Source organism: Homo sapiens, chromosome 13, assembly GCF_000001405.40.
Source record: "Homo sapiens chromosome 13, GRCh38.p14 Primary Assembly".
Lineage (NCBI taxonomy): Eukaryota > Metazoa > Chordata > Mammalia > Primates > Hominidae > Homo > Homo sapiens.
Genome location: NC_000013.11, coordinates 29,913,001 through 29,984,534, shown reverse-complemented (window position 1 = coordinate 29,984,534; position 71,534 = coordinate 29,913,001). Strand labels below are relative to the sequence as shown.

The window sequence follows — 71,534 nt, the reverse complement described above, 5'->3', positions numbered from 1 at the left end:
CAAAGCCACAATAAGATACGATCTCACACCAGTTAGAAAGCCATTATTAAAGAGTCAAAAACAAAACAAAACAAAACAAAACAAAACAGATGTTGGCAAGGCTGTGGAGAACACGGAACGCTTATACACTGTTGGTGGGAATGTAAATTAGTTCAGCCACCGTGGAAAGCAATTTGAAGTTTTCCCAAAGAACTTAAAACAGAGCTATCATTTGATCCAGAAATACCATTACTGGGTAGATATCCAAAGGAAAACAGATTGTTCTACCAAAAAGACACATGTACTTGCATGTTCATTACGGTACTATTCACAAAAGCAAAGATATGGAATCAACGTAGGTACCCATCAGTGGTGGAACGGATAAAGATAAGATGGTACGTATACACCATGACACAGCCACAAAAAATGATGAAATCACGTCATTTGGATGCATGGATGCAGCTTGAGGTCATTATCCTAAGTGAATTAACCTAGGAACAGAACACGGGCTATCATACGTTCTCATTTACAAGTGAGAGCTCAACATTATGTATTCATGGACATAGAAACTGGGGACTACTAGAAACGGGAGGGAGGGAGGGAGGTGGCAAGGGTTGAAAAACTATTAGGTACTATGCTCAGTACCTGGGTGATGTGATCATTTGTACCCCAGACCTCAGCATCACCCAGTATACAAACATGGACAGGTACCTTCTGAATCTAAAATAAAAGTTGAAAAAATATAAAATAAAATAAAATAATTTTTCAAAGTTTTGGCATGTGAGAATTAATACTCTTAGTTTTATTTGGAAATGTAACATTTATATTCCAGTGTAAGGTGAAAAATATATGCACAAAAGTACATTCAATAATTTTAAATATAATGCCTTTTGTATCATATAATTTTTCCTTTCTGTGAAATTTACAAATCTTGTTTGAAGAAAACAATGTCAAAATTATGTTACAAGTCATTGAATTATACAATTCAAATTGGTGAATTTTAATGTATATAAACTATACTTTAATAAAGTTGGTTAAAAATTGAAAAACAATTTAAAAATTAAAACAAATTTTAAAGGATAAAATTTTTTAGATCCTTGAAATGAATGAAAATAGAAACACAACATACCAAAACCTATGGGCACAACATAAATGGTATTAACAGACAAACGTATAGTAATAAACGCCTACATCAAAAAACTAGAAAGATTTCAAGTAAACAAGCTCCAGGAGCTAGAAAAGCAAGAACAAACAAAACCAAAAATTAGTAGACGAAAAGAAATAATAAATATCAGAGAAGAAATAAAGAAAATTGAGACAAAAAAATTACAAAAGATAATGTAACAAAAAGTTGATTTTCTGAAAAAATAAAATTGACAAACCATTAACTAGACTACACAGGGGAAACACTTCAGGACTTTGGTCTGGAAAAAGAGTTTATGAATAAGACCTCAAAAGCAAAAGCATAGGCAACTAAGGCAAAAATAAACAAGTGGGATTATATCAAACAAAAAAGCTTCTACACAGCAAAGGAAATAATCAACAGAAGGAAAAGATGACCTACAGAATGGAAGAAAACATTTGCAAACTGTTCATGTGACAGGGGATTAATATCAGAATATACAAGGAGCTCAAACCTCTCAACCACCAAAAAAATAGCAACAACAATCTGATGGGCACATGATCTGAACAGACATATCTCAAAAGAAAACATACCAATGACCAACAGACATATGAACAAATACTCAGCATCACTAATCATCAAGGAAATGCAGATCAAAACTATAATGAGATTTCATCTTATCCTAGTTAGAATAACTATTATCAAAAAGACAAAAAATAACAAATGTTGGTGAAGATGTGGGGAAAAGAGAAGGGCAAGAAATGTAAACTAGTACAGCCACCATGGAGAACAGTGTGGAGGCTCCTCAAAAACCTACAAATAGAACTACCGTATGATCCAGCAATCTCACTACCAGGGATTTATCAGAAGGGAAGGAAATCAGTATATCAAAGAGACATCTGCACCCCATGTTTATTGCAGAACTATTCACTATAGCCAAGATATGGAATCAACCTAGATGTCCAACAATAGATGAATGGATAAAGAAAATGTGGCATATATGCACCATGGAATAATATTTGGTCATAAAAAAGGAGTGAAATCCTGTCATTCACGACAAAGTGGATGAAACTGAAGGATATTTTGTTAGGTGAAATAAGCCCAGAACAGAAAGTTAAACACTGCATGTTCTCACGCATGTGTAGAAGCTAAAAATAATTGCTCTCATAGCGGTAAAAAGTAGAATAGCGGATAGGAGAGGCTGGGAAGAGTAGTGGGAGGGAGGCAAAGGGAGTGATTTGTTAAAGGATACAAAGTCACGGCTAGACAGGAAGAATAAATTCTAGTGTTCTGTACCACAGTAGGATGACTATAATTAACGATAATACATAGTTTCAGATAGCTAGAAGGAGGATATTAAATGTTCCTAACACAAAGAAATGGTAAATGTTTGAGATGATGGATATGCTAATTACCCTGATCTGATCACTCTACCTTATATGTATTGAAACATCACTTTGTACCCCCGTGAATATATATAATTATTACTTGTCAATTAAAACAATAAAAATTTTTTAAAAATACAGATACCCAAGACCCACCAGAGACTTAGCACATCAAAATCTCTGGGAATGGGCAAGGGCATTTTAAAGCTCCACGGGCGATGTAAGGCCCTACCTGATGAAGATCCGCTAAGAGAAACAGCCAAGATAGTTTGTTCCACTGGTCAGACGCCCCAGAGCTCAGGTCCCTGGGAGGGTCTTCAACTAGGTAGGCAGCCCAGCCAGGTGCACCCTCCCTTTGCAGGGTTCCTGGAGCACATCTGTCCCCTCTGATTGTCCAGCATTCAGCCCTTCCTGGATGGCGTTGATAGCACCTTGTTGTCTTGTGTTGTTCTCTCTGACTGAGCTTCAATTTGCATGCAGCAACTGTGTCTTGCCCCTTCTGTGTCCCCAGCAGCACCTAGCCTGACTCTGGGCCCACCAGAGGAACTCAGTGTGCATTTGCCGATTGATTCCAGTAAGCCAAGAAATGAAGGGCCACAAGGAAAGAGAGAGGGACCAATGAGAAGTCCCCATTTCCTCAGCCTTCCAGCAGCAAGACATAGCTGACAAAGTGAGTTGTTCTCAAAAGGCTGATATTTTGAATCAGAAAAGAAGGCTTGCAAAATGCATATTTACAAATGTCCTTCTTTTAGCATGAAAGGTTGCTATGGAGACCTGTGACGGTGACACGAATTTCTGGCTTAAGACGGTGTTGGGCTCCTTGTATTAAGCCAGGTAGGTTGCTGGGCTTGTGCTGCTGCAGCTGCAGAGGCTGGATGGCACCCACAAGTGCCTGGGGACACAGGAAGAGAAATCCCTCAACGTGGAAAGTCTTCCAGCACTAAGGATGCTATGTTCTCTTCCAAAATGGATAATTAGTCAAGGCAAGCAGCATCTGTCTCCCAAGACCAAATCCTCTTTATTTCAAAGCCTTCACATATGTGAACCACCCCAACCCCAATCTGGCTTTGGCTGGCAGGACTTGGCCTTTAGATTACACAAACTCAGTTCATCCTCCAGATTCCAGACAAGCAGGAGGAGCTCCCAAGGCCTTTATCCAATGCCTGTGTCTGCTCATAAAAACAATCCAATTATCAAGACCGTTGGCACTGCTGCTGCTTTACAGGAGGCATACAGGATGCTAATAATTGCACCATCTAATTGCATGGAGCCCTTTCCTAAACCGTAAAGATCTACACCAAGCTCCAATTGAACTACATTTTCTCAATTCACATGCCAAAGACAAAACAAGAGTAATCGTGCAGAGATCATATCAAGGAAGAAAATATTGCTTTGAACCCCATGTGAATGCTTCCTCAGCTCTGAAGCCCAGACTATCTGCTTTTAGGGCTGATGGCAGAGTCTTTGAATGAGCCCTGAGTAGGGGTGTGGAAGTGAGCCTCGCCTAGTGCTGTGTCATTTGACTGTAATACAAGTTTCTCCAGAATAAGGACTAGGTCTTTTATTTTGCTTTTGTCTCATATAGGAAACTGGTTGGTATACTCAGTGACATATTGCTTGGACTTTGGGACATCTTCCCTTCTGAGAATGTGAACTGGTGTCTCAGTGTGTGTGAGGACTTGACATCTCTCTGCCTGTCCATGTAGTATCCTTCTACTATCAAAGAGTGCACACTGCTTTCAGGACACAGAGGGATACAGCAAAGCAGCCATCCCATAGACTGTGCCCTCAGGGCCTATTAATGCCTATTTCTTCAAGTGTTGTATAAGAGCTCTTCTGCTTTTCTTGCCTAACAGAAATTAAGGTAGATTAAGAGGTGTATGGGTTGAGAACTAGCATGAAACACTGAATTGATCCAAAGAGACTAACTGGAAATGCCTGGAATAGATGACTTCACTCTAGCCTCTCCTGCTACCCCACCTCCCACTTACCCTAATTGATATTTGAGTGTTTTGTAATGACAAAGCCCCACACTGTTGCTGAGGAGAACTGCTAACACTCACTCGTGCTTCTTCAAAGGTGCTTGTCCCTTGTGGTTGAGAATCGTGAATCAGTTGAGCACCTTCTCAGTTGAGGAAGACAAGAAAGAAGAGAATGCCCAAGGTGAGCTTTAATGCAGAGGGCAGCTCAGCAACCACCACTTATTCTTCACTGAACCCAGAATAGAATAAGGCAAGTTCTAACAGAATTAGGCAAGGTTGGCTGGGCACCGTGGCTCACGCCTGTAATCCCAGCACTTTGGGAGGCCAAGGTAGGTGGATCACCTGAAGTCAGGAGTTTAACGCCAGCCTGGCCAACATGGTGAAACCCCATCTCTACCAAAAAATACAAAAAATTAGCTGGATATGGTGTTGCACGCCTGTAGTCTCAGCTACTCAGGAGAATGAGGTAGGAGAATCGCTTGAACCTGGGAGGCAGAGGTTGCAGTGAGCCAAGAGCCAAGATGGCACCACTGCACTCCAGCCTGGGTGACAGAGTGAGAACCTGTCTTTTTAAAAAAAAAACAAAAACAAAAAACAGAATTAGGCAAGACTAAAGGCAGAAAGCAGCTCATGCTTCTCAGGACCATGACTTTGGACTGGGCCACTTGGAAGTACCTTTGAATGATGTCTCAATCCATTGACACTTGGCTCCATGCATGCATGCTCACTGGGTGCAGAGGCTTTACCATCACTGCACCTGATGTCCTGCTTCCCCAGAAGCTTGCTCTGTCCCAGCAGCAGTTTCTAATAATGTCCCTGAATTAGCCAATGTTTCATTTTCCGAAATGGCAGCCATTTTTGTTGACTCTAGGTAATAACCCTGCCAGGAAATTTCTTAGCACTGTATGCCTGCGGCTAACCCAGATCCCACTGGTGGAATCCTGCTCATGGGCTTGATGGACCCAATCACAGCCTTGGCTTCTGTCTTGGGGGTTGGGGTAGTGAGATTGGGAGCATAACTAAAAAAGCTCTAGGATCTCACAGGCGTGGAAATCAGATCTGAGCTCCACCACTTGCTACTTGTGTGACCGCTAAGTCTCAGTTTCTTATGTATGAAGTGGGAATAGCAATAGCTCCTATCTCATAGGATTCTTGTGAAGATTAAATAAAATACTACATAGATGGTGATTAGCCCAGTTCCTTGCCCATACTAATACTATTATTAATAATAATAATAATTTTAATATTCTGGTGCACAGAGTTTGATTGATCAAAATTTGTCATTCATGAAACACTGTCACCATTGCTCCTTCCTTGTCCCCATCCCCTGGCACCTTCACCCCAGAGCGACCATTTTTACCTACCATACTTATTCATTCCTTTGTTTTGTTTCCTATGGTTGCTTTAAAAAAAAAAAAATATATATATATATATATATATATATATATATTCACCTATGCAATATGTTACTTAGTTTTGCTTTGTTTTTGAACTTTATAAAGAGAGTATCAGGCTCTATGTAGTTATCTGGGACTTGCTTTTTTCACTCAATGTTACCAACTAATGATATGGTAATGTTACCAACATTCATCTGTGTTGATGAATGTGACTATGATTCATTCATTGTCCATTGTTGCATAATATTCTCACATGTAACTACAGCACAATAAATATATTCATTCTCCTATTCTTGGGCACTTGGGGTTTTTTCGTAAATAGTTATATTGAGTTATAATTCAAATATCACACAAGTCATCTATTTAAAGTGTACACATTCAATGGCTTTGAGGATATTCATGAAGTGGAGTAACCATCACGACAATCAATTTTAGAACATTTGCATCAACCCCAATAAGAAATCTCATGTATCCATTAGCAGTAACTCCCCTCCTTTCCGCAATTCCTTCAGCCCCTGACAACCTACTTTCTCTCTAATGTACTTTCTGTCTCTACAGATTTTTCTATTCTGGACATTTCACATCAATGGAATTCTATACGATGTGGCCTTTGTGACTGGCTTCCTTCACTCTGCAGAATATTTTCAAGGCTCCATATTGGAGGATGTGTCAGCACTTAACTGTATTGCCAAGTAATTTCCTGCATTTTACTTATCTGTTCCTTTGTTTATGGACATTTGAGTTATTTGTTTATAGTTTTCTGCACTTACTAACAGTGTTATTATGAACATCAGACCACATTATTCCCTGGGCACACGTGCAAGAGTTTCTCTAGGGTATATTCTTGGAGCTGTTGAACTGTAAGGAAGGCAAACCTTCAACTCTACAAGATCGTGCCAAATTACTTCCCAAAACATTTTGACAGTTTACACTCTCCCCAGCAATATAAAATATATCACTGACCCACACATTACTAATATTTGGCACAGCCAGAATGTCCAGTTTTCGTAAAGCTTGTTTACTTTTTTAAAATTTATTTTAAATGATCAAGCCACTGCTCTACATTTGACCCATTACCTGATAATGAGATTCTAATGGAGATCTGGACAGAAACGGCTGCTTGCTCGATGGCTTCCTCCATAATTAGCAGCTCATCTCTGTAATAGTTCTAGCTTTTACTTCCTGACCCAGAATTTTGATGTTACTGTTTATAGCACTGTGCTTTCTTCCCAGATGGGCTCTATGTTCCATCTACTGGCTGGTCCCAGAGTCTCATTCTACCTCTTCCCAGGCAGAGAGGAGACAGGGCTGTCCCGTATCTTTGATCTTGGTAATACACAGCCCCACGTACACACACATGTGTGCGTGCACACACACACATCATACACACAAACACATTCATACCCTGAGCCTCCAGCCACATCTAAACAGGAGGATGAGAGCAAGCAGGAAGCCATTTTGATGGTGTCAAACCCAGAGAGAAACCCCACTTCATTTGAATGGCTCATCCTATGAATGCCAGAAAAGGAGGGCACTCTCAGGGTTTGCTTTTGTACCGTCTGTCAATTTCCAGGCCATCAAATTCAAGTTATGGTGAATGTGCTTGTAATTCCCATGCACTGAATTCTCTCCAGAACCTCATTTTATTTACTTACTGTCTTTCCCATTAATTAAATTTCAATAGCATTTTCCCTCCAGAGGGCCCTACAAATGACTTCTATAATAAACACTTCATGAAAAGACTAACTCTGAAAGTCAGTAGAGCCAATAGAAGCAGAAGAGAGACTGTGAAGAACAAAGGGACTTGGGGAAGGGGGCTTTTAGGATGGCAGTGGACGAGTAAGTTCTCGCCTTGCACCTGCCCCTGGAGAAGGGACATGCGGCTCAGTTGGGTGTGGTCAGCAAACCCCTCCAGCTCATAGCTTCTTCAGGGCCAAGGGCACCTTGCCTCTGATCTTGCTCACATCCAGTGACTGAATGAGGAGCTGGTCTCAAAGCCTGCCCCTTCAGCCTAGCTCCTTGGGTTAGCCAAGGCTCGGCCAGGCCTGCACTGCTGTTTTCTCGAGCTGTCCTAGTTGCTCCTGCTCCCTCTTGCAGAGGTTGACCCCTACTCAACATCTTGCACCCCAACTGTTTCCACGTTGGTTTCTGGAGAATCTATGTTTGTGTGACTACATTATGAACTATTTAGGGAATCTCAAATTGTTCTACTTAGCTTTTGCAATTTTTTTTTCAAATATAAATAGTACTGAAATTCATATCCTTATGAACGTCTTTCTCACATCCTAAGATAGAAGGTATCCTCAGAGCTAATTCCTAAAATGGACTGGGTCAAAATGTTAGGCACATTTTAAGGCTTTTAATGCTTATTTGCAAATTGCCTTCAGAAATGTCAAGCCAATTACCACTCCCTGCAAAAATATATGATAGTGTAGGAGAGTCTATGTCTCTGAGTCTACAATGACATTTCTTTTTTTCTGTTTTTTTTTTTTTTTTTTTTTTTTTTGAGATAGAGTCTCGCTCTGTTGCCCAGGCTGGAGTGCAGTGGTGCGATCTCAGCTCACTGCAACCTCTGCCTCCTGGGTTCAAGTGATTCTTCTGTCTCAGCCTCCCAAGTAGCTGGGATTACAGGCACCCACCACCATGCCAGGCTAATTTTTGTATTTTTAGTAGAGACAGGATTTCACCGTGTTGGCCATGCTGGTCTTGAACTCCTAACCTCAAGTGATCCTCTCGCTTTGGCCTCCCAAAGTGCTGGAATTATAGGCATGAGCCACCACGCCCGGCGGATGATGGCATTTCATGTTTGTAAAATTGTTCCATGCGCATGGAGATGGTTATATTATTTTTGTTTTAGTTTTTATTTCTTTGATTACTTGTAAAACTGAATGTTTTTTGTAAGTGGGAAGCAGCAAAAGGCTGTGTAAGATAAGAAGGAAGGTAGAGGTATAGGAAAAGAAAAGAAAAACAATGTTTCAAGAAGAACAAATTTTTTAACAGTTTTATTAAGGTAAACTTGACCTATAATAAACCACATATATTTAAGGTATACAATTCGGTAAGTTTTGAAATATGGACATACCTGTGAGGCCATCACAAAAATTGAGATACTGAATATATCTATGGCCCACTAAAGCTTCCCCCATCTGTTTGTAATCTTACCCTATCATTCACCACTTCCACCCCACCCACCACTCCCAGGCAACTACTGTTCTGTTTTTTGTCACTATGGATTAGGTTTCATTTTCAAGCATTTTATTTAAAAGAACTCTATACTGCTGATTATACTTTTGTCTGACTTATTTTACTCACATAAATATTTTATAATTCATCCATGTTGTTGCATGAATCAACAATTCATTCCTTTTTATTGCTGAGAAGTATTATTTTGTATGGATATACCACAATTTGTTTATCCATTCACATCCTGATGGACATTTGCGTTATTTCCATTTTTGGCTATTACTAAAAAGTTAGTGTATACATTCATGTTACTGAGTGTGCATGGATGTATGCTTTGATTTCTCTTGGGCAAGTAGAGTGGCATGTCTGTGTCCCGTTGTTTCAGGTAGGAAGGTTAATCTTTTGACAAGAAGCCTATTTGACCTCTTTTTTTTTTAGACAAAGTTTCACTCTGTCACCCAGGCTGGAGTGCAGTGGTGCGATCTTGGCTCACTGCAACCTCTGCCTCCCAGGTTCAAGCAATTCTGCTGCCTCAGCCTCCTGAGTAGCTGGGACTACAGGCATGTGCCACCATGCCCAGCTAATTTTTTTGTATTTTTAGTAGAGACAGAGTTTCACCGTGTTAGCCAGGATGGTCTTGATCTCCTGACCTCATGAATCGCCTGCCTCGGCCTCCCAAAGTGCTGGGATTACAGTCATGAACCACCACACCCAACCCATTTGACCAATTTTTAGAGCTCATGTTGTAAGACAGATACATTGAAGATAGGGTACCTTGGCTCTGATGCTGAACATTTTTTAACTGTTTACATTTTCATTTCTTCTTTTTCTTTTCCACCACTATGAATTTAACCCTTTTCCTTTCCAACAGCTGAATATGGATATTCAGCTGTTGCCCTTGCAAAGGAATAGAGTTGTTCCCCTTGCAGTAGCAGCCTTCAGCCTCAGAGATTTTTTTTACAGTCTTAGGGTAGAAGCAGAAGTGGGCCAGGCTAGAAGCTTCAGGAAGGATCCCCCAAATCTCCAGGCTAGATCACATTAAAACATTGTTGGCCATGGAGACGCAGTCCTCACTGAAGCCAGTTCTGTGGCTGGGGCTGAATATCCTGACTTCTGCCCTCCTAAAACTTATGCCGTGAGACTGTCCTGGATACACAGGTATGTGTTTGAAGCTGGAGGAAGACTCTGAGGTTTGCCAGTGGGCCTGTCAACTGACTGGGGCAGGTCCAAGACACCGGGATTCCAGGATCAATTCTAGGGCTCACTTTGGCCTTGGCTGCTGTGCCCTCCTGCCCTTCAGTGAATTCCTCATCAGTCTAGGTTTCAACTATGAGTGAAACTCTGAGTAGTTTTAACATAGCAGCCAGGGATTTGAAAGTATCTTTGTCTTGTGAGCCTGATGTCCAAGGCCCATCATCCCGCCTGGCATGACAGACTTTCCTCCATTCCACACCACTCACTAACCACCAGGCCCCACTGCCACTCTGTGGCAGGCCCTGCTCAAAGCATGACGTTCTTTCAGCCTCCTTGCATCCTGTAAGACATAGCTATATTATCTACTACATAGTTAAGGAAACTGGGCCTCAAAACGGTTAAATCACTTGCCCAACATAATTTAGTAGTGGCAGAGGCAGGATTTAAAACTCAGCCTAAAGTTGCAGGGAAGGAAACAACTTTTTCCCCTATTCTCCTAGATCCTCCAGCTGGGATCTGCAAATTAGACTGAGAAAGACAGATCAACAAGAAAACGCAAACAAGAGTGTGTTAACACATGAAGTGCACATACATGCAGGAGAGACTCAGTGACGGGTAACTCTAAGGAATGGTTAGAACTTGGGCTTATATGTAACCGCCCAACGTGTTCACCTTGCCCACTGTCTGGACAGAGCTGATTTATCAAGGCATAAGAATTGCAATAGTGACAGAGTTGGCCGGGCGCGGTGGCTCACGCCTGTAATCCCAGCACTTTGGGAGGCCGAGGCGGGCGGATCACGAGGTCAGGAGATCGAGACCATCCTGGCTAACACGGTGAAACCCCGTCTCTACTAAAAATACAAAAAATTAGCCGGGCGTGGTGGTGGGCGCCTGTAATCCCAGCTACTCGGGAGGCTGAGGCAGGAGAATGGCATGAACCCAAGAGGCGGAGCTTGCAGTGAGCCGGGATAGCGCCACTGCAGTCCAGCTTGGGCGAAAGAGTGAGACTCCGTCTCAAAAAAAAAAAAAAAAATAGTGACAGAGTTATTCACGCAGAGCCGGCTGTGTAGGAGACTGGAGTTTTATTATTACTCAAATCAGTCTCCCCAAGCGTTTGGGGATCAGAGTTCTTAAGGATAATTTGGTGGGCTGATTGGTTGGGTAGGAGATGAAATTATAGGGAGTTAAAGCTGTCCTCTTGCTCTGAGTCTGTTTCTGAGTGGGGGCAACATGATCAGAAGAGCCAGGTTATTGATCTGGGTGGTACCAGCCGATCCATCAAGTGCAATATCTCAAACACTGATCTTAGGTTTTACAATAGTGATGTTATCCCTAGGAGCAATTTGGGGAGGGTCAGAATTTTGTATCCTCCAGAGGCATAACTCTTAAACCATAATTTATAATCTTTCAACTAATTTGTTAGTCCTACAAAGGCAGGCTAGTCTTCAGGCAAGAAAGGGGTTTGTTTTGAAAAAAGGCTATTATTGTCTTTGTTTTAAACAATAAACTAAAAACTAAGTTCCTCCCAAAGTTAGTCCAGCCTACGCCCAGGAATGAACAAGGACAGCTTGAAGATTAGATGCAAGATGGAGTTGGTTAGGTCAGATCTCTTTCACTGTCTCAGTTACAATTTTGCAATGGTGGTTTCATATATAACAGTTTAATAAAAAATACAATAAATTGGTAGAAAAGTGACAAGATAAAGGAAAAATGATTTATGCTTTAGGGACAGCAAACAGTAACAAAGTAACTAGATAAGGGAAACTAATGAAAAATAAGGGTTGTTTTAGCCAGTTTGTTTTGTAGATTCCTCTGCTGCTGTATCTGGGTATTGCCTCCAGTGATTAAGAATCACTGATTAAAATTGTCCTGCCCTTCCTGGTAGAAAAGGGGAGGGCAGAAATTTTGTCTTTTGTCTCCTTCTTTTCAATTTCCTTCCACTCAAAATAATTATTATATCAAAGTGGCATATTTTGGGATGGCATACTCTGAATCCCTCATAAGTAATAATGACGGAGAATTTTTCAGAATGAACAACAAGCACCAAACCAAAGAACCAGGAAGCTTAAAGAATACTAACCAGGATTAATGCCAAAAACTATGCCTAGGCATATTACATTCAAACTGCAGAAAACCAAAGACAAGGAAAAAATCTTGAAAAAAGCCAGAGGGAGAAAAAGAAACAGAGGAGCAAAGGTAAGAATTACATTGGATTTCTCATCAGAAACCATGAAAGCAAGAAGAAAACTTGGTGAAATATTTAAAGTATTGATCGTATCCAGTGAAATTATCCTTCAAAAGTAAAAGAGAAATAAAGACTTTCTCAGGCAAACAAAAATTGAGAGAATTTGTTGCCAGTAGACCTACCTTGCAGGAAATATTAAAAGTTTTTCAGAGAGAAGGAAAATTATACAGGCCAAAAACTCAGATCTACATAAAGAAAGGAAGAGTGTCAGAGAAGGAATAAATGAAGGCACAGATGATTGTAGCATATAATTAAGTGAACTGAATGACAGAAATGTTATGAGTTGGGAAGGAGGAATTGGGATAGTCTGTTTTAAGGTAACTGAACTGTCCATGAAACAATGTAGTATTACTTGAAAGTGAACTTAGATTCATTGTAAACATACATTGTGAACTCTACGGTAACCACTTACAAAAAAATTAAAAGACATATAATTGATTTTCTAAGATAGAAAAGACAACAGAATCATATAAAAGGCTGCATTAAAAACATAAGCCTATTGAGTTTTAGCTCTTATTAACACAAAAGGCACAATCAATGAAAGAAAAGATTGTAAGTTGGACTTTATTAAAACTAAACACTTCTGCTCTACAAAATATGCTGTTAAGAGAATGAAAAGACAAGCCACAGATTTGGAGAAAACATTTGCAAGACACATATCTGATAAAAGACTTGTATCCAGAATATACAATTAACTCTTTAAGCTTTATAATAAGACACAAGCAATCTAATTTTAAAATAACCAAAAGATCTAAATAGACACCTCACCAAAGAAGCTATACAGATGGCAAGTAAGCACGTAAAAAGATGCTCAACTAGGGAAATGCAAATTAATCAATGAGATACATTACACACATTAGAATGACTAAAACTGAAAACACTTTTCAGTTAGCCAGGAGGGCTATGTTCTGTTGATCTCTTGCACAGCATGGTGACTATAGTTAACAATAACGTATTATATATTTCAAAATTGCTAAAAGAGTGGATTTTAAATGTTTTCACCATGAAGAAGTAACTATGTGAGGTGATGGATGTATCAATTAACCTGCTTTGATTATTCCACAATGTATACATGTATTGAACCATCACACCGAATCTTATAAATATATACAATTATTATTTGTCAATAAAAATGAAATATTTTTTTAAAAAACACTGACAATACCAAATGTTGGTGAGAATATGTAGCAACAAGAACTCTCATCCAATGCTGGTGGGAATGCAAAATTGTACACCCATTATGGAGGAGAGTTTGTCAGGCTCTTACAAATCTAAATATAGTCTTACTGTACAATCCAGGAACCACTTTCCTCAACAGTAATCCAACTGAGTTGAAAACATGTCCATACGAAAACCTACACGCATAAATGTTTATAGCAGCTTTATTCATAATCACCAAAAATTGAAAGCCAACAAGATGACCTTCAATAGGTGGATGGATAAAGAAATTAGTACATTCACACAATGGAATATTATTCAGTAATAAAAAAAATAAGCTATCAAGCCAAAAACTGACATGGAAGAAAGTCAGCTGCATACTGCTAAGTGGAAGAAGTCAGTCTGAAAGGTTGCATACTAAATAATTCCAACCATATGACATTCTGGAAAAGTCAACAGTATAGAGACAATAAAAAGATCAGTGGTTGCTAGGTATATGGGGGAAAAGGGAGAGGAATAAGTAGGTGAAGCACAGGGAATTTTTAGAACAGTGAAACTTTTCTGTATGATACCGTAATGGTGAATACATGACATCATGCATTTGTGAAAATCTATGGAACTGTAGAACACAAAGAGTGAACCTTAATGTAACTATGAACTTGTTAATAATAATGTATCAATGTTGGTTTATTTGTTTTTTGTGTGTGTGTGTGTGTGTTTTGTTTGTTTGTTTGTTTCTTGAGACGAAGTCTCACTCTGTTGCCAGGCTGAAGAACAGTGGCATGATCTCGGCTCGCTGCAACCTATGCCTTCTGGGTTCAAGCAATTCTCCTGCCTCATGCTCCTGAGTAGCTGGGACTACAGGCGTGTGCCACCATGCCCAGCTAATATTTGTATTTTTAGTAGAGATAGGGTTTCACCATGTTGCCCAGGATGGTCTTGATCTCCGCCCACTTTGGCCTCCCAAAGTTCTGGGATTACAGGTGTGAGCCACCGTGCCTGGCCTCAATGTTGGTTTATTAATTGTAACTATTGTACCACCCTAAGGCAAGATGTTAATAATAGGGGAAACTGTGTGTAGGAGAAGAGGATATAAGGGAACACTGCACTATCTGCTCAATTGGCCTGTAAATCTTAAATTATTCTAAAAATAACATCTATTGATTTTTAAAAATATAAAAAAAGTCAAGGACAGACAAAAACATTCAAGAAAATCAACTACAAAGTACGTTCAACAACAACAACAGTATGCCTGCTTTCAAATTCTTACTCATCCTCTCTGCAAACCACCTCAAATCCCATATTCTTGGCTGGGGCCTGGTTGTCCAATCTAGCTCATGCCAAAATCCTGTCTTGAAGCAGGGGAGTCATGCTTCAATTCTATGACTCAGAAGTTCTCCAAATGTAGTTGAGATAAAGCTTGTTAAGAATGTAGCATCCTGGACCTGAGGTCTAGTGATTCTGACTCAACGGGACTCTATAATCTGCATTTTCCTTAAGATCGTTAGTGACTCTGAGGTATCCTCTGAGGGTTGCTACAGCTGCTGATGGAGTGCTGCGGCGGTATGATGTTTTCTCACTAAAGTGAGTCTACCCTTTTGCTGGTTTCAAGAAGAGTTTTTTGAAAGTCCACTGCCATAATGCTTCCGAAAGATCAGATCTCTATACCTGCCTGAACTAAATCAATACATCTTTGCCTTTTGGGAATTAAACTTTCGGCCTCCCCTACAACTGGCCTTGCTGTGGTCCCATCACACATCAAGTCCAGACCTATGCAAATGATATTTATTTTGGTGATGGGATTGGTCATACTGAGGAGTGCCAGGAAAGACGTGAACACTAGACATTCATTCTGCAAATGTTTACCAAGTAACCTGCTACGTATCCCAGTGACTGGAGCCTTGTCTTTGCTCCCTCAGGACCCATTTTCTGGTTCTCCTGGGGACTATGTGTGTCAATGTAGTGCTGGAAGTTCTAGTCAGTGCAATAAGGCAAGAAAAGGAAATAAAAGATATAGATCAGGAAGAAAGAAGCAAAGCTGTCTCTATTTGCAGAAGACATAATTGTCTACGTAGAAAAATCTGGAGAAATCTACTGTATAGAATTGGTCCTAAATCTTTAAATGTCTAGTAAAATTCTCCAGTGGAACCATCTGGTCCTGTAAATTTCTTTTTTGGGAATACTTGACTTATGAATTCAATTTTCTTAATAGTTATATGACTATTTAAATTATCTATTTTATATTAACTTGTGGGAGTATGTGTTTTTTCAAGGTATTAGGTCATTTCATGTAAGCTGTCAAATTTATGTGTGTTTACAGTTGTTTATAGTATTCCCTTATATTATTCCATTAATACCTTTTTGATATCTGCAGGGTCTTGTTTCATTCCTGATACAAGTAACCTGTGTATTTCCCTTTTCCTCTCTGTCAGTTTTGCTAGAAGGGAATTTTTTTTGCCAATTTTACTGATATTCTTGAAGAGACAGCTGTTTGTTTCATTGATTTTTAAAAATTGTTTTTCTAGTTTTAATTTCATTGATTTTTGCTCTTGTCTTTATTATTTCCTTCTGCTTGCTTTAAATTTGTTTTGCTCTTCTTTTTTCTAGGTTCTTGAGACAGAAGCTTAGATTATTGATTTCAGACTTTTTCTCCTTTCCTAATGTATATATTCAGTGCTATGAATTTTCCTCTCAACACTGTTTTAGTTGTGTTTCACAAATTTTTATACGTTGTATTTTCATTTTCATTCAATATATTTCTAAAGTTCCCCTGAGACTCCCTCTTTGATTCATAGATTTAGAAGTGTGTTGTTTAGTTTCCGAATGTTTAATGATTTTTCTGTTATCTTACGGTTATGTCTAGTTTGATTCTATTATAGCTGGAGAACTCACTCTGCATGATTTCAATTCTTTCAAATTCCTTAAAGGTTTCTCTCATGGCCTAGGTGTTGTCTATCATGGTATATGTTTCATGAGCACTTGCAACAAATGTGTATTCTACTGGTATTAGGTAGACTCTTCTATAAATGTCATCAACCTGTTGGTCAATGATGTCATTGAGTTCTTACACATCTTGCTGGTTTTCTGCTGAATTGTTCTGTTAATTTTTCCAAGACAGACATCGAAGTCTCCAACTGTAATTGTGACTTTGTCTATTTCTGTCAGTTATTGCTTCACATAGTTTGAAGCCCTGTTGTTTACTGCATACACATTTAGGATTGCTGTGATTTCTTGGTGGATTGACTGTTTTTATTATTATATAATGTCTCTCTGTTTCTGGTTATTTCTTTTGCTCCGAAGTCTATTTTACGTGATATAGTATAGCCACTCCTGCTTTCTTTTGTTTGCATAATGTATCTTTTCCTATCCTTTTACTTTCATCCTACCTATATAGTTATAGTTGAAGTAAATTTATTGTGGACTGCAGATAGTAGGAACCTGTTTTTTGATTAATTCCACCAATCCCTGTCTTTTAATTGGTGTATTTACCATTTACATTTAATGTAGTCATTGATATATTAGACCTTAAATCTGCCATTTGTACAATCCTTTCCTGTACAATCTAGGTGAATATTTTTATTAAAATATTTGCAGATATTTTTATAATTCTTAGAAGGAGGATTAGAGGGAGAGAATTCTACTTCGTATTAGTCAGGGTCCGTGTGTGTGTGTAATTTACTTTATAAAATTGGTTCACACAATTGTGGGGGCTGGCAACTCTAAAATCTGTAGGACAGGCCAGCAGGTTGGAAACTAAGGTAGGAGTTAATGATGCAATCTTTTCTTCTACAGGACACCTTGGTTTTTGCTATTAAGGCCTTCAACTTTTTGAATGAGGCACCACACACATTATTGTGGCTAATCTCCTTTACCTAAAGACAATTGGTTGTAAATATAACCATATGTACAAAATGTCTTCACAACAACACCTAGATTAGTGTTAGATTTAATAACTGGGTACTATAGCCTAGACACGTTGATACATAAAGCTAACCATTACAGACTTCACCCCATTTATTTTCCGATTTAGGTAAGGTGAGAGTTTCTTAAGAGGTAAAATCAAGTATTGGTTGTTTTTCTGTTCAACTAAAACATAGCAGGCTACTGAATTATTGGAGGATTTGACAGTCTCGTGTGTCGACCTAACATTTCATAACCCGAGGCAGGGCAGTTTTTAAAACCTATAACATAAAGCATAAATGAATGGAAATTTGGAATCTCAATTCTGCATTTAACATTGTCTCAAGTATTTGAAATTACTTATCTTCTATAACCAAGCTGACTGTTAGTACAATAGTGTTTGGAAAGAAAACTGCCCCTTGATTTTAGCTCTCCCAGTCAGAATGGGGTGCTAAGTATGACAGCTTTTGCAGAGGCAGCATAATTTTTTTGTCCTGGTAACTTTCTCAGTTTGCAATGAAATATTGGAGACTTGTGAGTATATGGTGAATTAATAGGACTTTAGAGCAAACACAACAATATTTGAAAATAATAGTGATTAATAGCCTCTTCTAAAGGAAATTTGCTTTCAGATTTAAGCTGGAAAGGCACTGGGATAACTGGAAAAGGATTACAATCATGTGGCTTTTTGGATTTTAGTACTTGCATTATGAATTACATGTATCTTGTTCATGATATCTTTTTACTAAAAAAAAAGTTTTAAAACCAGAGAAATCTCAATGATGAAGAAAGCATCCAGAAAAAAATAATTAAAAAAAAGAATAAGTTAGTAATTTCATTAGGGAAAGTAAGACCATTCTTTTAAAACAGAGAATTCAAGAAAATAAGTGACTATGTGCAAAACATGTGCTATGAAAGTGAGGGAGGATACAGGATGCTGTGAAAGTGAAGAAGTCCTGTGGCCTTTGGGGAGGGAGAGACACACTGTGGGTAGAGGTCCTGCTCAGGGACTCAGAGAGGAGGTAGAACTTGAGTGAGAAATTGAGAAAAGCCTTTGAGTGAGCAGAAATGGAAAGAAGGCCTCCCAGGAAGGGGTCACAGCATAGGCAAAGGTATGGTTAGAAAAGCTACGTTGGCCGGGTAAGTAAGGAGCTTGGGGCAGCAGGTGCTTGTGGAGCAATAGAGGCCCAGGCCATGGGGCCACCCCCAAGGGAAGGAAGACTGCCCTGTGCTCTGAGGTGGGCTCCACTCTCATCCAAATCAGTTCCTCCACCCGTGTCTCACCAGGCCTCAATGGGCCTCTGTATCATCAACAGCAATGCATTACTAACGGCAGAAGATGTTCTATTCTTCCCAGGATCATCAATAAAACTGCAAACAGTCCTTGGAAGAGGAGTCATGCAATAATGCCTCACCAGGGTTATTTTCTGAGAAGAAGCCTCAAGGAGTTCTTGGGGTGGAAGTGGAGACAGGTCGAGAGAAAGTGGAAAATTGCAATTTATCCAGAGCCTGCTGTTGCTTTGATGTTTGTGGTGAGGCTTTAAGAGGGAGAGAGTAATGAGGGGAGCTGTGATGAAAACACGTAGACTGACACCCAGTTGGAGGAACAGAGACTAGAGATGAGAAGCGCTTCATGGGGGAATATCCCAATTGGAGCTGCAGGGCCTGAAGGATGGGAGGTCTTGTGTGAACACATTGTGAGTGAATGACTGAGTACACAAATGAAGCAGGTGGACTAGAAAGCAAGCAATTTTCCCTAAAGGACCTTTTCACTGTAGTACAGTGACATGGTATTTTCTAAGTCAGAACTCCTTTAAGGACCTTATCAAGTGTATAAATTGCCCTTCCCAGAAAAATGTATATATGCAAATGAAAATAATTTTATAATCATTTCAGACAATTTAGAGAACTTTCCCCACCCCAAAAGTCCACGAAACTCTCCTGATTATCTTCAGACATTTAAAGGAATGTCATAAGGTGAGAGACTTCTGTGTGATTCTCCTGTAGGAAAACACTGGGACAAGGAGATGAATTTGGGTCCTAGATGCATGGAACAAGTGTCAGTTGCTCTGGAACCCTTGGGGAAAGCAGGATCTCCACCGGCTAATGTAACCACCAGAGGGGTTCCTCCTGCCCAGTGCATAGAGAAAGACCGCAGCATTGCAGTAAAGGAAGTGTTTAATAGACACAAGGCTGGCCATGCTACGTGGGAGATAGAGTTAGTATTCAAATCGTCTTGTCTCAAAGCTAGCAGGTTAGGGGTTTTTCAAAAGCAGTTTCCGGAAGGGTTGGGGGAGGCTAGGCTTGCTGCTGATTGGTTGGGGTGGAGACGAAATCATAAGGGGTGGAGGCTGCCCTCTGGTGTGCTGAACCTCTTCTGCATGGGGCCACAGGAGTGAGGTTAGGGGTCCAGGTGAGACCATGGATGTCAGATATGCAAAAAAACAAAAAACAAAAAACAAACAAAAAACCCTGGAAAGGTATCTCAAAAGGCCGATCTACAATAGTGGTGTTATCTGAAGGCATAATCGGAGAAGGTGCATATCTTATAACTTCTGGAACATGGCTGACAATCGTTTGTCTCTGCGCCTTAGCAGGACTCCAGCTCCCCTCCTCCACACAGCCTGATGGCCTCCCATTGGCTTTACAAAAGCAGATGAGTTTTGGCGGAGGCCTATTATCATGTAAACTACAGCCTAAATGTCTCTTAAAGTTAGCTTGGCCCAAAAGCCCAGGGATAATTAAAAAAGGAAAGGCAAGATGGGTGGTGGGTTACTGCAGATCACTGATACCATTTTTGCAAAGGTGGTTTCACTATCATGGCTGAAAATCCATTATCACTAGTGGCCTGGCCCCCTTTCCTTTCCAGGGGCATATAAGAGTCCAGGGTGAAAGGGTATTGCATCCTGCCACGTGTGTCCTGGAGGTCACCTCGGCTGTGCTTGAAGTGGGTCCTCACCTGCCTGGGGCTGTGGCTCTATCACCTGCAGGGACCTCCACCAGACTAGAGTCATCCTTCAGAGGCATCTGCCTGTCTGGAGCTGCACTTACCCTAAGGAGCCATCACCTGACCCTGCTGGCCCTGGTCCTCAGTGGTTAGCTCTTCATGGCCATCCCCACCTGAGGATGGGTCATCTCAGAGAGGCCTCCCTTAGAGAGGCCAGGTCCCTGAGGAACATGCAGCTCCCCTGTCCCCTTCTCACCTCTGAGTTCCAACTACCTACTTTCAGGGTGGCCAACTCCCTCTTCTCCTTTCTCTCCCTCATTCTTTCCCTTCTGAAAAACCCTAGCTTCAAACATGAACACCTATGTGTGTTTGTGCCCCTGGCACCCACCATTTTTTCTCATTTTACCATCAACTCCTGCTCCTAAAGGCATTATTTCTATCAGGACAAGGAGATTCTAGGCCAGCATTGTATAATACAAATACGATGCTGGCCACACACTTAATTTTAATTTTCTAGTGACCGCATTCAAAAATAGAAACAGGGAAATTAATTTTAATAACAAATTTTATTTAACCCAATATGTCCAAAATATCATTTCCATACGGGATCAACATAAAAAGTTACTATTGAGATAGTTGGTATTCTTTTTTTTTTTTATATGCAAAGTCTTCAAAATCTGGTGTGGGTTTGCACTGACAGCACATCTCAATTCAAAGCAGACACATTACAGCTGCTCAAAGGCTGCACGTGGCTGTCCCATTAGACACAGGGGTGGATCCCAGAGTGTGGCTGTGTGGGTTACTGGAAAAGGGAAAGATTCATTTTAGTTATACAAGGCCAAAACAGTATGAACAAAGGTTGGGGTAATTTCTCAATGGGTCGTTGTGCTATATTAAAATTTTTTATTTTTATTTTTATTTTTTTTGAGACAGAGTCTCACTCTGTTGCCCAGGCTGGAGTGCAGTGGTGCAATCTCAGCTCACTGCAATCTCCGCCTCCCGGGTTCAAGCAATTCTCCTGCCTCAGCCTCTCGAGTAGCTGGGATTACATGCGCGTGCCACCACGCCTGGCTAATTTTTTGTATTTTTAGTAGAGACGGGGTTTCACCATGTTAGACAGGATGGTCTTGATCACCTGATCTCGTCCCTCCCAAAAGCGCTGGGATTACAGGTGTGAGCCACCATGCCCGGCCCTATATTAAATTATTAATAAACGACTTGGTACTTAAAGGATAATCCTGGACCATAAAAAAGGCCATTCTAGGGAAATGGAGAAATGAGATGGTGGGAAAAAGAGGGAGGAGCAAGTATCATAAACAGGCTTCAAAGAGCCACTCCCGGGACCCCAGGTTTCCTCTGTCTCAACTGTGCATGGACCAGTCTGCTCCTGGTAATGAATCCAGGCAAGCCTGGAAGACCGAATGTGGGCCACCAACCTCTTCTCTGCCTCCTGTACCAGGACTCGAGATCCTGGGGTGAATTTTAGTGGCCTCCCCATTATTCTCATGCTTGGTTGCACATCAGACTCACCTGAAGAGTTAAAAGACCTCTGACTCCCAAAGTGTTGTATTAATGTTAAATTTGCTGGAGTAGGTAACTGTACTATGGTTATGTAGGAGGATGTCTCTTAGGAGTTACACACTGAAGTATTTTGAGGTCAAGGACCGTGATGTAACTAATCTTCAAATGGCCCAGAAAAAAATATTTTAAAATATTATGGGTGAATGTGTATATGTGTGTGTATTGAAAGATACAGAAAAATAATTAAGCAAATAGGTTAAAATGTTCACAATCAGTGTAGAGGACATATGGGTATTCTTTGTAGTAGTTTTATTCTAACAACTTCTCAGAGTTTAAAATTAGTTCCAAAAACAGTTTTAAAAACATCCTTTTAAACTTGATTCCCAGGGCCTACCCCTAGAGGTTCTGGTTTAATTGGCGGGTTTTTTTTAAGGCTCCCAGGTGACTCTGAAGTGTCCTAAGGTTGAGGACCCAGTGGCTCTGAGTCAGAGAAGCACCCACCTCTCCCCCTCCCTCTTCAGGCTTCCAGGCTCAGCCCACCACTGTGAATGGGCTTTAGCAGAGATATGATCAGCATTTTAGCTTGTGGTTGCTTTGTTTTGTTTTGTTTTTAACAGAGTCTTGCTCTGTCGCCCAGGCTGGAGTGCAGTGGCACAATCTCAGCTCACTGCAACCTCCTCCCAGGTTCAAGCGATTTTCCTGCCTCATCCTGGGTAAAATTACAGGCGCCCGCCACAACGCCCGGATAATTTTTTGTATTTTTAGTAGAGACCAGTTTTCACCATGTTAGCCAGGATGGTCTCAATCTCCTGACCTCATGATCTGCCCGCCTCAGCCTCCCAAAGTGCTAGGATTACAGGCGTGAGCCACCGCACCCAGCCACTTGTGGTATTTTGTCACCTACAGGAACACAGAGTCATGTAGAAGAAAGCATCCTCTTTAGCGATCCTCAAGGCACTGGTGGTGTGCCATGCAGCTGTTGAATATTCATTGCCCACAAATTTTCCACAGGGCTGGACATATTGTCTGTCCACTGCCGGTCCAGGCTGTCTGCTGCCACTTTGTAACTGCTCAGCTGTCTGCATCGCTTTCATCAGAGGCGGCCTGTTTGCTGGAAAGCTGTACCGGAGGTCATGGGCTGAGTGGTTGCTTAACACCTGTGCCTCCTTTTAGGGGCTGGCTCGGGAATGGGCGAGGAGTGGGGATGAAGGACCCTGCCTTTCTCCTCCAGGAAAGCACTTAGAGGAGCTGGGGGCCGGGGGACTGAGCTCAGGTGGTAACTGGAGAAAAAGCCCCCCGGGGACCCCCGCTCCAACTGCACACTTCAGCTGAGAGCTGATTTGTTCCTTTTCTGCTTTCAATGATTAGAAACGCAGCCTGGTCCAGTCTATCCAGCTTCACTCATCCCTTCACTCATCCCTTGAGACCACTGGCACGAATTTGTGAAGTGAGAAGGGCATTCTGGGGCTGCATAATGGAGCCTCCCTCTGGGACCATTAGATGCCCTGAGGGGTGGCTCACCTGAACTCATTAACACCTTTTAAAGCCATGGCAGCTCTGGCTGACTCACGTTCTGTGAGGTCCACCAAGAGCTACCAGATCTTTTTTGGCCTTGTGTCTGCCTCATCTTCTCAGTGCTGTGTTTGCATGATGGGATTTTTGTTTCTAAGCAGACTCAGAGGCCCTATCTTTACAGGACTGAACCTCTCTGCTCTGTGACCTGGAGCAGGTTCCAGGACCTGGCTGGTCTTCGGTCAGGCTCCGGGAGAGCAGTGAAGTCCCTGTCTCTATTTCGTCTTTGCATATGCCTCCCCTCCACAAAGAAGGCACCCAGGGACTAATTTACACTGGGACCAGGACAAACTTGGGAGTGAAGCAGTGACAGCACGATGTCACTAAAGATGGGGAGAGAATGGAGGGCAGGGAAGACAGGAGAGCAGGGCAGCAGGTCACATGCAGAGCAGCAAAGAGGCAGGAGGAACAGAAGGGTGTGAGCCATATGGAACAGGGTGTGGGATCATTACCAACTAAGAAACCACAATGGTGCTGGGGGCATTGTTGAAACCACCTTTGCAAAATTATGACTGAGACAGTGAAAGAGATCTAACTTAACCAGCACCATCTTGCTTCTAAACTCTAAGCTGTTCTTGTTCATTCCTGGGCATAGGCTGAACTAACTTTGGGAGAAACTTAGTTTATAGTTTAAACAAAAATGGTAACAGCCCTTTCCCAAAGCAGACCTTCTTCTTGCCTGGGGACTAGATTGCCTTTGTAGGACCAACATTAGCCACCAGATTCGAAATTATGGTTTACGAGGCATGCAGCTGGAGGCTACAAGATTCTGACCCTCCCTAAACTGCTCTTAAGATCAGTGCATGAGATATTTTGCAGACCCTGCACCTGATGGATCAGCCGGCCCCACCCAGATCAATAAACTGGCTCATCTGATCTTGTGGCCTCTATCCAGGAACTGACTGAGCACAAGAAGACAGCTCCAACTCCCTATGATTTCATCCCTGACCAATCAGCATTCCTGGCTCACTGGCTACCCCTGCCCACCAAGTTATCCTTAAAAACTCTGCTACCTGAATGCTCGGGGAGACTGATTTGAGTAATAAACTCCAGTTTCCCACACAGCCGCCTCTGCGTGAATTACTTTTTCTCTATGGCAATTCCCCTGTCTTGATGAATTGGCTCTGTCTAGGCAGCGGGCTAGATAAATCCCTTGGGCAGTTACATTGTGAACTATACAAAAATAAATTCCACATGAATGCACTCACACAGGACCTGCCGAAATGGTGCCTAGAACCACGGAGCAGTTAGCTAGGCTAGGGCAGGGCAGGGAATAGGCTGGAATGAGCTGATGATGTACGGGGTTGCGGGTGGTGGGGTGGATGATATCTGATGGTCTTTGATGGTTCTCAGAGGAGGTGGCGTTTGGATTGGGCTGCCAACCCAGAAGAGGTGAGCAGGCTTTTGACTGTCGTAGGGGAAAAGCTTAGGCTTGATAAAGGAGACCTGGGCCAAATTCCCTGGACTTGCTGGGAGAACTTGCACAAGCATTTAAGAGTTCTTCTCTTTTTGCCTATAAAATGACTTTCAATGATGATAGAGTTGGAACAGATTTGGGGCCCTTGCTACCAAATCACCTTCTTCCTACTGTTTTCCAGGATCCATTCAAATGCAAACACTCGGGAGTGGGAGGCAAGTGGGCTGAGGAGGTGGAGGAGCTGGCCCAGGTCCTTAAAGCACTGCAAAGTCACACTCTAGGCCCAGGGATGAGGTGGATTTTAGGGGGAAGCTTAGAAGCCTGGCTCACTGGAGAGTGCCCCAGATCTGGCTCTTATGGGCAAGGCAGCTGCTGTGTCAGCTTGGCTCTGGGTGGTCTGAGGATGAAGAGAATCTTCCCTAAAGCCCAAGGAGCCTGGGGTTCTCCCAAAGCAAATCTTTGAAGGCCTCACTTTGCCCCTCCTTTTTCTTTGACCTTGTCTTTGCATTAGAAATACATTCTAAAGCCTTCCCAACTCAAGACACATTGGCCCCTTTGTTCCTATTTTGGGTGCATAGCTCATACTTTTTGTTGTTTGCACTTTTCAGAGGGTTGCAATCTGACCTTATGTCTCATGCCCATTCTGTCCCTGTAACCATCCTGTTATAAAAGCTATATGTTGTGTGGGAATGAAGCCATGAGCTCAGCTCTGTGCCCTGGGAGCAGGGAAGCTGTGAGAAGTCAGCTCTCTGAAGCCCCTCTACCTGCAGAAGATAGGGACGGGGCAGGGTTGGGGCTGTCTATGGGGAGGATGTGGCAAAGGTCTGCAGGCTATGTACGCACTTCCTACCTCAAGCCCAGGTTGTAAGAACTCAGGTGTAACCATCCCTGCAAATGATTGGGCACTGGGCCCAGTGGGTTTGCTGTGACAATGATGGAAGCTGGGGCAGGCATCCAGGGAGCCTTGTCAGTATTGGGCTGTCTTTCAATACTAGAGAAGCAACATTAATTCTGTGTATTGGAGAACTCGCTTCCTATTTCCTTGTGACCCAGTCTCTAATAACTTTATGCCTGTTGGCCAGTCTGTAAGCTTTCTTAGGAAAGGAGCAAATAGTATTTTTCTTTACTGAGCCCTGCAGTGTTTAAGAAAGCACTGAGCCCGTAGCAGCACTCAACAAAATAAGTACTGGCTAAATAAGTAGAAGACAATGCACCTCTGAGGATGTTTAGAGTTTTACAGTAAAGCATCAGAGCAAGGGGGTGGGGCACATCTGTCCAGGGCTTTTTAGGGCAGGAGAGGAGAGAAAGACCAGAATAAACGTATTGAGTAGTTGCAGTGTCATTTTTTTTGTGATTTATTTGAGGACAATATATAGATAAAAATCCCCACTTGTGCCATTTCTCCAAGTCATTTGTGCCCATTCTTCTTTTCTTCTGAACAAGGTCATTTGTTCCTTCACAGTCCTGGAAGTAGTGCTATGAGTCTTGGTCCTGGCCCTGGGGTGGGAGTTGGAGAGGCTACCCTCTCACACACTTCCACAGGAAAATCCATCTCTTGTACCTACAACTTAGAGCTAACCAAATGTCTATTCAGTGCAAGATCAATCTGCCCTGTGATTGCCTCTGCCCTCCAAAATGGACTGGAATATTTAAAGAAGAAATGCCTCAAATGAATGAGTAAGGTTGACAGAACAGTCTTAATAAAGTTTCCCTCTTCCCGTTATTTCCCCAAGGTGTTGAAGCCTGGATGTGGTTTGATTTTGTTTCTCTTGCTATTGATTTTTTTGCTCAGCAGTGTCTTGCTGAGAGAGGATCCCGACTCAATGGAGTCGAGGCTCATTGTTTAATCTCCCCCTTCCTGGCTGAACTCTCCCATTCGGACAAATCTCACTAGGGCAATAGAGCTGCTCTTATCGAACTTGCTCTACTCCATCATTCCCCTCTGATGTACTGGAGTAGTTGCTGATGAAGAAACTTATTTTTCAAATATAGAAACCTAAGCTGCTGGTTCCCAACACAGAAGGAGCAGAGTGAAATTACAACCCGCAGGCAGTTTGCATCTGAGCTCTCCAACAGTAAGCACACAGCGTGTTGTGAATAATAAAACCATATCCTTGTAACTCTCTTTCTCTCAGGAGTGCAGAGCAGTTTGCCAACATGATCATATCAATCCTTACAATATTTATATAAGGCAGGCATGAGGTTCCGACGTTCTCCGTGGACTCCTCCAGCCCCAGTATGAAGAGGGGATGGCGGGTGGGTTGCATCTCCCTTCAGCCCCCCTGTCTCAGCGGCGTCTGGCTCAATAAGCCCTGGCCCTTCTGAGTGTTGCCTTTGTAAAAAATGTACTATGTGGGTGGGGATAATTAGGAATATTAAAATGCCTTGCTTCACCAATTGAGGAAGAGGAAACAAAATGTTTCCCAGGCATGTATCTCAGAGGGATTGAAAGTGTTACAGACACTAATGCATCTCAGCCATCTGCTCCTGTGTTGAGGTATCCTCTGCACTCTCTGCTACCCTAGCGTTCATGTGCTGGGCAGGATGCAGCTGGTGACATTCAATCTGTCCCTGCCTCCAGCATCAGAGGACACATCCCTGGGAACTCAGGCAGCCCAGGCAGCAGGGGTCCCTTGCAGGTCAACAACACACTCCTTTCCATCACGTTTGAGCTGGAACTCAGCAACTCTGCAAAATTTTAGTTCCTCTTTTTCTTCATTTTTCCCTTCCTCCCCTCTTTTCTTATTCTCCCTGCCTTTCCTTCAGCCTCTTCTTATTTTAATTGGCCTCCAAGCTCTGAGTCTGCCCTTCTTCACACTTTCTTCTCAACTCTTTCCTTTCCATTTCTCTATTCATCTTTTTTACCTTTCTTGTCTGAGGATATGAGTTGAAATGAATCCTTTAGTGAGAAGGTGACTCGATTTACATGCAGAATTTCAACGCTTTCAAACCTCTCTTGTTTGTGAACCTGTTGGAAAGCACTGATGGCCATGCAGGCAGCAGGTGTAGAGAGTGATCCTCTCAACGCTTGGTAGCTGAGAACAATTCATATTTATCATACTGGCTTTGGTCAAGTCAAGTGTGAATGGTGTTTGACTGTACTCATTTTACTTTTTTTTTTTTTTTTTTTTTTGAGATGGAGTTTTGCTCTGTTGCCCAGGCTGGAGTGCAATGGCACAATCTCAGCTCACTGCAACATCCACCTCCTGGGTTCAAGTGATTCTCCTGTCTCAGCCTCCTGAGTAGCTGGGATTACAGGTGTACACCACTATGCCCAGCTAATTTTTGGTGTTTTTAGGAGAGACAGGATTTCACCATGTTGGTCAGGCTGGTCTTGAACTCCTGACCTCAGGTGATCCACCCACCTCGGCCTCCCAAAGTGCTAGGATTACAGGCGTGAGACACCGCACCTGACTTTTTTAACATAAAAAAAGTGCTTAAAGCTTGGATCAACTCCTCTTCTGATTGATCAGTATTTCTGGGCATAGTGTTTTTTGTTTGTTTGTTTGTGTTTATACTTGTTATCTGGATATGTTTTGGGATCAAATAAATACCAAATCACAGAGGTTATCGAATAGAGTTCTTTAAAAAAATATTTTCACAGCCGGGCCAGGTGGCTCATGTCTGTAATCCCAGCACTTTGGGAGGCTGAGGTGGGTGGATAAAACCTGAGGTCAGGAGTTCGAGACCAGCCTGGCCAACATGGTGAAACCCCATCTCTACTAAAAATAAAAAAACTTAGCCGGGCATAGTGGTGGGCACCTGTAATCCTAGTGACTTGGGAGGCTGAGGCAGGAGAATCACTTGAACCCAGGAGGTAGAGGTTACAGTGAGCCAAGATCACACCACTGCACTCCAGCCTGGGAAACAAGAGTGAAACTCCGTCTCAAAAAATATATATATATACTTTCACATCTCCATTGGAAATTTTTAAAAGAAACTTTTTTTTTCTGTTTAATTGATGCCAGGTACTCAACTCCCAATGCCATCACTCCCACCAATGCAGACTCAGAGGAAGAGTTGCAGGAAGCAGGGATCCTACTGGTCTTTCTGTCACTATAACCCAGCCCTGGCATGGAGCCTAGCACATGGTAGGGGCTCAAAGGACATTTGCTGAATGCATGAGTGAGTAAGTCAGCTGAGGGTGCCATGGAGGGGGCTAGAGGACGCTGTGCTGCAACCAAGAGCTCAGGGCATCCTGCTGTCCTTGGAGCAGAGGGAGGTTTTGCTGGGACAACAGAAGACCAGAGAAAGTGAAAATCACACTTTGTTCTTGCCCAGATATCTCAACCCCTCTGCCATCCAAAAATCACATTTCTGTTTGGTATACTAAATGTTTATTGAAACTTTTGCTATATGTAGACTCTATGTTAAACTCTAGGGATACCAAAATAAACAGGACATTTTCTCTACCGGCAAAGATCTCTCAGTATGGTAAGAAAAAGAATGATTTTTTAACTAAAAGGTTATACCTCCATGTGTTACATTTTGGACTAAGCTGAAGCAATATTTTATTTTTTTAAATCAGGTAGATGAATCAGTTTGAATTGCCATTCTGTGTGTCTCTCTATTTCCTAAATATTTTGCGCTGAAATAGCACAAGAACAGCGGCACATTCCCACAGACGGCCCCTGACGGGACTGTGTTTGGGCCGAGTCCATATTTCCTCCGTCTCTTGCATCATTTGTTCTTTGCCCTTTGCAAATCTCAGCACCATTTCCTCCAGAGCAGCTCCTGGAATTTTCGATGGGAGCTGTCACCTGGAACCAGCGAGCTTTCTCTTTCATACCTGTCATAGAAGGAGCTCACTTCTCACGAAGACCCGCCCATTTTACCCCCGACCCCGCTGTGACGTTAGGGAAAGTTTCCTTCTCTAGAAGTGTCTAGAAACATGCTTGGCTTTAACTAATGCATCTAGAGTGTCCCATCTGTTTAACAGCACTTTGCTCAAGGAGCCCACGTACTTGTGTTCCACTTCCTGCCTTGGCGACAGTCTCCGCAGGACAAGCCCGGCCCATCGCAGAAGCCCCGTGTCCTGTAGATGAATGAGAACTTAGACAGCTAACATTCTACCTGATGCTGGAACTCAAGGTCCTTGACAAATGACCATGTAGCTTACATTCTGAGAAGTGACAGTGACCTCTCCATTGTTGGAGAGTGCCATTTCCAATTCTGAGCACTTTAGTTTGTTAGAAAGCTTTTTTCAGCAAGTTGTTTTCGTCTATTGAACTCAAAATCAACCTCCTTGCCACTTCCTTCCTTATTTACTTCCTCTGTCTTTCCCTTGACATTTACTCACTCTTTGCTCCTCTTCTGTCTTGTCCTAAAATAAAACCGATTTATTCCTTCGTCCTCACAACACCTCCTCCAATATTTGAAGACAGGAAGATAGTTCCTTGTTTTCTCTCTTCCAAGCTAAACACACTCAGAGCCTCCGGCCAGCCTAGATCAGGAACCGTTTCTAAAGCCCTCAGCACCTCCACCCTGCCTTTCTAAATGAGACATCTTAATTATAATGCCTTGTAGCGAACATTATTTTCCAATTATCATCTGACCAGCATATAGTGTTACTGTTACTTATTATCTGGACACGGTATTTTTATTTAATGGAGCTTACAATTACATTCGCTTTTTAAAGCGACTGCATTACTCTGTTGGATCACATGAGCTTTTGGCCGAAGAAAAAGTCCAGATATTTTGAAAACAGAACTGATGGCAATTAAAGCAGATCTCCCCCGTTATGCCATTGCGCAATCAATTTCTGGACCTAAATGTGTTGGTACAATACCAGCTATATTGACGTAAGGGTATTCTTCAGAGTCATCCCAAGCTAGTTTCTGGCTTGTCACTGGAACCCAAGCTCTACCTCTGTACCCGGTGCCTGCCCACTGGAATGTAAGGTCCTCAGTTTCAGCAGCCCAGCTTGGGTTGAGACAACATCTCTGCTTTTTTTTTTTTTTTTTTTTTTTGAGACAGAGTTCTGCTCTTTCGCCCAGCCTGGAGTGAAGTGGTGCAATCTCAGCTCACTGCAACCTCTCCCCCACCACCCCATCAAGGGTTCAAGTGATTCTCCTGCCTCAGCCTCCTGAGTAGCTGGGATTATAGGCACCTGCCACCATGCCTGGTCAATTTTTGTATTTTTTTTTTAGTGGAGATGGAGTTTTGCATTGTTGGCTAGGCTAGTCTCGAACTCCTAATCTCAGGTGATCCCCTGGCCTCAGCTTCCCAAAGTGCTAGGATTACAGGCTCTGCTTCTTTTTTAATTTTACCTAGTACCAAGCACAAACTGTGGAAGAAGTCAATTCCTAATTAATATTTGTTGAATGGCTGAATGAATGCATCGTATGAGGCTTTACTAACAACAGTTGTTTCCCAGAACGAGCTAAGATTGCCATGAAATGCATAGACTCCTTGCATGCTTTATGTTGTATTTCTTTAGATTTTTTTCTTAAGAAAACCATGGATTCATTCTAGTCATGGAAAACCCCCATACTTCCCAGAGAACTTTGAGCAATTTTCTCTTTAAAGAAAGGGGTGACCCATTTACTGTACTCATCATTATAGTTTAGTTGCTAGAGTTACTTTCTAAGCACACCAGGACAAGAATATTATCTTTCTGATATGTTGGCATAAAAAACGATGTTGAGAAAAGCACATAGACCATCATCACATCCCTTGGCACCAGCAATTTCTAAGCAGTATGGCCAGAGCCATTGCTGTGAGTAGGTTTTTCCTGGCTGAGACCAACCAGGCCTGGGGAAAATAACTTGCAAGTTATCTAAACCAGCAAATACTTGCAAGAAGGTAACAGGAGGGCAGATTTTGTTGTCCATTCCTATATCCATCATTGTCAAAGCAATTATTTTTAAAGATCGTGTGGCTTCTACTACAATCACTCTAACCTACTGCCACTGAAGGAATTGGTATTACGGATGTTCTCCTGAGACCTATAGTCTCTGTTTCAGCCTTTGGAGACTTTGAATGAAAAAAAAAAAAATTCAAAGAAAGGCTGGGTGGAGCAATGTGTGTGCTAATACAATCCCTTGCCCAGCTTGTCTCCTCAGAAGCCTAAAACTAACAGGACATCCTGCACAATGAGGCCGCTTGTCTTTAGGAGTCTGCAAGGGCTGTGTCTTATCTGGTAATAAGACATGAGGGCGTTCTCTGAAATAATAGAGAAAAAACTTGGAGGGCGAGAAAATAGATATGTTTAACTCTCTGAAGAAATAAAAATGGTAAATAGGAAATGGGTTTTCTTTCTACTTTATTTTAGCTGTGCAGGCTGTTCCAAACCCTGGGATGAGAATTCTCAACATCTTTACCACTTGGGGTGGACAGAGTGAGCCTAATTTCCTCTTCCATGAAATTCTCCTAAACCTTAGAGTCAAGAAGGCCTTCGTCACATCAAGCAGTGCTGTACTGAATCACTAAATTGGAGTGAGGCTTATACTGGGTGTGGTTCAATATCCCTTATTAAAAAGAAAGTGATGAGTTTAATAAAAATTTAACTGAGCCTCCTGCCTTTCGGTGTTCCTTAGATACTATGGAAATGGCTGGGGCGTGCTGAGCTAAGTTGCTAGGATAGGAAGCTGAGGAAGGGTGTTTAGACCCCTGTGTGTTTCGAAATAGTTGATCACCCTGGTCACTGCATCCCCCAGACTCTCAAGATTCTATGCTTGGCAGGACAATGTTTATAGTGATTAAAAGTACACACTTTGGAGTCAACTAGACATGGATTCCAATCCCAGACTGATAGGGTTTGTCTCTGTGTCCCCACCCAAATCTCATGTTGAATTTTAATTCTCAATGTTGGAGGTGGGGCCTGGTGGGAGGTGATTGGATCGTGAGGTGGTTTCTAATGGTTTAGCACCACCACCCTAGTGCTGTCTTGTGATCGAGTTCTCAAGAGACCTCAAAAGTATATAGCACCTCCCCCTTCGCTCTCTTCCTCCTGCTCCAAACATGTAGGACGTGCCTGCTTCCCCTTTGTCTTCTGCCATGAAAGTAAGTTTCCCGAGGCCTCCCTAGCCAGGCTTCCTGTATGGCCTGCAGAACCATGAGCCAATTAAACCTCTTTTCTTCATAAATTGCCCAGTCTCAGGTAGTTCTTTTTTTTTTTTTTTCTTTTTTGAGACAGAGTCTTGCTCTTTTGCCCAGGCAGGAGTGCAATGGCACAATCTCAGCTCACTGCAACCTCCGCCTCCTGGGTTCAAATGATTCTCCTGCCTCAACCTCCTGATTAGCTGGGATTACAGGCATGCACCACCATGCCTGGCTAATTTTTGTATTTTTAGTAGAGATGCGGTTTCACCACATTGGCCAGGCTGGTCTCAAACTCTTGACCTCGTGATCCCTCCACCTCAGCCTCCCAAAGTGTTGGGATTACAGGCATGATCCACCTTGCCCAGCCATCAGGTAGTTCTTTATAGCAATGTGAGAATGGACCAATACACAGACACACCACTTACTGACTATGAAATCATGAGCAAGTCAGTTGAACTCTCTGGACCTTGGTTTTTCTTACTGTAAAATAGTGATGCTGTCTCCTAAGTCTATTGTGAGCAATAAATTAATTAATGCCTGTTAATTAGTTATCACAGAGCCTGGCATGCAATAAAATATTAAAACTCTTTTTTAGCTGGGTACAGTGGCTCACGCCTGTAATCCCAGCACTTTGGGAGACCAAGGAAGGAAGATTGCTTGGGCCCAGGAGTTCGAGACCAGCCTGGGCAACATGGCAAAATCTTGTCTCTACAAAAAAAAAAAAAAATTTAGCTGAGTGTGCTGGCGCATGCACGTAGTCCCAACTGCTCAGGAGGCTGAGGTGGGAGGATTGTTTGAGCCCAGGAGACAGAGGCCATGAGCCGATATTACACCATGCCACTGCACTCCAGCCTGGGTGACAGAGTGAGAGCACGTCTCAAAAATCAAACAAACAAAACAACAACAACAACAACAAAATCACGTAATCTTTTAAAAAAAGTTAACTGTTGTTACAGTAGGAGCTGAGAGAAGATATATTTTTGACAATGTGAAGCTATTCCCAAGAGACCAGAATATTTAATGAGATATTACTGTTTGCATAACCCCACAGGACGCATCATGGAATATGTAGAGGAAGGAAACATTTCAGCATCAACAGCTTTCCTCTGGGTTTTCTTGTTTGTGGCATTCTAATCATTAGAAAATTGAAGCTGTAAACAGATGTTCATTTTCTGGAATACAAGGAAACACTCTCTGAATTGGTAATTGAAATCTACACATAAGCCTACAGCATCATATTTGTATTATTACTATCAAAATTCTCAGCACCAAAAAACATGCATAAGAGCTACATCAAGGACTTGCCTTGGAGTGCCCTCCTCCCCAGCTCTTGCCTACATTCTGGAGAGATACTAAGCTGCCCAGTTAAGTCATGTACCATGAAACAGCAGGGAGAAAAAAGAGAAAGAAAGACCTACATATACCACAGGCCAAATGGACACCTCCCAGGACGGAGAGCCTGAGACTGTGAGACCCAACAGGGTTGCAGGGCATGGGTTCCCAAAGGCTCTGGCCTCTGCTTGGGAGCTAAAGAAGCCTGGAAGCTTGGAGTAAATCGTGGGTGTTATTTTCAGTTGCTGAGTAAGTTATTAAGAGTAACCAAAAAGAGAAATATGCGTGAGACTGGATTGCAGGAGGAGGAAAGTGAGGTACCTCCATGCAGGGCGTGCAGAGATGGGAGACAGAGAGAAACAGACAGAAAACGAGAAAGACAGAAAACGAGAAAAACAGAAAGAGACGGAGAGACAGAGAAAGAGAGAAATGGAGAAAGAGGTAACAGAGACAGAGAAACAAGAAACAGAGGGAAACAGAGATGGAAACAGACACAAAAACAGAGAGAGACAGAAAGACAGAGAGAGAGACAGAGAGAGAGAGAGAGAGAGAGAGATACACAGACTCCTCCCAGGAACCCAGATCTGGCCCCTTTAGGACATAAGGACAAAGTGGTTAAGGAAAAGAGGGAATTCAGGGTCTCATTTTCTTTAAGAGTTGGAGCCTTTCTCTAGGGTCAGGATACACTGAAATAGGTTCATCTTGAGTTGCAAGCACCCCTACTTTCCGTGTCATAAACTACGAATCAGGAGGATGGCAGAGCAAGGTGGGGCGGATACATGCCAGGTGCCAGTCCCCACTGCATCAGCACGGGGAGAACCCAGCTGCTCATGGCTTCAAAGGAACCTACGGGGTCTCCAGAGTCCTGGGCAGTGCTGCAGAGCACCACGCTCCCTTCCCCTGGACCTGGTTGGCTGGGCAGAGACACAGATCTTGGCAAGACCAGGGCTATAACTTCAGTGCCCGGGATAACAACCAACCCGAGAACACTAATAATTTAACCCAGCAACTGAAAATAACACCCATAATTTACTCCTAGCTTCCGACTTCCCTTAGCTCTCAAAACAGTCTTTAGAGCCTCCAGGAATCTCTGTGTGCCACAGTCCCTCTATTTACCCCTTCCTGCCAGTGGGGTTTTCCTCGGAGCCCTCCTCCTGCAGGGCATGGCGAGGTGAGACTATGAAGGCCACTGTCCCTGAGCAGCCACCGCCAGGGCACTCGCTCCTCTGCTGGTGGGGCTTGGAGGACCGTGGCCAATATACAGAAACGTCCAGGAAGGTGCCTCTTGGATGGTAATATCACTTTTCACTCATGGCAAGTTTCATTTGGACTAAAAACAAGTGAGTATGTCTTCCTTTTCCCTCCCCCAAATCTAGATGTAGGGGTGTCAGGTCTCCCCCTTCACGTCTGTGGCGGTGGAAGGAGGTGGGAGGAGGTAGGAGAAGCTGGCCCCACACAGGAGAATGTGGCTTGCTGTCTTCTCCCCTCCCGGAGCTGCCCACGGCTGTGGATTAAGCAGGAGTGGAGAGGCGCTCCAGACTCTTCCTTTCACTTCCTGCACTGACAGATCAATTTGGAGTAATTTATTTATAAGCTGGATTAGTAAGTCTCCATAGAGTAAACACAGTGCTCCTGAATATAGAAATGTAGAGGAATCCCTTCCCAGCTGTTCCCAGGCTGGAGCTAAATGCTTTGGGGATGAGGACGTGGGAGGGATGAGGAAGGTGTGTCACCCAGGCACACTCAGGGTTCCTGGGCCACAGCAAACAGAAAGCAAGAGCCGAGCCACCCCGCCAGGAACAGATGTCCAAAAACAGTCTTCATGAAATCCCTCCTCCCTCCGGAATCCTGTCCCCGGCTCCGGGGTGGGCTCACAGTGACTGCTCTGTGCCACAGAGGACACAGAGTGCTCTTACGAACGTCCTTGGTCCTCTCTCTAGAATGACCTATCCAGAGCACACCTTTGAGTCTCTGCCATTTGGTAATACAATGGGCGGTTTAATATAAAAAGAAACCCACGCCTGGTCTCTGAAACGCGCTGGCCTGCGCTGGCGGTGGGAGACAAAAGACTCATCGCTAAGCACAACCCTCCACTCTGTCAAACGCAATGGGAGAGATTCTAAAATGAGGCTGGTCATCACCTGCTCTGGGACCCCGGGCCCTCCTCATATTGAGAAGAGATGCCTTGTTACAAGGCCCTGTCACATGATTTTTCTCTCTCTGTGCAGGAAGATGGTTTTCATAAATAGCAAAAGGTCTGTCTGTGGGACAGTCATTTACCCGTGCTTCTAGAAAAAATCCTTGCTCTGCTGGCCACTAAAGATGAATAGGCCCCAGCCTTGAGGCTCGGGACTGGCCACGAGGCAGCTGCAGAAGAGCACTAACCTGGACACAGCCAGAGAGGTGCACAGGGACAGCCGCTTCTGAGAATTTCACTCCACACGTGACGGCCAGAGGAAAGGGAGAATTGATGTGGCAGGTCCTGAGCTGGGACATGAGAAGCCATGGCCAGGTCAGTCTTCCACGACTCTTCTTGTGCCAGTACCTTGTGGAACTGATATAATTCTGGATGTATGAGCAGTTTTCATACAACACTCTCCCTAAAGCATCGTAATACCTGGGACGGAGAAGGGCTTTTCGAAGGCTACTCTGCCTATGTGCCAACTCTGCCCTACTCTCTTGCTGATGCTAAGAACCAGTGTAGGGGAGAAAAGGTAACATCTTTTCCTCACCCATTTCTAGGCTCATGGCTGAGGCCCCTGTAACAAAAGATAGCGCAACAAGAAAAAAGCATACAAATTGATTTAGTGTAAGTTTTATGCGACACAGAAGTCTTCAGCAAGGAAGACCCCCGAAGGAAGGTCTTTTATGTTAGGTTTGATGCAGAGTGGACAACAATGGATAAGTGTAATTGGACAAAGGGGCATGATCTAATGGTCATAAATTTTTTTTCTTTTTTTGTTGAGACAGAGTCTTACTCTGTCACCCAGGCTGGAGTGCAGTGGCATGATCTTGATTCACTGCAACCTCCACCTCCTAGGTTCAAGTGATTCTCCTGCTTCAGCCTACCAAGGAGCTCGAATTATAGGCGCGTGCCATGGCACCCAGCTAATTTTTGTATTTTTAATAGAAATGGGGTTTCACAGTGTTAGCCAGGCTGGTCTCGAATTCCTGACCTCAGTTGATCCACCCATCTCGGCCTCCCAAAGTGCTGGGATTATAGGCGTGAGCCACCCTACTAATGGTTATTAATTGAGGAGAACTAGTCAGGCCTACTTGCTCAGATTCTTCTATGTGTCCCCGAGTTTTCAGATAGGGACATTCCTTTCCTCCAGGTGTGGAGGGGGGGTACCATCACAAGAGGGTCTTATTACTTCCTTTAGTCATTGATGGCATGCTTCAGGGGAGAAGAGTAGGAGAAGGTCAGAGAGAACTGTGTCTGCTGCTTTCTTAAATGCCAAGGTGCCGTATTTTGCATAGCATGTCCTGAACCCAATCACTAGCCGTGCAGTGATGACTCCATTGAAATTCAGGTGGTGTGAAGTCCTCTAGGAGCCCCATTAGAATTAAACAGATTGTTCAGATTCTTTAGAATTAGAGGGACCCTGACAGATACGTGTGTCTGCCCAAACACACACATGTGGAAAAGAACAGAGCTAGAAAGGCCTCCGAGAGGAGATGGTATTTGAGCTGCAGCTTGTAGCAAAAGTCGAACTGTTCCAGTCAGACAAGAGAGGGGATCGAAACAAACTCTGAAGCCAAGAGCACCAAGGAGGGTTATCAGGTAGGTGTGGAGCAGACTTTTGCTCCTCCGCAGAGGTCCTGCTTTTGTGTACAAACTTCAGCTTGCGAGCTTAGAGCAGAGAGGAACTTGGGAACATTCAGTCCAGACGTCTTTTTATAGATAAGGAAGCTGGGGCTCAGAGAAGGTCAAACAGATTGTCTAAGCACAATTACTTTGCTGCTGAAGGAGAGAAGCATTTTGTTCCACAAAGCCCTAATATGCATGGGATGAACACAACCTAACATACATCTTGCTTGACACCTGTGATGTTTGGCCCACATACAGCACCTCACTTGGTGTTGTATCTGTATGGAAATAAATGGCCTGTTAGGCTGAAATGATCTATGGACGACCTTCAGGGCTTTGGAGATGGTCTCTTTCAGGGCAGGTCACTTTAAAACCAATAATATGGAAGCAGGGAAGATGCCTCTGGTGGCTAAGGAAGTCTGTCTCCTGCATTTTTATGCTGGGCACTTTTCATTAGATAAGTAAGTATATGTCAGAAAAACGTGAAAAAAAACCCATCTGTGTCTATAACTAATTAAAAAGATGTGTGATCAACAAACACCCTCTTCTCCTACAACCAGGGAACAAACAGCTCATTACTTTCCTTAAAAGCCATCCTGGAAACCTTTCCCGGGGAAAATGCGCTGAGCATTGATTATCTATCTACACCCATCATAGCCACACGGCACATTATTCCATTTGTTGGGAGACCTTACTTTACCGGTTGCAGACCAAGTTTCCAGAGTAGAAAGCATGGTCTTAGTCTCACCCCAACTAATGGTTCTTCAGAGGTCTCCCAAAACTCCTGCCGCCTCTTCTGCACGTTAATGAAAATAAATGGCACCAATCTCAATGTTCTTTGCCTCAGACCAAATGGGGCCAGGAGCTTAGAAGCAAGAAGCTGAGGCATCAGCAGGGTACTCCCAGGACAGGGCTTCCTTTGGCTGTGATCATTACGTGATTCCCTGACAGGCTGCTGTTTTCGTCGACGGTGTCCGTAACTCACTGACTGAAATCTTTGACCTCTGTAGTACAGATGGGATCCATTTGCTGCCAGTAATGATGTGTGACCTCTTGGTGAAGGCAGGGGAAGAAAAGAAGCTGAAGAGATCTTCAATATTTTTGAGAATGCATTACAGGGATTCAAGAGTGTCAAAAAGAGACATGGGTGATGAGGAAAGGAATAAACTACTCGCTTTTTTTTTTTTTTTTTTTTTTTTTTTTTTTTTTTTTTTGAGACGGAGTCTTGCTCTGTCGCCCAGGCTGGAGTGCAATGTCGTGATCTTGGCTCACTGCAACCTCCACCTCCCAGGTTCAAGCGATTCTCCTGCCTCAGCCTCCCAAGTTGCTGGGACTACAGGCGCCCACCAACACGCCCAGCTAATTTTTGTATTTTTAGTAGAGACGGGGTTTCTCCATGTTGGCCAGGCTGGTCTCGAACTCCTGACTTCAGGTGATCCACCCACCTTGGCTTCCCAAAGTGCTGGGATCACAGGCGTGAGCCACCGCACCTGGCCACTACTACCATCTTTTAACAGAAGTTCAGAGCTTCACACGGGTAGAATCATGTATGGAAAGGATTTGATGAAGATTCAGGGTGGAACATGCCCTGGGGCAGCACACAGTCAGAGCCATAATTCAAGGCCCTTTTCAGCTCATCACCTTATTTCTTTCCTTAAGATTTCCCAAGTGAGGCCTGGCACTGTGGCTCACATCTGTAATCCCAGCATTTTGGGAGGCTGAGGTGGGCAGATCGCTTGAGCCCAGAGTTCCAGACCAGCCTGGGCAACATGGTGAAACCCCATCTCTGCAAAAAGCACAAAAATCAGCCGGGCGCGGTGGCACAAGCCTGTAGTCCCAGCTACCTGAAAGGGTGAGGTGGGAGGATCACTTGAGCCTGGCAAGCTGAGGCTGCAGTAAGCCGTGAGCATGTCACTGCACTCCAGCCTGGGTGACAGAGTGAGACCCTGTCTTAAAAAAAAGAAAAGATTTCCCAAGTGAGGGCCCAGCTCTTCTCCAGCACTTCTCAAGGCACCGACCACCAGCCAAGGGCACCCTCTCCCTCCTTCATCGCTGAATGCTCCTGGTCAGCCAGAAGGAGGGGTGTGAAGGCCTCAGCAGGTTGATGCCTGCACCGCCTCCTTCACAGGCTCACAGAGAAAGCCCCTGCTCTTCAGACTGGGGAAGCATCTTCGTTCCTCTTTATTCATCTTCCCAGTACCCACAGAGACTAGCAGAGTGTACTGTACAAAGAGGGTAACAGATATTTGTAGAATATTCCTTGAAGAAATGAATGGAGAAACATCGACAGGGTATGGTTCTAATACGCTCACATTGACCTCTTCCACCAGGTTTGAAGATATTATTTCCCTTTCCTCTCAGTCCCAGTGGTCCTGAGGCCCAGGTTGGAGCCACTGTTCTCTCACCCACCTGAAAGCTGACTCATCAACTTCCCTGGATCCCAGACATGGATTTTCCCTGAAACCAACTCTTCCTGTCTTGGGAAGCCGGCTCAGGTCAGTGCCTGACCGTTTCCTGGGAGAGGCTCTGGTAAGGCCAGCCTCGGCCTTTCCTTCATCTACTTCTGCTCCGAGAAAGTTCCTCATTCTTTTTTCTCTTTAGACATTACGTTATTTTTCCTGCTAAGTGTTACGGTAACACATAGTAATCATAGAAAATTTGCAAAATAAAAGAAAGTATAAAGAAACAAACCAACGAAACCCCCCAATGATTTCTAAAGGGCCTGTGTTTCTAGTCCTTGCTCCATTCGGGTCCCCTCCTTTCTTCTGCAAACTTCCTGCTTGTAATCCTCTTTGTGGGAGGACTCTCACATTAGCATTTCAGGTCTCTTTATCTTTGGAGCCAAATATTAGCATAAGAATTAGCATATTATAACCCAATTACTTTTCAGTTACAAACAATCTCAACCAGATTGGGGTTATTCTTAATTTGCATAGTTTTGACAAGGGGGTGAGAGATGCAATGGGAAACTGTGGTGTTCTCAAGTAAACATAACAAAGGTTTGCTTTGGAGATGAATGTGGCTTGGAAACAAATAAAAAGATAAGACATAATGAGAGGATGTGGAGGCTTCTGCGATGGGTGAGTGCTGTTCTGCCCAGAGAACCATGGAATAAATGATTTCTCACCATCCCTTCCAGCCTCTTATAATGTAACATGGTTTCAGGAAAATAATAGGGCTTATCGAGAGAGTTCTCTCATAGCAGAACAGGCCAGCTGCCAGTTCCCTGTAGGTCTTCATGAAGTTTACCCAGGATCCCTGTCAAGGGAGACAGTGAAGAACTTCAGGATACTTCAGGAGACTCTCCATCCCCATCTTCCCAGGAAGCTGGGTGTCTCCCAGGACAATGCATCTAAATACCTACATAGATGGGCATCAGTGAGCTAACACATGCTTGGTCAGTGTAAGAGAATAACCAAATTGCCACTATTCCAGAATAGGCGTGCTATCTAATTACCATAAGATCCCAAGAATCTATTGCAGATCTACCATATGGACAGAGCTGTACTAGGTAGGTACAGCCTAGTTAGTGAATGCTTCTTAGGATCAGTATGAAAATGAGACCAAGAGAACTCTTATTGAGGGATCTGAATCAGATATAAACAGCAGGATCACTAGATTTTCTCGGAGAGGGCAAAGTGGACTTTCTAGTGTTATGCAAATGTTGGATATCTACAAGCTTTCACCCCCAGACTCCACAAAGCATGAGTGAGCACTGTAGATTTCACTAAACACTATGTTAGGGAGATGGAGACGAAGTTACAGAGCACAACACATGGTATTTCACTGTAAAATTTCTTATTAGACATCTCTTTCCTAGTCTTTGTTCTCAGCATTAAACATTTTCTCTTTATTTAACAACCTTTCATTGGTTTCAACCTCTGGTCCTGCACTGTACTGAGAGCTTCTGAGGTTGTGCGGAGCCAGGCACATGCCTGGGTGGGTGCAACCCCAATGACCAAGGAGCTGGCCAAGCTGGTTGAGGTGAGGAGATACCGACCAGGGAGAAAGAAGGCAGGACATGGGCAAAGGCAGAGATACCGTACTGGCTGTGGCTGTGCAGTGTCATGCCAGAAGTGACAAAAGATGAGACGTTGCCTGCAACTGTGAGGGAGCTTTGCCTTCATCTGTAGAGACTCAGAAGTTCATCAAAGGACTTATTTACTGGTCTGGTTTCCATCTTTACTTTTGTCTGCCTTGGCCTCCATGTGTTCTGGAAACGTATCAGTGATAACTTCTAGCCAAATACCTGTCACATATTTGAAAGCAATAATGTTTCGTTACTTGAGTTTTCCTCTTTAGCTTCAGTAGTTCTGACTCTTTAGCCTTTCCTCATGGGGCCTCTTTTCCATCATGAGTCCTGCCCTTTTGTTTGTGTCATTCTTCTCTGGATTGTCTCAAGTCTTTCCATGTACTTTGAAAAGTGCAGTAATCCAAATGGCATGTGGCTCCCTATGAGCGGGAAGCATAAGAAAATGACTTCTAGCTTCCCATACAATTTTCTCTTTAATGTGTTGTAGAATTATAATTTGTGCCCCAGAATAACACAATACGGTTGGCATGTTTTCCAGCTTGGAGTGGGTTATAATTTCTAACCATTCCCCCTATTTTTACCAGCTGGTCTCTAGACAGCTTATATGAATCCACATCCATTGATCTTAGTGTGCCAGTTAGCATTACTGTCCAGGGTCCATTTTGTTTTAATCATCTTAGTTTATATTTTACTGTACATCTGCCATAAATCCTGGATTTCTTCCCTTCTACCCACAGAAAAATCTGGTTCTAGAAAATAAGGTGCTGGGTGTCTTCTGAACATAGCTTAAACAATGCATTGTCTGCAAGCCTTAGAAGTAGCTAAAAGGCAAGCTCTGCGGATTATTTACAGGTGACTTATCAGTGTCTCAAATCTAAATTCTGATTATTATGCAATTCCCTCTTTTTAGGCTGTCATCATTTTTCATTACTTAAGGACTATCTCGGCTCTTGGGCCTTCACTAAATTGTTACTGTCAGGATTTGGGGAGTTATTTTGAAACCTATCAGCAGTGGGTGACCTCCTGGCATCCTGATTCAGAGTTTTCCATAATCCCCACTACTACAATTGTTAAATTGTTACCTGTGTAAAGCCTCCTCCTTTTTATAATTGAGTAAAATTAATTTCCTTTCTTCCTGGTGTAAATTTAGTTGATCTCATTTACCCTTTGTTAGGAAATGGTAATGTGTTGATTAAATTAAGGGCTTCACATGGATTTAGAATAGTTTTATGTGGGGAGGAGTTGCCGGGAGATTTTCTCAGAGGCTGATAAATAGCTAAAGAGAAATAGAGAGTTAACAGTGACATGAAGAGAGAAATACAAAGCTTTTTTGAATGTGCAAGCAGCTGTTAGCTTAAGGACATTGGTTACATATGAATTTTAGCTTTGGATTGAGAGTTTTCTAGTGTAAAGTTCAAATGCTGAAGACCTCTGGGAATGGTGCCACCATTTTTCTTCTGTTTAATCCTAACTAGAAAAGGTAGGGGAGGAAATAGTGCATAGGGTTTTTTTTCTTCCCATTAAAACAAAAATTGGTGTAAAAAGGAGTGAAGAGTTATGGAGAAGGCTCAAATCATTATATGCAGGAAGATTTCATTCATTAGAGAGAGTACATTTAATAGAACAGTAACTTTTCTTTTGTTTTCGTGTGTGTGTGTGTGTGTGTGTGTGTGTGTGTGTGTGTGTGTGTCAGAGTTTCGCTCTTGTAGCCCATGCTGGAGGGCAGTGGTGCGATTTCAGCTCACTGCAACCTCCACCTCCTGGGTTCAAGTGATTCTCCTGCCTCAGCTTTCTGAGTAGCTGAGATTACAGGCATGCACCACCACACCTGGCAAGTTTTTGTATTTTTAGTAGAGATGGGGTTTCACTACATTGGGAAGGCTGGTCTCAAACTCCTGACCTCAGGTGATCCGCCTACCTCGGCCTCCCAAAGTGCTGGCATTACAGGCGTGAGCCACCACGCCTAGCCAGAACAGTAACTTTTCAATGAGCTTTCCCAACTGTCTCTCTGGTGATAACCCTGTCGGGGATCCAGGGCAAGTCCTGCCACCCCCATCGTATAGTGGGGGATGAGCTTGGGGTTCCAGAGTGAGGTAGAGGCTGAGCTAGAGGTGAGCCTGTGCACATCTTACTGTCAGCACCACCTTCACCCAGCGCCATCACCAAAGATCACATCAGTAGGATTCAGGATGGAGACCAAAAGAGCCAAGAGAAGGCAGTGAAGACATTGCATAATGCTTATTAGTGAAGGTAACCACTCTTTCAAGGCTATCTGTGTCCTAGTCAAGGCACTGGTGACACACCGAATAACACAGTGGATGCAGCCTGACGTATCCCACTGTGAGTGACACTATGAATGAAGGCTACGCTGAGAAATCTGAAAGGTGCAGTAAAGGAAAAGGGAGAAACTGGCAAGACAAAGGGGAATTCAATCAAGACGTGTAAGTGGCTCTTCAAATTTCATACACCTGACTGACCTAATGGTTAAAAACTCAACGGCTGTGCTTATTCATTTATTCACTGATATTTTAAAACAAAAGTATCTTGAGCACCAGCTGCATGGCAGGTACTGTAGCTGGAGGCAAGAGATCCAGGGAGCATGGACATGGGCCCTGGCTGGAGCATCTTGGAAGGACAGTGGAGGCAACGACCATGTGGGTTGGGACTAAGGTCTTGCCTGGTGACATCTGAGCTCTCCTCAGCCTCCAAGTCCTCTCTCAAAGCCACAGCTTCATCCTTCTGCCCTTACACCTCGCTGATTTGCCTGATACCCTCTCTAAACTCCCCTTGCACTATGCCCTGTGTCACATGCTCCTCTGTGATTTAGTTTTTAATGACTTTCCCTATTCTAGAGCATCCTTCAACACATCCAAAGGGCAGAAACAATGCCTTTTCCCGCACACGAGGCCTCCTCCATGGTGGGGAGTTTGTGCATATTTTCATTTTTTGCCAACTCATCGTCACAGATCAATCTCCCTCTTATTCATGTGTCCCTTACAATTTTAGTAGATCCTCACATCCCTAAGCTTGGATCCTTTCCTTTCAGAGGCTTTGCATACCGCATTTCCCTAACAACTCTATAACCACGGGGTGCTTCTAGGAGTTTTGGTCTTCCCTTTTTGAGGCTTGGCCAAGATCATAAACCAGACCTAAGGGTGCCCACCTCTGTCAGGTGAAGAGGACACAGCAAAGCCACCTAAAATTGTCTCCTCCACTGGTTTTTCACATTATCTGAACCTCCACTATCATATTTACTCTTGTCACAGTCACTGTGTGAGAAAAATAATTTTTTTAAGAGTGGAAATGAGAAGATGAAAAGGGAAAAGGAAAGCATCACAATGCCACCCTTTGAGCCAAGAACTTTATTTAATTTTTTCCATGTCATATGGAATTGTACGTAGTTTCAGGTTTTCTTTTAAAAGCCTTTTGGCTCTTGAGTCAGGCTAGAATCCTAGATATGAATCCCACCTCTGCTCATTACTAGCTGGGTGATTTGGGGCAAGGGGCTGAACCTCTCTGTGCCTCAGTTTTCTCATCTGTAAAATGTGATTAACAGCAGCACCTACCTCATAAGGTTGTTGTAGGATTAAATGAGTTAATACAGTAAAGTGCCTGGCACATAGTGAGCACTCAGAAAAATGCTGGCTGTTATGAGGAAAGCAGGATATCTGGGCAGGATTGACAAAGGAGTGTGGCCGCACAACCACACAGATTTCTGTCAATTGTCTACGTAATAACTGTTGCTTCCAAGCAGCTCTCTGGCCAAGCCTTCCCCTGGGGACCCGGGCACTAAGGACACGAGGAAGCCCAGTGGAAAGGCCAGGCCAAGGGAGCGCTGAGGTCTGGGCCTGGCTGAGCATCTCCATGAGGGGCCCTCCGACAGCAGGTGGGAGGGCGAGATCAGGGCAAAGGGGGCCTGTGAGGAAGAGGGGATCATTACAGAGAGAACCAAGAGGAGTACAGGGTCAGCTCAGCCCACTTAGCACCTTTGCACCTGCCGGCCCTGATGACCGGCCATGATCGTTCCATTTTGGGGCTTTTGAAGAGGTGGGGAGGTCCTGGGCCCAGCCAGGACGAGACTGGGGAGTGTTCTGCGGCTGAGTTTGGCTGTGTAATTAAAGCCCTGGTGTCTAGTGCCGAGAAGAAAAGAGAAAACAGCATTGGAACCCAACTGGCAGATGTGCTTGTTGTGCTGAGAGAAATTCACAGAACCTTGTGGTGCCATCTGGCTGAGAGCTGACTGTTTGCATGATGCAGTTCTCACTTAAGGAGGTGAAGCATCAAACTCCCTGGCCCCACCCACCTGCCTCTGCATCTGGGCAGCTGAAGGTAAGGGCACTCAGCAGCCCCGATGTAATGCCACATCCCAGTGTGCTCAGGAGGAAGCCACCAATCTTTGTTCTCTGCCTAAGGAAAGAAAAACAGCTAAAACAAAGCATTCTAGGACTGACCTTTGGTACAATGTTGGAAATATGAAAGAAATATAAATGTAACATTTTAAATTTCTGAAACGAGGAATAATTATCAATTTCATATACACAAAGTAAGCCCAGTAGGCAGGCCTACTAGAGCAGTGGTCTCCAAATTTTTTGGCATTAGGGACGGGTTTCATGGAAGACAATTTTTCCACAGATGGGGTCCGGGGGATGATTTTGGAATGAAACTGTTTTGCCTCATCCTCAGGCATTAGATTCTCATAAGAAGCACCCAACCTAGAGCCCTCACTTGCGCAATTCACAATAGAGTTCACGCTTCTATGAGACTCTTATGCTACCGGCTGATCCGACAGGAGGCAGAGCTCACGTGGTAACGCTCACTTGCCCACCGCTCACCCCCGGTTGTGTGGCCCGGTTCCTAACAGGCCACAGACTGGGACTGGGACCTGCCCGAGGCTGTGGGGTTGGGGATCCCTGTGCTAGAGGCTCTCAGAAGCATTCTCCATCTCCAGATAATATTCTGTCCCTCCACATGTGAAGGAGACACAGAGCTTTCCTGATGGAGCCTGGCAGGTCTGTCTGTCTTTATACACACCCATTGTATAGAGAAGTATTCTGGATCCAGGGTATATCATGATCATTGTCAATTTTCAGAACATCTCCTGGGCTGGTGAACTGTGGTTAGATAATAAAGAGTTGCTGGTGAAATGCCTCAGGGTGTGGTTAGAAAAAAGAAAGAAAAACAAGTGGTAATATAGGGTGCGGGGGGAGGTATGGGGAGGCTGGGTAACTGTGATTTTTAACTCAAGAAGGAAAAAGGGAGAGGAGAAAAAATGAAGACTCTATAGCTCATCTAGAGTGAGCCAAATTGGATCCCAAACACTAACACTTAATGCACTAAAAACTGTATAATTCAAACATCTCTCAACACAGAAGATGGGTACCACGTGTGTAACAAAACATAATTGAGCTGAGGTGAATCCCTGTCCTTAAAAGAGGTTTATAAGCTAATAGTGGTGATGAAGGTGAGGAAGACTCTTAGTTCCACTCAGAAAGTGAGAGGATCTGAATACTCCAGAAAAGGAAAAAGATAAGAGGAGAGATGAAATGAGATTGGCAAATTGTTGATGATTGTTGAAACTGAGCAATGAGTATTGAAAGGCAGGGATCATTACCTGACTCTTCTATCCAGGAGGCCGTTAGTGGACCAGGAAGTCAGGACAAGATCTGAGGTGAAGAGCTGGTGAGGAGTGAGACAGCTGCCAAGGTCCACCTTGTTCCCCTAAGGAGCTGAGCTCTTTCTCTTCCTTCCTTTTAGACAGGTTCATTAAAGCTGGCCCACTCCACATGACCTAGAAGGACTGGGTCAACCCTGAAAGGTTTGCTCCATAGCCCAGAATGACAACCTCTGACATCACAAATGCAGGATTGGAGAAGGCATAGTTGGCATGCAAGCCGTATTGATTTTTTTACAAATCAGAGCTTCATGCTTGCTGCTGAGAACATTTCACCGGGCCACGAAGCTGCTGCAGGAAGTTTTCAAGTCCTCTCCTCTACACCGTGACCTTAACTTAGAGAGCACTCTCAGCCCCTCCTCCCATCCCCCCGCACCTGCCCAGGTGGGCCCCACTGCTCTCCACACCCACACCCACCTGGTCGTTGCTCTCTACCGAGGAGGCTCTCCCTGCTTTGCTGTGCTTTTGTCAACTTTCCTGCAGCTTCCCTGTTCTGGGAGGCTGAGCTAGAGTGGAAACGACCAGCTTCCCCAAACAGGCAGCTCCGAGAAGGCGTCTGCTCCGCGTCTGCTCCCACTGAGCCAAGGTCCAGCCCAAACGCTCAAATTAGAGCTTGTTAGCCAATTGCTGAAAAACTGCAGGGGGACTCATTTGTAAGCAAACTAATGAGACATCCCAGGATAGAAAGCCTGGTTTTATTTTTAGCATTTCAGAGCTGACACCCCAAACACCTCTATAACCACCTGCCAGTCTGAAGAGGGAACAAGCAGAGCTCAGGATGTGGTGCCGTGCGAGGGCGGTAAGTGGAAGGAAGCAGCGCATGGGGAGGGTGCCTTGGAGACCAGAGGAGCACAGCAAGGGGAGGATGCTCAGCTCTCACACCTGCTCTGTCTTGGTCATAATGAAAAAACAGCTCTGACACAGGGAGTGTGTCAGAACACCACAGTACCCTCTGGGACTGTGTGGGAAAACAAAAAACAAAAACCAAAACAAGGGAGACTCCTTCCCTCTTAACCTCAAATGGTCCCTCTTAACTCCAGACCCTTGAGCGTCTTGCTCCGCCACTGCATGGGGCAGGTGCAATGTACTCTGTGATCTGTGATCTCCTTGCTATATTCCTGGCAGGGGCTCTGCTACTGTGGGCTTTCACAGCATGACTCCAGCCTTGCTGCACTCAGGCCTCACTGTCACCAAGTGGGCTGGGGCTGCCCACCAGGGGGGCATGCAGGGCCTTTCCCTCTCCCCATGCCCTGGTCTCAGGTACACTGCTGCTGCATGCCAGCTCTTTTCTGCTGCATCCTATGCAGCCACTGGGCCACTTGCTCCTCCCAGGCAAATGCTGAAGAGACACTCTGCTCTTCAGCAGATTGGTGCACACCTATATTTAGCCACATTGTGGAATATAGTGACAATGATACTTTGTACTCAGGAGACACCTTTTATCAGAGGAGTGTGATGCACTCTGCAAACATCATCAGCACGGCACCCTTGGGGAGGAAAGACTGTGCCAAGTCTTCCAATCCCCAGGCTTACAGCTAGAGAGATTGAAGCCAGGGAGGCGGGGTGTCACCAGAATCTCCTAATGAGTCAGGAGGCCTGAACGGAGTGATGAGGTGCTCCTGGAAGGTTTTCATCACACCTGCCTCTTTCTGAGCCTGCAGAGCCTATAGTTCCCCCTAGAGCTGGTCCTCTCTCCCTCCCTGGCACAAAAGTGTTCCTTTGCTCACACAGCTGTCCCTGTGCCTGGACACACTTGTAACTTGACTTTAAAAGCCATCTGCCAGCTCACTAGAAACACAGACATGCTGTCTGTGCTGGGGCTTACATTTGCATCACCGCGGTACCTCGATGCTCAGGACAGATATTTCTACTCAAATCTATACCTTGCCTGAATGGAGCTATGAGGGTGTGACCCAGAGGAAGTGCTGTGAAACTCTGCATAAAGAGATTAGTTCAGATGCCCTCTCTTTTATGACACAGGGTAACCAATCAGATACTCCACTTCCCAGAAGTGGCTGGACACAGACTGCCCTGTAGTAGAGAGACAAAGCAGTGGGATGAGTGGGTCCTACGTAGGGATCCTCAGGGATTCCTTGGGCACAAGCAGGATCTCTCTTCTCAGAAAGAGCCAACAATACCATATGTTAGAAGCTCAAAACCAACTGTATTCTTTTCATTCTGTTATCACTGATAATTACTAGCATGCCTTTGTAGCAGATGCAACGGATGTGGCAACATTTCTCATGCCTTAGCAAGGCCGAAATGGCAAAAAGCAATGCTAACCAAAGGGTCTTTGGATAGAGAGTGTTCTGTGTAGGGGTAGAACAGTGCTTTGGTTCTGGACACAGGCTTTATATTCCCCAGACCCCAATATAAACCCCACTACATACCCTGTGCCACAACTGATGATTGACATGACTTCATAGTGAGGCGCAGTCTATGTCCTCCCTCCTCAAACCCAAGCAGATATTTGCAAATTCCTGTACCACTAGCTTATGGTGGACATGATGGGGTGTGACTTCCAAGACTAGAGTATAAAAGGCAATACCACGTCCATCTTGGCACCTTGCATTGCTCCCATGGCGAAGCCAACCTCCACGCCCTACACTCAGCAGCTCTGTTGGATAAGCCTGTGTGGAGAGAACAGAGACCTCCAGCCTCCAGCCTGTCCCAGCTTCCCAGGCAGGTGTGTGGTTGGGCCATCTTAGGAGCAGGCTGTCTAGCCCCATCACGACGTCAAATGATGGCAGGCCTAGCCAACTCATGACTGCAATTGTGATAGGGACCTCCCAGGGAGAACTACCAGACCAAGTCCTTCCTGAATTCCTCATCAACAAAGACAGAAATCATTTTTGTTTTTTAAGCTACTATGTTTGGGGGTGATGGTGTTATATAACTAAAACGCCATGGGGCAATTCGAAGCAGAAGGGTGCAGTGAGACGATGCATGGGGGAGAATCCATCTGGCCACTGTGTAGAGAACGGACTGCAGAGGAGCAAGGATCGGGGCAGGATGACCAACTATGAAAAACAGCCATAGCGGTAGTAATTATGCCTACTTCATAGAAGCATTTAAAGTATTCCATGAGATACCAGAGGTACAGTGCCTAATAATGCCTGTCTCAGAGTAGTAGCAATGATGGGCATGTCTCATTTTATTGTGCTTTGCTGTATTGCACTCTGCAGATACTGTGTTTTGTACACATTGAAGGTTTGCAGCAACCCTGTGTCAAGCAAGTATATCAGGGCCATTTTTCCAACAATAGCACTCACTTCATGACTCTGTGTCACATTTTGGTAATTCTCGCAATATTTTACATTATTATTATATCTGTTTTGATGATCTGTGATCAGTGATCTTTAATGTTACTATTGTAATTGTTTTGGTGTGCCACCAATTGCACCCACATAAGACAGCAAACTCAATCAATAAATGTATGTGTTCAGACTGCCCTGCAAATTGGCCATTACCCCATCTCTCTCCCTTTCCTTGGGCCTCCCTATTCCCTGAGACACAATAATATTGAAATTGGAACAATTAATAACCCTACAATGTCCTCTAAGTGTTTAAGTGGAAGGAAGAGTCGCATGTCTCCCACTTGACTTTGAAAGCTAGAAAAGATTCCGCTTATTAAGGAAGGCAGGCCAAAAACCTAGTTCGGCTGAAAGTGAGGCCTCTTGCTCCAAACCGTTAGCCAAGTTGTAAATGCAAAGAAAAAGTTCTTGAAAGAAATTTAAAATGTTACTCCAGTGAACACATGAATGATAAAACAGAGAAACAGCCTTATTGTTGATATGGAGAAAGTTTGACTGGTCTGGGTGGAAGTTCAAACCAGCCACAACATTCCCTTTAGCCGAAGCCTAATCCAGAGGAAGGCCCTAACTCTCTTCAATTCTGTGGAGGCTGAGAGTGGTGAGGAAGTGGCAGAAGAAAAGTTTGAAGTTAGGAGAGGTTGGTTCATGAGGTTTAAGGAAAGACGCTGTATCTATAACATAAGAGCGCAAGGTGAAACTGCAAGTGCTGATATAGAACCTACAGCAAGTTATGTAGATGCTCTAGCTAAGATCACTGATGGAGGTGGCTGCTCTGAACAATAGATTTTCAATGTATTCAAAACAGCCTTCTATTGGAAGAAGAAGCCATCTAGGACTTTCATAGCTAGAGAGGAGAAGTCAATGCCTAGCTTCAAAGCTTCAAGCGACAGGCTGACTCTCTTCTCAGGGGCTAATGTAGCTGATGATTTCAAGGTGAAGCAAGTGCTCATTGACTGTTCTAAAAATCCTTTGTCCCTTAAGAATTATGCTAAGTTTACTCTTCCTGTGTTTTGTAAATTGAACACAAAGTTTAGATGATAGCACATCTGTTTACAGCATATTTTGTTTACTGAATATTTTAAGCCAAAAATTAAGACATATTACTGAGAAAAAAACATTTCTTTCAAAATATTACTCATTACTTAGGTGCTTATTGACAGCCCACCTGTTCACAAAGGAGCTCTGATGGAGATGTACAAGGAAATGAATGTTGTTTTTCTGATAGTTTACATATAGTCATTCTGCAGCCCATGGATCAAGGAGTCATTTTGACTTTCAAGTCTTATTATTTAAGAAGTACATTTTGTAAGGTTATAACTGCTTAGTGATTCCTCTGACAGATCTAGACAAAGTAAACTGAAAACCTTCTGGAAAAGATTCACCATTCTATATGCCATTAAGAACATCTGTGATTCTTGGGAGGAAGTCAAAATATCAACACTAACCAGAGTCTGGAAGAAGTTGATTCCAGTCCTCCTGGATGACTTTGAGGGGTTCAAGACTTCAGCTGAGGAAGTCACTGGAAATAGCAAGAGAACTAGAATTAGAAGAGAAGCCTGTAAGTGAGACTGGATTGCTGCAATCTCATGATCAAACTTTAAGGGATGAGGAGTTGCTTCTTATGCACAACCAAAGACAGTGGTTTCTTAAGGTGCTGTGAACATCGTTGAAACGACAACAAAGTATTTACTCCAAAAACTTAGTTGACAAAAGGGTAAAATGTGGGTAAAATGCTATCAAACAGCACTGTATACCACAGAGAAATCTTCATGAAAGGAAGAGTCAACTGGTGCCACAAACTTCACTGTTTTCTTATTTTAAGAAATTGCCACAGTCACCCCAACCTTCAGCCACCATCACCCGGATCAGTCAGCAGCCATAACATTGAGAAGTATCCTCTACCAGCAAAAAGATGACTACTTGCTGAAGGTTCAGATGATTGTTCGCATTTTTTTTTAGCAACAAAGTATTTTAATTAAGGTATGTACATTGTTTTCATAGACATAATGCTATTGCACAGACTAGAGTATACTTTAACCATAGCTTTTGTATGCACTGGGAAGCCAAAACAATGTGCAACTCACTTTATTGTGATTTTGCTTTATTGCAGTGGTCTGGCACAGGACTCACAATATGTGTGAGGTATGCCCGTGTTAACTATCATCAGGGTAGTCAAAGGTGCTATGAGAAGGTAGGGGTAGTGGGACACAGACAAAGGAGAGTCTTTTTTTTTTTTTTTTTTGAGACGGAGTCTCACTTTATCGCCCAGGCTGGTGTGCAGTGGCGCGATCTCGGCCCACTACAAGCTCCGCCTCCCAGGTTCACACCATTCTCCTGCCTCAGCCTCCTGAGTAGCTGGGACTACAGGTGCCCGCCACCACGCCTGGCTAATTTTTCGTATTTTTTAGTAGAGACGGGGTTTCACCGTGTTAGCCAGGATGGTCTTGACCTCCTGACCTGATGATCCACCTGCCTCGGCCTCCCAGAGTGCTAGGATTACAGGCGTGAGCTGCCGTGCCCAGCCGAGTCATTCTTAAAAGTGGATACTTATGCCCCTCTTCCCTTTATATCCTCCCTGCTTTGAATGCTGTATCATTTAGAATTAAGTTCAGCCAAAGGGGCTGGGTGTGGTGGCTCATGCCTGTAATCCCAGTACTTTGGGAGGCTGAGGTGAGCAGATTGCTTGAGCCCAGGAGTTTGAGACCAGCCTGGGCAGCATGGTGAAACCCCATCTCTACAATAAATGCAAAAAAATTAGCCAGGTGTGGTGGTGCACACCTGTGGTCCCAGCTACCTGGGAGGCTGAGGTGGGAGAACACCTGAGCCCAGGAGGTCAACGCTGCAGTGAGTTGTGACTATACTTGCTGCACTCCAGCCTGGGTGATAGAGGCTCTGTCTCAACAACAACAACAACAAAAGTTCAGCCAAAGGAATAGGAAACCCAAAATAGCAGTCGCTTAAGTAAAGCAAAAATTTAGGTCTCTCCACTGTAAAAAGTCTGGAAGTAAGCAGTTCAGGGTTGGTTTGGTGACTCTGTAGTGACAGGGACTCAGGCTCCTTGTGACTTTTGCCTTACCACATGCAGCTTCCATTCCCAAGGTCACCTCATGGTCCACAATTGCCACTGGAGTGCCAACCATTACATCTGAATTCCAGCTACCTGAATGAAGAGGGGGACAAAGACGAGCATGTCCCTTCCATTTAAGGACATGTCAGAAGTTGCATACATCAGTTCCACTTGCATCTCGCTGGTCAGAACTAGGTCACATGGTTACACCAATTGGCAAAGGAGGCTAGAAAATGTATAGTCAGTCTTTATTCTGTGAAGTCAAGTGCACAGTTAAAACCTAGGGGCTCTATTACTAAGAAGAGGAAAAAGAATACTGGAGAAACAGCAAGCAGTCTACCATGTATGGACATCAGCAGATGCCCAATCCCCAGTATCGAGCATACTCAAAGACAGAAAAGGCTGTGTTTCCAACAGAAATCTAGGTAGGGGTTTGTACCATGCCTCAGATTCTCTGGGTTTCACATCTCTAAGGTCTTTGGCCCCTTTTTCTATTCCAGCTGCTGCGTGCTGAGCAACTCTGCACGGGCTGTGACCAACTTCTCAGGAGCTTGAAACTGCCTCCCATCCTAGGCATGCATGAGCAACTGCTTAGTGCCTCGCCTCCAGCCTGGGGCTTTTCTGTTGAGCTCTGTCGTGAGACATCCACGGACCACATAGTGTCTACCTGTGTCCATCCAGAAGCAAGGGGCATCACCATCTGCCGTGCCAACCTTTGACCCATAGACGAATGCAGCAAATGGCTAAACTGTATCCCTCTTTTCCCACAGAAGGGCTGTCCTGAGATGCAGCCATTCACATGGCCTGTCAGAAGATGGACCTGCAAGATTGCATCATCGATTGAGCTGAAAATCCAGCAGTAGCGAGCTCAGTTACCCATTATTGGCTCTCCCTCTTTTTCTGCCTTGCTCCCCTCTTCCCTCACTCTTCTGTCCTTAGGAAGGCACTCCCCAATCTAGAAATAGCACACATACTTTGCCTCAGGCTCTGCTTTCTAGGGAAGTCAGGCTAAGGCAGGTAGGTCTCTTCCCTCCGTCCAGGCTCCCTTCCTCCCTCCTCCCCATTTCCCATTGTGCTTCTGGTTGAAGAATGCACAGTTCTGGTTAACAGAACTGAAATGGGTCTTCAGGCAGGTTCAAATGAAGTCCTTCCTGGTCTAATGCTTTCTAATCTTTGTATCCCAGACAAAATCAGCCTCTCAGGTTTAACAAGGTTTCTGGTTATCTCAAGTGAAAACAAAACAAAACAAAACAAACAAAAAAACAAAAACAAAAACAACTTTCACATTTTTTAAATAGCCATTTCTTTTTCTTTTCTTTCTTTCTTTTTTTTTTTTTTTGAGACAAATTTTTTTTTTGCTCTGTTGCCCAGACTGGAGTGCAATGGTGCAATCTCGGCTCACTGCAACCTCCACCTCCCGGGTTCAAGCAAGTCTCCTGCCTCAGCCTCCCAAGTAGCTGGGATTACAGGAACCTGCCACCACACCTGGCTAATGTTTGTATTTTTAGTAGAGATGAGGTTTCACTGTGTTGGCCAGGGCTGGTCTCAAACTCTTGACCTCAGGTGATCCATCCGCCTTGGCCTCCCAAAGTGCAGGGATTACAGGTGTGAGCCACTGCGCCTGGCCTAAAATGGCCTTTTCTAATCAGCTTTTTTTATGAAGAAAATTTATTTGCAGGGCTCCTTTTTGATAGACTAAACTGAATACATAAAGAAATATAGGGATAAAATCCAGTTTCCCCAGAAACTTCATTTCAACTTCTCTGCCATGCCCCCACATCCATGCATTTTTTGGTTCTCTCTTCTGCTGGTCCTCATTTGGACACCATGGTTGTGTCTATAACACCTGTGTTATTACTACAGGGGATATAGTAATGCTTAGCACTTTTCATTGTGAACTAATTCTCAACACAAATGTAGTTCACAGGAAAGTAGGCAATGCTTTTATTTCTGGAAAGAGAAAAGTCCATAAAGAACATAGAAGTATTAGGTGCTAGTTCCTTCCCTGCATTCTCATTCAGCAACCTACTAATGATTTTAAAGCACTTGGGGGACATTTGGTTAAAAGAAAATGAGTTTCATAAGCAAGTGGTGTCACTTTATGGAGATTATACTAATTGAGATCATTTATTTCTGAAAGAGTAGCCCAACTTAATGGGACTTAAAGCACCAAATATCTATAATCTCTCTGACTCCCACAGAGAAGACCACCCTGTTTGGAGCAGCAATACTGCTCCTTAAAGTAATATAGGTTGAGCATCCCTAATCCAAAAATCTGAAATCCAAAATTATCCAGAATCTAAAACTTTTTTGGTTGCCAACATGCCACCACAAGTGGAAAATTCCGCACCTGGCCTTAGGTGACAGATGGCAGCTAAAACACAGTCAAAGCTTTGTTTCAGGCACAAACTCATTTAAAATATTGTATAAAATTACCTCCAGGCCATGTGCATAAGATGTATATGAAACATAAATGAATTTCGTGTTTGTTCAGACTTGGGTCCCACCACCAAGATACCTCATTATGTATATGCAAATATTCCAAAATCCAATATATATATATATATATATATATATATATATATATATATATATTCCAAATCTGATAAGAGATGCACACCCTGTAGAGCAAATCCAGATCTGTTCTGAGTTGGAAGTTCAGAAACTAATTCAGCAATGACTACACTTCTGGTGCTTGCAGTATCCCATAATTAGTTGGATGTCATAATAATCCCTATTCTCTTTTTTACAATGGCACTCTTACATCTTACAAAATACTTTAAAGGATTTAATGTTATTTTAAGAATTTTTGGATAAGTTCTTTAAGCCCACTGACAAAATTGAAACAATCCTGGGGGCTTGTGAAATCTGGGTTGGAGATTGTAGAACTTTGTTTTTAGAAGTATCATCTTTCCCTGAATCTTTCATTACCTACCTGATTTATTCAACTCTAATTTTGCAATAAAATGGAATTCTTTTTCTCTCAAATTTGTTTCCTTAAATCAGAATACCCAATCTAATTCCCATCTGTAGATCTGCAGCTTGTGGAATCATTTCATGTCATTCTTTTTAAATTGGCCAACAGCATCCATTTAACAAGCTATTTCCCATAGCAAAGATATCCTTAGTTATGATTTTGGATTTAAGCTGCACTAAAATATAAGGAAATATTGAAACCTTTGAAGAAAGCACTAACTTTACTTCCTTCTTCCAGATCTAGGGATCCCTGGTTACTCCTGAATTACTCCCATCATCCAAAGCTGCTCTCTTCTGCTTATATATAATTTGAGGGAAGCACAATTCTAAGAAGTTACGAACCACCCCTAAGTTATGACTTTTCTAAACATTCCAAGTATTATGATGACTTTCAGACTGGAGATTTGTGCTATCTGCCCAGTCAAAGTCAGCCAGCCATGGTGCATTCAGAACATGTGTTGTCAACAAAAACTGGCATCATAGAAGTGGCTAAAGGTGTACCTCACAGGCCTGGCATCAGGTTCATCAGAGGCACTGCACGTTGAGAAACAGTGGGGTAAAGTGACATCACCAAGGTGAACAGGTGAAATTCAGCTCCACCTTCAAAAGTTATTCTTAGGGAAGAAAATCATCTCTTCTCTCTTCCTCCTTCGGCTCCTGTTGGCCGGTGCCTTCCTGAACCTGAAGAATATCTTTGCTCTTTCCAACTCCCACATTCAAAACAGAGTCTTACAACTCAGCCACATTTTCTGCTGAGCCAGCCAGTGGGAACAAACACCAAGGTCTGTGGCAACCAAAGGTGTATGTGTGTGTGTGTGAGTGTGTGTGTGAGAGAGTGTGTGTGAGAGAGAATGTGAGTACATATTTATTTGTGTTTGTGTGTAGTGTGAGTGGGTGTATGTGTCTGAGTGTTTGCATGTGCGTGAGAGTGTCTATGTGTGTGTTGATATGTGCATTTGTGTGTTGTGAGTGTATGGTTGTGTTTGTGTCTGTGTGTGTGGTATGAGTGTGTGCATGTGTATCTCTGCATGTGTGTTTTTGTGGGGTTTGTGTGTATGCATTAATGTGTGTGGGGGCGGTATGTGTGTGTTTCTGTGTGTGTGTGTGTATTGCTTTTCTTCTAGTCTCCTCCTCCACGCCATCAGCCCACGCAATCCACACCTCATAAAACAGAACCCACATCTCCATCCTACTACAAGGAACTGGAGAAAAAAGAAAAAAAAACAAGCAACAAACCCTCCTGCCAGTCAGAGCCCAAGGAGAAAACTGGATGTAGATTTCAATCCACCCTCCCAGGTCTGCAGGTGTGAGAGAAGGTCACCTTTCTTGAATATCATGACAGTTTTCAGTGTGTGTGACTCATCTATGTTATTCCAGTTCTCCTTCATTAGGGGGATAAAATGCTTTTCTATATTTAATGAATGCCAGTGATTCAGGAGTTTGAGAGAGGTGGGCCCTAATTAGTCAAGCAGGGTTTCCATTACACAGAAAGCTTGAAAGGAAGGATTTTGGCTATTCCTGTGCCAGCAGCCAGAAGCCCAAGCCACACCAGAATAGGGAGGCGTCGTTTTGTTGTCAGTCACCAAGAGAACCAGAGAAAGAGTTGTGAAACCAGGCTAAGGCCCTGGCACTGGCTTCCTTGTCTGTAAAATGTGAGTGCTAGACTGGAGTTCTGGATCTCTGCCAGCTCACAGATGATATGACTCTCTAAAGTATTTGGTCAATATTAGGCAGTCCCCACTGGAAAGCTGGCTTAATAGACAACTTGCAGGCTTAGTCCTGAGAAAGCCTCATGACGTTACTAAGGAATATAGTAGAGAATCCAAAGAGGAGAGGGAGAACTCTACCTACTTTGGTGGAATAAATAGGGTTTTTTAATGAGAGAAGAGTAAGCCCTAGCCCAAATTGTGTAGCAGCCACGGTTCACGTCCAGCTCCTGCATAATCCTTTTTCCCTATCAATCTCAGTAAAGGATTTAAAATCAGTGACTTCTTGTTTTGATGGTTTTGAAGTCACTGTTTTTCCGTCAAAGGGGTATGTGCATTTAAGTTTTATTTTCAGCTGTGGGGTGGAAGGCCTCTCTCTGTGGCAGGAACTGCAGGCATGAGCAGTGGCTGGGGGAATGGGTGTGCACAGCTGCAGCCTCAAGGTCTCAAGCCTGATGTCCTTACTTCTGGTGCAGGGACTTTGTAGATTGGGAGGCCCATTCTCTCTCTCTCTCTCTCTCTCTCTCGCTCGCTCTCGCTCTTGCTCTGACTCTCTCCCTCTCTGCTGATGGCTTATGCTTTCCCTCAAGAAGCACTCAGAACTTTCTGCGGCCGCTCCTTGCTGAGTACAGCTGGCAATCCAGATGCCCCAAGTCCCCCAGCAGGAGTCCTTCCCAGAGGAGTCCTTCCTCCATGGAAAGACACACCAGGAAGCCCTCCTTGGCAGAGGGCTGCCCTCTTTTGCCCTGAGCACCCTGGAGCGAGGCTGGAGTAGCTAGGAGCATGATGAGCAAGTGGGGCTCTCCTCTCTGTTTGCATTCCATTTGATGAGGCAGCTGGCGAAGCTTCTCCCCCGTCTCAGCTGCAGGGTGAGCAGACTGCGGCTGCTGCCTCTGATGTGCTCACCGGAGCATCACCTGCCTCCAGCCAGGAATTCCACCTGTTCCAGTGACACCAAAGATGTGAAGGAAGGATGTCCTCATCCACCTCAAACAACTCCCAAATGAATTTCCTTCTTTTGAGGGGGCTAGCGACAGGAAAAAACATGGCATCACCAGGCACTGAGCACTTTAAGCAGACAGAGCCTCTTGTAAAATAGGAAGCGGAGAGCCTTTAAGTCGCACATGGCATTAGCTGCCATGTCTTGAATTTGGGCAGCCAGTCCAGGCAGGCAAACCCAGCTGGAGAGGAGCAGGACAGGGTGCCCAGCAGGGGGCGCTGTATTGCACGTGCCCCCGGAGACAAAGGCTGCCAATGGAGGGGTGGGTCCTAGCCCCAGCAAGGACGCCAGGAGTGTGACTCAGGTGCTGTTGTTGGTTAGAGGAGTGGCTAAGGCAGGAGAAATCCTGAATCATGCTGTGGCCACGTGGCACCAGGATCACACACTTGGTGAGATTGTGCTCATGCCCTGAGCCATTTCCTCATCCAAAACAAATATTTGAGTTTAAAGAGCTGAGTAAAGCTGCAGAACGTTTTGTAGATTTATCACATTTTCTCTGCTGCAACTAGAGGCCTTGGAGAGCCTTACTTGTGGCAGTCCACACAAGAACCTTGTTTCTGTAAGTAGTTTGCACTGAAAGCCAGTGACTTCATACATAAAGAATGTTCTCTCTGGCTGGCTCGCCCAGTCTCCACTTCTTCTGTTTTGTTTGTGTAATTGGTGCCTAGACAGAATTTTCAAAAGCATTCACCCAAAACTGAAGGGCCATGGGGTATATGGCTTGGGAACAGTCTCCTTCTCCAGCCTCGCATGCCATTCTAGGGCTAGCCTGGCGTTCCCCAGCTCAGAGAAGGAACCCAGCAAGTGCATGACTGTTGGAAGGCAGGTGTTTGTCCTGTTTCTGTCGCAGGCATGATATGTGATCTGGGTGACTTACTTACCCTCTCTAGCTATTAGTTTCCTAACCTGTAAAAATTATGTCCAAGATCCTGTCCAGCTAAACTTTTAAGCCTGTCTGGATTAGGCTCAAGGCATTTTGGGGCTTGTGGAAGCAGCTCAAAGTTGGATCTGTGGTTTGAGTCTCCTTGGGGTGTCCTCTACCTAAGCCAGAACTCGGGCTCTGGAGCAAATGGAGCCAGTCCTCAGAATCACCTTGATATTTCATGGGCCTTTCATGTGGGTTTTTAAGTGACTTAAAAACCCGGGCTGTTAGAAAAACAACAGCAACCACCAGAGACCATCTGGAACTAGAAGAGTCTAAGGGAACAAAGAAAGAGGGAATCTAAGAGGACATGGGTAAAGGGGGATTCCTCAGAGCAACTGCTTCACAGCAGTCATTTTATGATGAGATTTCCATTTTTCCAATACTCGTATCTCCAAAACACATATTCCGTCTCTCTCTCTTCAGAGATCACATTGCCTCTGCCTTTTGGCATTATCTGCCATGTCTCAAATTTAATCAGCCTTTTTTCCCCTTTGTCTTGGCAATAGAACCACTGGTCTCAATGCTTAGACTGTGAGTCTTGCAGTTCAAAGAGAGAATTGAGTCAGCAGAACAGGACTGACTCAGCATTCCCAGGTTGGCCACAGTGGGGCCAATTCTCTGGTCCATATTTTGGCCTAATTCCCATTGAAATCCAATGCCCAGTAAGAAGTACAAGCTTTACATCTACAATTATGAACAAAGGTTTTTAAGCGGCTACAGGGCAAAAAATAGGGATCTGCATCTCTCTATCAGCAATTACCCTAGACTTATTATTATAATAGCCCAACTGTCCGTGCAGTTGCTCACGTGGGCCCAGGGGCCAGGCCATTCCTATGCATGCCCTCAGCTCAGCCCTCCCCACTCATGGCTGATGGGATCAGGCCTACCACTCATCATGAGTTAGGGAGGAGAAATGAGAAATGGAGAGCTGGAAAGATTTTATGTGTTCTTCTTCCCCTACTACTCACCACTAGTTCATGTTTTTATTACTTAGTAGTAAGTTATCCTGAAGAAGTACTTTACTGTTACAGAAATAGAAGGAAAACCAAGAGGTATTAAGAATGCTGAGTCATCATGGGAGCTTGGACGGAGTGACCAGGGGTGAAGTTACAAAAGGTGAAATGTACATCTCTGGGTATCAATAGTAGGATATTCTGGAGATTGAATTGCCCCGAATTACAGCTTGTTACTCGAGAAATAAGGGCCCAAGGGACCTGTGGTGGAAGTGGTAAGCTATCTAGTGATTTGCAGGGGTTATCAACCCTGGATCTGCATGAGAAATGCTCCACAAAAATTAGTCACAGCTATACCGCACCCACTGAACGACGGTTTCTGGAGGGCGGGTCTCAGGCATCAACATCTTTAAAGGCTCAAGATGATCTCAATGCACAGCTAGGAATAAGAACACCAAAACATAGCAAGTACTTTTTTCTCCACTAAGGAAGGAAATTAAGAAATGTCCCAAAAGCTGGAAAGAGACTGTTATAGCATGAAATAAATAAAATTCTATTTTTTTTCTTTTGAGGCGGAGTCTCGCTCTGTCTTCCAGGCTGGAGTGCAGTGGTGCGATCTCGGCTCACTACAACCTCCGCCTCTCAGGTTCAAGCGATTCTCCTGCCTCAGCCTCCCAAATAGCTGGGACTACAGGCGCCTGCCACCACATTCAGCTAATTTTTTGTATTTTTAGTAGAGACGTGTTTTCACCGTGTTAGCCAGGATGGTCTCCATCTCCTGACCTCGTGATCTATCTGCCTCGGCCTCCCAAAGTGCTGGGGTTACATCCGTGAGCCACTGCGCCTGGCCAAAATTCTATTTTTATAAATTATTGATGCTAGTAGCAAGTAACACTCATTATGTGTCAAGTTGTGCACTAAATGCTGAACTTGCATAAATTCACTTAATTCTGATAATCCTTCTGAAAGGACTTATTATTATTAGACCCATTTTACAGAGAAGGACAGCAAGTCTTACATGTAGTGACTTGTCCAAGGCAAACAAATTGAGACGTAGCAGGTGAAAGGCGCATATGTGTAAGGAGTGTGGAAAATACCAAGATAAGTAAAACATAGGCTGACTCTCAAGTTGCTGGCTTTGAGTGTCAGAGCAAATGACCAAAAGTCCAAAGCAACATGACAACTGTCATAGAGCTACAAAGTGATGGAACCACAGGAGAGGCAGAATTAGTCAGGACTTTGTAGTGGAGTTTGAGCCTTAAAGAATGAGCTCCAGATTCTGCTAGGCAGGGATGGCCACCCACTGGTGGCAGGAGGAGGAGATTCCTGGGAAAAAGCATAGTGCCTAGAAATCCAAGAAAGCAGCTGAAAGCTGGCAAATGGCCTGGTCAGATTAAGGTTAAAAAAAGAAGGTAATATAAGGCTAGGAAGGGCAGTTGTCCTAAATTGTGGGATTTTAAGTGGGATCTAGGAGGAAACAGGGCACCCTGCAGGTATCTGCACAGGGCATGTGATGGAGCAGTGTTTCCAGAGGAGCTGCCAACCTGGGAGCCTCTGGAACCTCCTCTAAAGGGGCGTGAAGCAGGGTTGGACCACTGCACTCCCAGTGGACCACAGAAGAAGGAAAGAAGGCTGAAGCCATCTGGGAAGATATTAAGCCTACAGCCCTCATATTTGATCATGCCGTCTTGGAGCTACTCTACACCCTCCCACAAAGCCTACCTTATTGTCAGGAACCACACCCCTGGCCCTGTCAGATCACTGGATTACCCCATGTATCATTTTTCTTTGTTAGCTGAGGTTGCTGTTAATTGTTTTTTAATGTGAAAGAGGGTGTGCAGCTATGTTCTATATGTATTTTGGATTTTTGTTGCTCACATATTTATTTAGATATTGCACTTTTTCTTTGTCTGTGATGACACATGATATTTGATTTTTTTCATGAAGGGGGGAAGTGAAGAAAATGAGAATATGGGCTTCTGAGCTAGGTGAGACTTCCTTATATTTCCATAAGCAAAGCATATCAAATTTTCCATGGGAGAACCTCTTGGGATTCTGGGGGTGTGGCCTATTGCAGCGCCCTAAAAGGATACATTTCTTTGCAGTTTTGTGTTTTATTTTTAAATGTCATGTAAATCCTCTAATCCCATAATATATCCAACCCTTCCTGTTATGCTGTACCAGGTTTATCCTGTGACTTGTTGACCGCTGGCTCACCCCTATGGACCTGTTTCTGATGAGAGGCCATCCTGATTGTTTCTGTCCAGGGCTGGGTTATTGATTTGGACATGAGTCACTTGAAAGACAGCTCTAAACTGTCTATTTCACTGTGATCAAAGAAACATACATTTGACTAAGAAGCCTTATGTCTTCTTTTTATTGTATAGCTTAGCAGTTGCAAGATGTTAACATATATGTCACATTGACCGCTGCGTGGAAAAATGCTCTCCAATTAAAGATCTCTTTGTTTACAACAAGGTCCATGGAGACAGATTGCTAACAAAGTCCAATCGCCCTCTCCATTGTGCAAAACCTACATGCAGGGAGTCTAAGGAGGGAAGAGGAGTTTTAGAGGGAACAGAGGGGGGTTGGTCATTTGCCAATATAGGTTGGCAGCAGGAAACTATCCTTGACTAATTATCTTTGGGTAAAATAGGTACCTTCTTTAGAGCTCTATCCTCACACACAGTAACACCTCTTGCTCCAAAGGCTTGTGACCTCCCAGGTACACCTTCAGTTGCTTCCTCTCAAGTCATCAGCTTTTGTCCTCTAATACAGACTTGTCAGCTCAGCTTTTCTATGATTTTCCTCCTCTATCCCCCACCCCCAACCCCCTTTTTTTTTTAAGATAAGGTTTAACTCTGTTGCCCAAGTTGGAGTGCCATGGTATGATCACAGCTCACTGCAGCCATGAACTCCTGGGCTCAAATGATCCTCCTGCCACAGCCTTCCACGTAGCTGGGACCACAGGTGTGTGCCATCACACCCGGCTAATTCTTAAATTATTTGTAGAGACAGGGTCTTGCTATGTTCCCCAGGCTGGTCTTGAACTCCTGGGCTCAAGTGATCCTCCTGCCTCAGCCTCCCAAAGTGCTGGGATTACAGGCATGAGCCACCTCACCTGGCCCTTTATCCCGTCTTAATGAGGGGGTTAAGAGAGTCCATCTTTCTACTCCATCTGTCTCTTCTTGGTCTTCTCCAGAGATGTTGCCTCTTTAACAGAGTATTAATGTCAGTGTTCCCCTAGATCCTGCCTCTCTTCTTCACTTCGACTGAACGAGGGCCTTCTCCTCACCAGTCCTTGTCCCTGGCCCGCCTCTATAGGGCACAGTCATGTTTGATGGGTGCCCTCCCCTGAAGGATGCTGCGGCTGCTCACCACTGAGCCCTTCTGCTGGGAGGGGGCCTCCCCAGGCTCCTCCTGCCCTGAACCTGCTCTGGGGCTCCTGCTGTGACCTCAGTTCAGCTCTTCCAATGACCAATGACCACAGTTGGTAATGGCTTAGGGTTTATTCCGAATGTTTCATTGCTAGCCCATCTATTTTCTTTTCTGGTCAAGCTAAGTTACAGTGGTTAATATATATTAGTGACTCATTAAATATTTCTTGATTTCGATATGCCTCCGTCAGAGACCTGGAGCCACAGAAACACTCATACATGAGCCAAGAAGAAAAAAATTGTGTGGCAGCTGCCCAGCTCTGCTCTGCAACCATGCGCTTCCTGTTTACTGACTAAGACCTGATGAACCTGTATCTACTACTGCCCAGGGCACATTAAAGTCACCACAACCCCTGCTAGATGACTATTTTGATATGGAGGGGAAAGAATTGCTCCCCTCAGCCCATGGGGATAAATTTAGGACCATCACTGGCCAGCCTTATGTCCTTGCCTGAGGAGTTGGAACTGGGAACCAAAAGGGAAAGTTCACCTGACTTGGAAACGTGCACACAAGCAGTCTCTCAACACTGTGACGTTTATAGTGAAGGAAGCATCACCGAAGAGAGTTGCGTTTCATTCGGATGGCCTGGCCATAATAAACTGTCCTGAATGGAACACTTTCATGGGTCTGCTTTGGGGATAGTTGGAGCAAAGTCGAATCTGTTACCTGAAGTCAGGTTTGGAGATGGGCAAATGATTGCAGAGAGGACCTGGAAGCAGGAGGGAAAACACTGGTCTCCAGTGAGAGGCCCTCAGGGTATGGGGAGAAGATAAGAAGTCAACTCTCACCACAGGTGAACTGGAAGGAGAACAGCTACCCAAAGACCCAAGTGTTGGGTGGGTAGACGTCTGACCGTGTACCTGGTCAAGCTCTTCAAGTCCTTGTGGGAGGGATGGAAGCCACTCCAGAGGCAGGATCTCAGCTGTAGCCTGAGGCTGGTAGGTCAAGCAGCAACAGCAGGGAGGTTGCAGAGTGCCCTTACAGAGCAGCTTAATTGTGGAGAGAGCAACCATAGAGCAGATCCTGGCCAGTAGGGCTTTTTCTAGACTCCATTCCCCCAGCTTCCTGAGTTTCTGCTCATGACAGTTGAAAATAATTACCAAAGATACAATGGGGAGGAAGCTGCATTCTTTCTTTTTTAACTACCCACCATCAGCTTTTCTAGAAAGCGACTTTCATGCTCTCTACCCAACAGTGAAAAATTGTGAATGAAAAGATCATTTCTTTGCAAAAACAGACATAATTTCACAAGGAGTGCATCCAAAGCAATGAAGCTTTGTTTCTGGGTTCCATGGACCAGTTAAATGAACCACATAAGAGAGAGCCATTTAGAACAGGCCCTGCTGTTGAGCACACTTCATGAAAAGGGGCTCGGAGTCATATTGCACAAAGGTTTTCTTAGGAAGCCGGGCCTTCACTGATGCTTGTCCAAACGACTCACTGTTCTCTACATGTGAATGGGATGTGTTGTTGTCATGGTTACAGTTAACAGAAATTCAATTCAACATAATGACATATATATACATCAATGGTGACATCAGACTTGACCCCTTTATGTCTGAAAAGAAACACTAGTGCCTCTCTTTGGAGGTTCTGTTGGGGCTTTATGAAGCTCTGTGCAGCTTTGGGCTTCCATACATTCATTTAATTTATAGTTATTGAAGTCTACTATGTGGCAGACACTATGCTGGCACTACAGATACTGGAATAAATGATCCAGTCTCTGCCCTTAAGGAGCTTAGAATCTGGGAGGAAAAATAAGACCAACGAGTCTATCACATGGGGCAAGGGTATTGTGAACAGGAAGGTACTATAAAGGCAATCCTGAAAGGATGCATTCTTCAGATAAGAAGTTCTAGCTTGTTTGAATTATGGCAAATGGAGTGCATTAGTGTTCTATTGGCCTTGTAACAAATTACATTAGTGGCTTAAAGGAACACAAATTTATTATCTTACAACTCTATAGTTAGAATTCTGACGTGGGTGTCAATGGGTTATAATCAAGGTATCAGCAGAGCTGTGTTCCTTTTTGGGGGGCTCTAAGGGGAATCCATTCACTTGTCTTTTCCAGCTTCTAGAGGCTGTCCCCACCCCTTGGCTCATGGCCCCTTCCTCCATCTTCAAAGCCAGCCACGGTGCGTGTCTCTGACCATTCTTCCACAGTTACGGCTCCCTCTGATGACAGCTGGGAAAGGCCTTCTCGTTTTTAAGAACGATGTGATTAGATTGAGTCCTCCTGGATAATCCAGGCTCATCTCACTATCTCAGGGCCTGAAACTTAACCACACTTGCAAGGTGAAATATTTACCAGTGCTAGGGATGAGGATGTGGACATCTTTGGGAACCATTATTCTTCCTGTCACACTGAGGAAAGATTTGTCACTGTAGAGATCTTATTTCTATATTTTTTTTTCCTTTTTTGTTTTTTCATTCATTACCCAACAGAGATGCTCTTTGCTATCAAAACACCATTGCCTGTGGTGGTGGGTGCAGGAATGTATTGGGCAGAGCTGCTGGAGTGGGGAGGGGAGTAGTTACTTCAATATCTCCTGATAGAATGTGGAGTTTGGGAAAGATAACTCAATTTAATATCTATATTTGAAAGGAATAATAAAGTCATGTCACATAATGCTAACTATAGGAGGCAAAGCTCAACCAAATATTCTTGGCCAGTGAAGCTAAGCAGAGATGTGGCAGCTCCATTGCCTATGATTGGGAACAGGGCCAAGGAGTGGGGGTGGACATTGAGGAGGACACTTCCCTGGGGGATTTATATCAGACTCTTTCCAGAGAAGATGGAAAAGCATTGAGTTAGGCCAGGATAAAAGGCTTCTAACGAGTGTCCCCACCCCCATGCTCTCTTTAGTCTAACCCATTTTCAATTTTTTTTTCTTACCCAGTCATGGGTTCCTTTGAAAAATACTGTGCTGAGGTGTTTTATTTGTAGCTGCAGGTCTGGAGCTGGTATTGGCAATACCTGGCACAGGGCAGGTTCTCAGTAAATGTTTGCCGAATGAATGAAATACAGTGAATGATTGCTGTTCATGTTACTCCTGTCCCAGAACCTGCAACAGCCCCCCATTATTCACTGAATAAAATCCAGTTGTTCCAAACTTGCTCCCCCATTCCCTTCCATCAGCTTATATCTCCCCAGGTCCAAACCCTCTCTTTTCCAAGGCTGTATTATCAGCCCAAGTCTGCTTTGGCTGCCATGACAAAGTACTACAGACTGGTGGCTTAAACAACAGAAATGTATTTTCCGGAAACTAGATGTTTGAAATCAAGGTGCCAGCAGGGTTGGTTCCTTCTGATGCCTCTCTCCTTGGCTGGTAGATGGCTGTCTTCTCCCTGCATCTTCACGTTGTCCTCCTTCTGCCTCTTGGTGTCCAAATGTCCTCTTCTTATAAGGACAATGGTCATATTGGATTAGGGCCCACCCTGATGATCTCATTTAAAATTACCTCTTTAAAGGCCTTATCTTCAAATATAGCCACATTTGGGATACCAGGGACTAATATTCCAACCTACAAATTTTGTGAAAACATAATTGAGCCCATAGCAAATGCTTATCTCATTCCTTTCTTTATAGTCTTCTCTGATTCTTTTTTCCTTATCTCTTTTCTTCCTATCTTCTCTGCACCAAATTTTTCCCACCTTGCTCAGTGCGCACGCACACACACACACAAACACATTCACACTCATCCTATAAGTCATTTCTCTCTTCTGAATAACTATAGCCCTAAATATTATTCTTGTGGTACTTACCACTTTTATCTTGTATTATATTATCTTGTGTTATACTTTACCTTGTATTATACCACCTTGTCTTATATTATTATACATATTATATGTGTTATTTCCTCAACTAGAGTGTAAGTTCCTTCTGGGAAGTCCCTAATTTTTTTCTCTCTTACATGGCTTGACACAATGTCTTGAACATAGTAAATGCTCAAGAAATATCTGATGAGTGAATGAAGATGGTAGGAGATAATTAAGAAGCAGTCACTTGAGTATGGGATGAGTTAAATATATTACAGATACATTTATTTCTCGCTTGAGTAACAGTTCCTAGAGGGCAAGAAATCAGAATCATGGATGCTTTATGATGAGACTAATAATGTACACCAGAAAAGCTGGCTGGTCCCACAGCAGCGTAGTCCAGTGGTATGGCCAAGAGACATTGAGCACCATTGCTGAGAGCACCAGTTCTGGAGCTGGACTGCCTGGGTTTGACCTTGTCTATGTGCTATAATTTGGATGTGGTTTGTCCCCAGCAAAACTCACGTTAAAATTTAATTGACAATGTAGCTGTGTTGGGAGGTGGTGCCTTTAAGAGGTGATTAAGTCTTAGGATAGATTAACGCCTTTCTTGAAAGACTGGGTTAGTCTTGCAGGAATGGATTAGTTCCTCCAAGAGCAGGTTGTTGGAAAGTGAAGTAACAATTTTTTTGCTCTTTCCACACATCTGGTTCCCCTTTCATTTCTCTGTGATGTTTTGACCCAGCATGAGGATCTCACCAGAAGCCATCAGAGGCAGCCACCTGACCTTGAATTTCGCAGCCTGCAGAACCATGAGCTAAATAAACCTATTTCTTTATAGAGGCTTTTTGCTTTAGCAACACAAAATGAACTAAGACACTGTGTGACCCTGAAAAACTTACATATCCTGTGTCTCAGTTTCCTCATGTATCAATTGAGATAATATATGTATCCTCCTCATAGGCTCTGTGGCCCTTAACATAGAGCCTGGCACATAGTAGGCACACAGTACATGTTGGCTATTATTATCACCAGTGATTTCAGATGGCTTTAAAGTGCCACTGACTTCTACCCTTTAAATGGAGTCATTATATTTCACTGCAAAAATAGGATAAGTTCTTCAAAAACATGACACTTCCTCCCAAGGATCTGCAATTAGCTTTGGGTATTATTCTCCTTTATGTGTGTGTTTCTGGACATCGTGCAGGAAAAGCAGGTAGAACTTGTTCACGTAGTGGTTGGGTCTTTGTGAAATGTGACAGCCAAGTCCCTGATTATTCTCAGAAACGTCAGAATTCACTGGATGTGACTGGGCTTGACAGTTCAATGGCTAATTAACTCTAAACACTGCTTCTTGGGTTACCTCATTTGAAATTCTTGGTCACTTATTTTCTTCAGTCTTCTAAAAAATCCATTTAGCCGTTTTAAAGAAGGTAGGAATGTGGCATGCAACAGATCGGTGGTGAGGGAGTGCCTCAGCCAGAACCTTGTACCCTGTGGAGGTGCAAGTGAGGTGTAGGTAATCAGGGTTGTCCCTCTCCAAGGCCTGCTCTTGAAACGTGGAGGGAGCCTCAGCATGTGCAAGACTCCCAGAGAAAGTCACACCAGCCAATACTGAGTTCTGATTTTTCTGCTTCAGAGAAGGCTTTCTTTTCTCTTTTGCCTTGACCTTTTCCAATGAGAGAATTTTCTCAGGACTTGCCTTTTTTACCCAAAAGCCTCATTAAAAACAAATAGAAAATATGCTAAATGAAATAAGCCAGTCACAAAAGAACATAGATTGTATGATTCCATTTATATGAACTATCTGGAACAGGCAAGTTCATAGACAGCAAGTAGATTAGAGGTTACCAGGGGCTGGGCGGAGAGAGGAATGGGGAGTTATTGCTTAATGGGTACAGAGTTTCAGTGTAGGGTGATGTGAGGAAAGGGTTTTAGAAATGCATAGCGGTTGATCCGGCACTGTGGCTCACTCCTGTAATCCCAGCACTTTGGGAGGCCGAGGCAGGTGGATTATTTGAGGTCAGGAGTTCGAGATGGGTGGATCACAGGGTCAGGAGATCAAGACCATCCTGGCCATCATGGTGACAATATATCTATCTCTACTAAAAATACAAAAATTAGCTGGGTATGGTAGCACACACCTTTAATCCCAACTACTCGGGAGGCTGAGGCAAGAGAATTACTTGAAGCAGGGAGTTGGCGGTTGCAGTGAGCCAAGATTGCGCCGCTGCACTCCAGCCTGGTGACAGAGTGAGACTCCATCTCAAAAAAAAAAAAAAAAAAATGCATAGTGGTGGTGGAAGCACAACATTGTGAGTGTAATCGATGCCACTAAACTCAAAATGCTTAAATGGCATATTTCATGTTACGTATATTTTAGCCCAATTTTTTAAATGTTGAAAAGCAAAGAAAAAAGCATTGTCCTCACCCAATCACATATAGGACTGTCCATGCTCAGACTCCTGCAGATGGGCCAGATGTACCACATGAGGTGAAGCTC

At 43.8% G+C, this 71,534-nt stretch overlaps 2 long non-coding RNA genes across 2 annotated transcripts, besides 5 other annotated features; one reads left to right on the top strand and one right to left on the bottom strand.

Annotated features, from left to right (window-relative positions):
- Window positions 19,218-20,126: an enhancer, noted in NCBI's record as "OCT4-NANOG-H3K27ac hESC enhancer chr13:30538546-30539454 (GRCh37/hg19 assembly coordinates)". NCBI's record gives its function as "activates a minimal SCP1, AML or CMV promoter by ChIP-STARR-seq in naive and primed H9 embryonic stem cells {active_cell/tissue: H9 hESC(naive and primed)}" and the evidence as "EXISTENCE:reporter gene assay evidence [ECO:0000049][PMID:30033119]".
- Window positions 20,127-21,036: an enhancer, noted in NCBI's record as "OCT4-NANOG-H3K27ac hESC enhancer chr13:30537636-30538545 (GRCh37/hg19 assembly coordinates)". NCBI's record gives its function as "activates a minimal SCP1, AML or CMV promoter by ChIP-STARR-seq in naive and primed H9 embryonic stem cells {active_cell/tissue: H9 hESC(naive and primed)}" and the evidence as "EXISTENCE:reporter gene assay evidence [ECO:0000049][PMID:30033119]".
- Window positions 34,047-48,004, bottom strand: LINC00544 (long intergenic non-protein coding RNA 544). The gene is made up of 5 exons (NR_033889.1): window positions 47,834-48,004; window positions 47,254-47,333; window positions 46,526-46,629; window positions 36,764-36,932; window positions 34,047-34,218 (listed from the first exon to the last, which is right to left on the bottom strand). It is a non-coding gene; the product is annotated as a long intergenic non-protein coding RNA 544 (long non-coding RNA).
- Window positions 48,571-48,690: an enhancer, noted in NCBI's record as "active region_7529". NCBI's record gives its function as "activates an Ori minimal core promoter by ATAC-STARR-seq in GM12878 lymphoblastoid cells {active_cell/tissue: GM12878}" and the evidence as "EXISTENCE:reporter gene assay evidence [ECO:0000049][PMID:35858748]".
- Window positions 48,821-48,940: an enhancer, noted in NCBI's record as "active region_7528". NCBI's record gives its function as "activates an Ori minimal core promoter by ATAC-STARR-seq in GM12878 lymphoblastoid cells {active_cell/tissue: GM12878}" and the evidence as "EXISTENCE:reporter gene assay evidence [ECO:0000049][PMID:35858748]".
- Window positions 49,661-49,720: an enhancer, noted in NCBI's record as "active region_7527". NCBI's record gives its function as "activates an Ori minimal core promoter by ATAC-STARR-seq in GM12878 lymphoblastoid cells {active_cell/tissue: GM12878}" and the evidence as "EXISTENCE:reporter gene assay evidence [ECO:0000049][PMID:35858748]".
- On the top strand, window positions 57,884-65,888 carry LINC00572 (long intergenic non-protein coding RNA 572). The gene is made up of 2 exons (NR_047501.1): window positions 57,884-58,032; window positions 65,463-65,888. It is a non-coding gene; the product is annotated as a long intergenic non-protein coding RNA 572 (long non-coding RNA).
- Window positions 65,889-71,534: the final 5,646 nt, after the last annotated feature.